General features: G+C 36.5%; 2 long non-coding RNA genes across 2 annotated transcripts; one reads left to right on the top strand and one right to left on the bottom strand.

Annotated features, from left to right (window-relative positions):
- Positions 1 to 30,037: 30,037 nt before the first annotated feature.
- Positions 30,038 to 35,269, bottom strand: LOC136290586 (uncharacterized). Its single transcript, XR_010721230.1, has 3 exons — positions 35,204 to 35,269; positions 31,788 to 31,886; positions 30,038 to 31,159 (listed from the first exon to the last, which is right to left on the bottom strand). It is a non-coding gene; the product is annotated as an uncharacterized lncRNA (long non-coding RNA).
- A 15,976-nt stretch (positions 35,270 to 51,245) lies between these two features.
- On the top strand, positions 51,246 to 63,860 carry LOC136290585 (uncharacterized). The gene is made up of 4 exons (XR_010721229.1): positions 51,246 to 51,313; positions 52,515 to 52,600; positions 62,747 to 62,863; positions 63,410 to 63,860. It is a non-coding gene; the product is annotated as an uncharacterized lncRNA (long non-coding RNA).
- The last annotated feature ends 8,229 nt before the right edge of the window (positions 63,861 to 72,089 follow it).

The following is a 72,089-nucleotide window of genomic DNA, read 5'->3' as shown; positions in this document are numbered from 1 at the left end:
ATATTGACATTACTGCTACTAGAGTTATGTTGCTCAAAATGCTGCTTAAGTGCAAGTACCAATAAATATTGCTTAAGTAAGTACAATACAAGTGTTTCCTATGATCTCTAGTTTATTCCTGATTTGACAAATTTCTGTTATTTTTGAATCATTCCTGTTTCTTGACTAAGAAACTTGATCCATTTCAGGCTCCCTGAGGAGACGCTGTTCTATAACTCGGACCATCCTTCCTGTTTGTCTTTCTGCCTATTTAACTTCTGCTATATTTTGTATCTGAGTTCAGAAAAGCTTGGTCTAAAGATGTGACAATACCAAAGAGGTATTCAGTGGTACAACTACTTAAAATTTTCTCTCATTCTTTTTCTTGAGACATCTTACTTCTGTCTTTCTAAGGATGGAGAAAAAGGTTTTGAATCCTATTCAAGATGTCTTAAAGAACTTTGAACTTCTTTCAAACTTACAGTTGTCAAGTTAAAACTCATCATTAGGTGTGCATAGTTTATCTTATTTTTCTCTGAGAAAACTTACTTTGTGTTTATCAGTGTGGAATTTAATCTTCTACTTTACTCTGCATCATGAGATAAATCAATCTTTCATTAATTTAATGTAATATAATAAAGTGTTGTAACCAGAAGATCAATCTAGATAGCACAAAAGATCATGGAAAAACTACCTGACACTTCCACTGAAGCAAAATTAAATATGTTTTCCCAGTTAGAGTGTTTTAAACTTAAATTAAATTTTGCAGTGTTAAGGAGATTATCTTTGAAATATCTCCTCAGTTTGTATTTTAATGGAAAAGATTATGTCAGCTGAGATGTTTCATTAGCAGTTGCTGCATTTGAAAGTAAAGAAACATCATGCAGGATTCCCAAAGGCTGGATTCCTTGCCTTGGTGGAACCCATACAGTGTGCTTCAGGACACCTCCCTACATCTGGGGCAGACATGCAGCAATGGCAAAAATAAATTAGGGCAGGTCCCTTGACGATTAGGGAAGTTCATTTTATTTTTATTTTATTTAAAAAATTCTTGATGTTACGTGTGTTTTCTCTTGTGAAATGGGAGAAACAAGCCATAAATAATTATGCATTAAATCTAAAAACAATATGCTTGCAATCATGTACAAAACAAGCTGGTTAATGGACTCCTAGTTTATTCATAAGCATAAAGATTAAGCAATTCACTTCATAGCCACAAAACTATCATCTCCCAGTATAATATTGATGCATTAATGGTATGTTTTGAATATTGACTTTATTACAGATGAGTCACAAATCTGTTATGGATATGTTTATGAGAAGATCTAAGACTCTTTTATGTTTTCCTTCTGTCCAATAGGAAGAGGCTTCAACATCTCTCATGAGGTTTTCAGTAATTCAAAAAATCAGGATCTGGTAATCTTAAATAAAGTGCTCAATATTTGTCTGCAAAAACCAGTATGCCTGTAAAATTAGTCCTCAACACTGCTGTCAGACCATGGATGAGAAAAACCTGAAAAATATGAGAAAAGACTATGTTCAATGATCAGTCATTTCAGTCTTTTTAATTTCTCCTTTAGGAAGATCTTATTTCTTTTAAACTCATATTTTGCAGGTTAAGAAAAAGATAGTGTTCTGACAAAATGTACATGGTATTGAGATTCCCCAGGCTTAGCCTGCAACTCCGCTAACTGAGCCAGCAGGCAGGTGCTGAGGATTCAAAGCTAGTGGAAAAAAATCTGAATACATTTACTGTCAAGCATATCAGGCCTTAAATAAAAGCAGGATGTAATTTCATGCAAAAGTTGTAATTTCTGCATTATTTGTCATAAAATCCAAGGTCAAATTCATCAGGGAAGTGAAGGATCATGTTGTTTATAAGTTTTAAACTAAAACCTAACAATTCCACTTACTAATATGATGCAGTAAGCCACATTTCTTAATCAATCCATTACGATGACAAAATATCTGAATCAATTTAGCAAATGTTCAAAATAGGAACAGTTTTAAAGTATGCTTTGATGATAAAATCCTGGTCAAAGTCCAGGATGAGACAGAAACAGGGTTTCAGCCACAAAGAACAGAGGAGAAGAGGTGGACTGGGTCAGCAAAAGCTGCTTGCTCCACAACTGCTTTCACAGAAGTATACTGTATGTTGTTGACATGAAAAATCTTGCTTAGAAGATGTGCAAATGCAATAGGGACCCAAGTCCTGCTCTATATAATCAAGCTGCTGAAAGCAACACCTGAAAGGATTGATATAAAATTTCCAAGTCCTTTGTAGTACCTGTGATTTCAGAAAGAGGTTTTACTAGTGGACCTATTTGAGTAATAGGTAAGAAGCAGCAATAATAAAGATTAAGTATATTAGCAAAGCTAGCCTCTCATAACAGCTAGCTCTCTTCTGTTGCATCCAAAAAGTAGTGACTGCAAATGTTAAGTGCGAAAGAAAACATCCATTTCAAATACATTTAAATCTTCAGTATCAAAGCACCTTAGAAGAAAATTTCGTTCAACTTTACAAAACCATTTTAAAAAACGTTCTTTTCAAAACACAAATTAATATTCAGGAAGAAATACGCTAACCAATAGTGAAAGCTTTGACAATATAAAGAGCTCAGAATTCTGAGATGAATGGAGTCTTCAGAAAATAGCAGTGGTCTTAGAAAATAAAAAATTAATTGGAATTTTTAAAAATATTTCTTCCTGGTAATCATTTTAGTGTTTTCCAGTTGTTCTTATTTGATTTATGAAAAAGACTGGTGATGCAAATTTAATATCACAGCCGTTGCAAAATCTGTTATGAAGATTTGCAACATATGTTGAATGACATTTTCAGCAATCATGTCAGGGTTCAATGTAAATTGCATCAAAATGCCACAAAAAAGCTTTAAAACAACTTTTCCCTTCAAACTCTGAGAAATACTGGGCTTATATGCTTATACATCTTCTGATTTTGCTTATATAATCTACAGTATTGTTCTTAACATTATAGTGTTGGGAATATTCAGCTAGTTTGTTAAATATGTTTGATACTCACCATGTGGTATTCATTTTCTATCCTGTTCTGCCAAAGTGTGTGTGATTTTATGTACATACTTGTGGGTTTATATCCATTACTTAGATATAACTCCACAGAAGTTTTTCTAAAACAAAGATTTGTAATGATATTCTCTTCCGGCAGAAGGTTTTCCTTCCCTCTTAAGGTGGGTCACAATTATGGGCTCCTTATCAAATATTTCTCTTCGCTATGAGCCTAATGATGGAGATCCTATAAGAAAAAATTAAATGTCCAGAAAACAACTATACACACTCTTTTTGCTACGGAAATAATGTATAGATTACTTGGGAAGAACCTTAGATACAGAGAAAGAGATCTCAGAGAGGATTCCAATTACTTTCTCTCCTTCTCCTCTTCTATTCCCCTGTCACAGGATGTTCCAGGGTGTGATACCGGCCTTGCGGTGAAAACTGCACAGCTGCAGGGCTTCCCACTTCTCTTTGCTACTTGAAGTCTCAAGAAATATGGGCTTCTGTTTCTTGCTGGAAACACATGCTGAAAAGCATGATGGCACTTGGTACAGCTGCTGTGTCTTGGTGGATGGCTGCTGCAGGTTCTGTACTGCTCAGGCAAGTCTCCCCTTCTCCTCCACACAACCCCAGTCTCCAGGGTTTTCAAGGGCTGCACTCGCTAACAGCTGCATGGCTTACAAAGCATTTTCTCCATCAGGAAAAATGCAAACTGAGCTTTTTCACATTTTATTTAAGGTGATTTAGGTGTTTTAATAAAAAAAAAATCCAACTGTGTTGTAAGAGTGTCACTGAGAGCAGGAATGTTACCAGTGAAATCTCCACAGTCAGTGGCTGCTTCTCCTGCACTTTCCCATTGCTCCTTGCCCATATGGAAGCAGGTACTCAATTTTCAGGTTTAGTCTCTGTGCTAGCCTGGTCCGGGAGTGGAAGCTTATCCATGATGCCTGCTGGCTTCTAATGCTCTTTTTAAGACCCCCAGAGGCAGAACATCAGTGAGTGATCTGAGACAGTTTCTCCAGGAACCAATGCTTTCAAATAAAATGGAACACTTGGCATAGCATGCTGTGTGCTTCTTTTTTCCAAGGTGTTGCAATTGGGTTTTGTTCATGAAACAAAATGTCTGAACTAACCAGAGGTCCTGAGGAAGTGTTTAGTGTGAACCAGATGAAGCCTACTGGTGTTGATTTTCTGAAGAGAGAGCTAGCAGAGGTCATTAATACTCCAGCACTGGGGCAGGCAGCATGGTCAGAGCTCACCCTGTCATTGTAACCTTTTGTTTCACTGCTTGCAGGAGAAACGCAGTTTACAAAGTACAGAGGCAACTCTTTCAGCATAAACATATCAGTTTGGTGACATTGTTTTCTTCCATTTTCTTTCCAATACTTCTTTGCATTGTCTACTCATCAATTCATCCTGCATTGACTGCACATCTCCCCATATTTCTATGAGGAGGTTTCCCATAGCTTTTTTTCCTTTGTTTTTATTTCCCCCCACCCCCTTTCAGTCTATTTCTTATTCAGTTTCAAATGTCCATTTGTCTCCCACACAGTCAGATTTGAGTAAAGTACACTTTTTATAACACTGCATATGACAAGATTTTGCTCAGAATCCACAAGAATGATTGTAGCCTCAGTCCAGTAAAAATTTGTTGACCATCAGCGAGGTCAGAAGAGGAGCCATTAGAGGAGCAATTAAATGATATTCAAATTTTTCTTGCATAAACCTATTGACCTTTTAATAGCAGAGTCAATTAAAAAGAAAAAAAGCTCTCAAGCTCCATTGCCTGCAAGAGCTGAAAACCTCTCAGAAGCTCTGAAGGTGCCCACCTCCCCCTGGAGCCAGCAGAAGCTTGTTTGCATCACACTAATGTCGTACCACAGAAGCTTTGGTGAGGAGCCAGAGAGCATGTTCACAGATACGACTTCCTTGTGAAGAACATTCAAACATCAGACCCTATGCAAGAAGAAGAGAATCTAGCAAGACCATTCTGCTGCTGAAGTTGTGTTCTAAGGAGAAACCTCATCTGACGGAATGCAAATGTCTTTCATTTCCTTCTTCCATTGAAAAAGAAAGGCAAAGGCTGTGGAAAGCATGCATAAAATAGCTAAACTGTAACATTTTTCATGTTCTGGTCAGACATCCTAGAGAGCTGATAAAGAAACTCTGACAAATTAACTCATACAGGTATGAAGGTATGAAGGAAAATAACCAACTTAGAAAACAGAAAAATAAAAATGTCTCCCAGTGTAAATACTGTGACCAGAAAGGTAAATATTCATTATATTTCTTTCACAAATAGTCTCAAAACAATGGAATGACAGTATGTAAATAACGAAAGGATACAGCTTGGTATTTCCAAAACATTTTATCCAGGGAATTGTTTAGTTTACAATGGCAAAAAACCTGAAGGTTAAGCTCAACGGATTTGCATGTGGAAATTTCCAGTGCCACCTATTGTCAGAGACAACAGATAGGAATCAGCATGGTGCTGCATGTCCTCAAATACACTTTTCCTTTGAAAAATGAGGAGAATAAATATCTGTGTTTCATGTTTAAAATACTGTTCCAGATTGGAATTAAACTCTGGAGAGGCACACACTTAAATACTCGTTTCTGATCAATGCCTTTATTTCCCAGGTCCTGCTGCTACCTGTGAGCCTGAGGCAGTGGGAGATAAAGGTCCTCACAACCACCTTAAAATGAGCTGCCCAATGCCCTTTGAGGGTTTCTGAGGCTTTTGTCTCATTTTATAGCATACGTAGCATCCTTTGCTTTTTCCTGACAAAATTCATAAATGAAAGGCTTTAATGAAGCCTTGAACAGTGTAGTCCTTGCCAGAAACTAATTTGCACTGAACCTTTTAAAGAACTCTGCTGATTGTTTGCCTTTTTGTGGCAATGTATTTAAGTAATCATAATGCCTGAGTGAAAGTCTATTACTATCTGTTTACCTCAGTATTTTGACATTTGAATAGGAATTATCCTATTTAATTTTTTATGCCTCAGAACACACAAAAAAAAGGAACAAAAAAGTTCACTCAAACAAAAGAAAAAGCCCAAACCAAACCAATCAAAACAAAAACCCGCAACCAAATAATAAACTCCCCCCCAAAAAAAGAAACCAACCCAAAAACAACAGCATTAAAAAAAGGATAGAATACTACCTTCTTTGTAGTGCTTAGGTACTTAGGACAAGATTGTAGAATCAGAATCAGAAAATTCTATTTTTCAAGTAAACCAGGAGTAAAAATAGTCAATTCTAAGTGTCGCACAATTTAACTGCACTTCAAAACTTGTTTCTAATAGTTAATAAACTAAAAAACTCTATTAACTGGGGAAAAATGTGCCAAAATTGAATATACAAAGACAAGTACCATACAGTACATTTTAAGACTTATGAGAACAAAATCTTGCACTGTAGTAAGGAAACCAACACTTTTTGTGACAGAAAAGTTAGTGCTAGAAAAACTTCAAAAAATAATAGATCTCAGATCACTTCCATGATTATCAGAATACAAAAGCTTTTCAATAGCATTAATGAGTTCAGTTTTCATTACAGACTCATAAAGCCCTAACATTGGCAGAAGCAATTAATATAAAATATGTATTAATAATTTTTTTCATGATTATTCATTTTATTTGTAAAATGTAATAGCTAAAAAAGCATCTATCTTTAAAACAGACTTCTCAAAATGTAGTCTTTAATATCAACCTCATTAGTTATGTGTGCTTCCTCTGCATTTAACCTTTTTGGCAGCTGAAAGGCATTTCTGTACAGCCCTGAGGTTGATATGAATACACATTTTTTTCCAAATTGGATTTTAATAGGTATCAAATTAGAAATATATTTAGTATTTTTCTAGGTTTTCATTAGTTTCCAGATCCAATCTAAAGGAAACATAATGAGAAAGTCTAGAGTTCAAAGCCTGAAGAACTAAGATGAAAGATGAATGATAAGGTGTTGATATGCCCTATTTAATTTATGACAAAAATTTGCAGGAAGTGAACATACACATAGAAAATCCACATCCATTGATAATCTGTGTGCTGTTTCATTCTTAAATAAATTCTGAATGCCATGGGAAGTAGCTATGACTGTATATTTATCTGATATGCATAGGTATTGAGTAACTACACAGCAGCCTCATGAGCCAAATAAATACAGCAGTCTCAAGATATTAACAATGGATTAATGCTTCTGTATGAGTGCTATACCCTGTTTTCCACAGCATCCTCAGAGATTATGATATTTCCAAGACTTTGGTGTTAATACTTGTTATTTGTTGATGCTAAAATGCAAAATAATTATTCATTTATTTCTCATCACTTAACGCTTATAAACAGTAATAAAAAGTCTGGTTACAATCTTTGCTCCTCATCTTACTTCAATACCATCAAAGCAGCAAGATGAAGGAATCTGGCCATTGCTATATGGAAATTATAACTTGTAGGGATAACAGTAAGTATTGCTATATTTTTCCTGAGAACTGCTTAAACATCCTTGCAATCATGAAAATGTTCAGGGGTTTTTCAAAATCTGCTTGCCCAGGAACATAAGAATGACTTCAACTGTTACAATCAACCATATTATAAAATATTTTTCACCATCTGCTGGAGAAACACCTTGAAGCATGCTGTAGCTCATATCAACACTGCCATCAACAAAAATGACCATTCCAGAAGCACTCCCAAGTTTGAATAAAACTATAGATCTTTCAAGATGACAATTAAACCTCTTGGGGAAAAAAAACCCAAAACAAACTTCATTCAATAGATCAATGCTTTCCACGGAGTATTTGGAAAGAGAAGGGACAGAAACAACTGGGTATGCGGGCTGCTGCAGTTCTAGCTATAGCTGGGGCTTTGCAGTGACACTCTCAGCCCCTGACTATCTAATATATCAGACTTGTAGACTTCAAATTAAACTAAGTGTTGTCACCCATTTCAAAAAGAAGAAATTAAAAAGACTTATGTAAAATTTTAATCTGACCTGGAAAAAAATATTTTATGGGGTAATCCAGCTTGTTTTTCTTAATGTCTTTGGATTTTTCTTAATGTCTTCGGATTTCTCAATGTCTTTCCATCTCTAGATGGCACATATATGTCCTTCAATACCTCTGTTTGGGTTTTTTTTTTCTGATATGGACATGCCTTAATGAGTCTCTCATCATGCATAGGTGCAAAAGACAGACCTGAATAAAGTGTCAAGGGCATTGGTAGTGCTATGTGAGAGTAGAGCTCCACCTGACTCTCAGTACTCGGCTGGGAGCAAGGCCCCAGACTCAGGTCCTTCTGAACATTTCTGCTTTAGACCTGTGCTTGGCTGGGATGCCTGGTTTATTTTCCACTGCCATTTTACAAGCCATACTGGGCATGGGTAGCTCACTGCCTATCTATATCCTCCTGCTCCTATTAGTCTGTCTCTTCTTTAAGCTTTTGATTTTTCCCCATCTCTGAATTTTTCACAGGTGTTTTTTCTTCCTAAGTAACAACAAAGTTCTGGATTAATTGTGGACTTTAAGGAGGGAGAAGTCCATATGTCATGAGAAGTCCATATGTCATAAGAACATATTTTTCATTGTTCTGATTGCAAAAATGCTTTCCAAATGTTCACATAACATGTACACATACGAGGAACAAAATATTGGACCACAACATTCACTAAAGAGAGCTTGTAATATGGAATGTGATCTGGTAACATTTCACTGACCCTAGTATTATGTTTAAAAAATTCTGATGGATGCAATAATTTACAGACAGCAAAAGTTACAGTTTTTCTTCTGCTATTTACATATCACAGACACATTAACAAATTTTATTTCAATTATTTTATAAATGTTAAAAAATCTTTTTGGGAAAATTTCCTGGCATTTTATCTGATTTGGAAAGCTTGCAGTCCCACCTGCAGCTTATCATTACTTTGGCACTGAATTTGTTTTTGACCTTTCCAGATCTAGATGATGCTGCCAGGCCATCAGCCAAGAATGACACTGGACTGAGATAAGCTACTTTTCAAAATTATTGGTGGGTTATGACACATCAGAATTGTTTACAGTTTGTAAAAACAACCTGTAGTGAGGGAGTTCTCAGTAAACAGGAATCACTGTCTGCCAAGGGAAATGTCTTATACTGAAAGAACGAATACATGGGGAGTGCTTCTCTAGTCATTGAACTAATGACCCAGGATTCTTGTCCATGAATGAAAACAAGCAAAAAAGAGATAATGATGACTCATATTACAGCAGATAGATTATCTTGAAGGGAACTCCATTAAATGGATTTTCTAAGATTCTCAAAGAAAAATTCAAACTGATACTTGACAACCTACCAATAAGAATAATTCAAATTAAGGTTTGGCTTTAAAAACCCTGTATCGTTGGCCAGGGCCAGAGCAAAAATCTAGAAGGTAAGCTGCAAAATAGGGAATTTTGCTGAGCCAGAAGAGAGTGAACCAAGCTTTTACTGAACATTATCATTTCAGTCACAAAAAGAATAAGGTGGTGGGATCAATGCACACAGCATGGCAAACAAAGACGAGGAGCTGAAAACCATTAATCTGAGGGAACTGAAGTGGTTTATAGAGGAGAAAAGAAGGCTCAGGAAGACTTATCACTCTCTACAACTTCCTGCAAGAAGATTAGATGTGGGTTGGTCTCTTATCCCAAGGAACACGAAATGAGACAAGAGGAAACGGCCTCAGGATTCAGCAGGGGAGGTTTAGGCAGGATATTAGGAAAAATTTCTTCACCAAAGAAGTTGTGAATCATTGTAACAGCTGCTCAGGGAAGCAGTTGATTCACCATCTCTGGAGGTTGTTAAAAGACATCTAGATGTGGTTCTTTAGTGGTTGACAAACTATGTTAGATTAATGATTAGACTCAATGGTCTTAAAGCTCTTTTCGCAACCTAAAAGATTCTATGATTTTGCATTTTTCAGGTATAAAGTATGTGTTCAAGTATCCTCTTGCACTTACCCTATCAACAACCACCCTATCAAACCTGTATCTTTCAGGAAGAATTCTCCATGGTCTTGAATTCATATTGTTATCGAGGTTTAAAATCAAATTTAATAATTTAAGATGATGGTTGAACATAGTTCACAAATAAAAAAATTGAAAAGCACTTCAAACTTGGTAATTCTGGGTTAGTTCTAAATAAAACAGGAATCCAAACTTGCACAATCTATTGAAAGACAAAAAAAAATATCCCTGCTTATATTAGCCAGTCCTGGTCTTATTTATTACATTTTCACCACAAATTTGTTTAGTTAAAGGAGAATTCCAAGAACTTGCATTACAGCTAATTTTTATTTTAGGGAATTGCTTTTCTCAACCCCAGCCGTGCTTTAGGTTCCAATGTGCAGACGCTCTATTAGCTCAGCATGTTTTTTGCCATGGTAATGTCAAGTGCCAAAAGCAGAACAGCAGCAGTCCTCCTCATGGTGTTACATCTGCAAATGCTTAATGAATAGTGCAGCTTGCACATTTCAATACATTTTTAATTATATTTGGCAGAAAAAAGAAAGTATGACCTGGCTTAAAATGTGTCTCAGTCAGATCCCTGGTATTTTAACAAGAAGCTGCCTCAATGGAATACAAAACCTGTCTAATTGTTTTAGAAAATTTGCACTATGATTACGTTTTCTAACTGTTCTTATTTCTAAATGCTTCTCACAATATCTGGTAGATACTGTGGTCTGGGGTTTTTTTTATTTTACCCAAGGACTTTTTCAGTCACGTCTTCTGAAGTGTGCACTGGTAATGAGAATGTTGCACATTGTTTGCCAGTGAAAGTGATTGTGTCAGTCAGGGAAAGTAATGCTATAGTCCATGGCAACATATTATGACTCTGAGATGGCTCTTACCAGTAATGTGCTGACTTTAATAATGTTTTTTTTATAAGCTGAACTCCTCTTTTCCCTCCTACCTTTGGCTCAGTCTCCACTCACCATTGCTAGTAGAATTATTTGCAGAATGTCAGCAAGAGCTTTTCAGGAAAAGGTATAAAAAATAGTTTTTCTCACTGGTGTGGATGACTTTGGCTGCAGAATAAGGCAGAGGAGTCTGCTTCTGTCCTGAGAAACTGACTTCTGCCGTACAAAACTCCTCTTCCAGAAGCCCAGCACCTGCAACCCAGAAGCCAGATGCTCTTCACAGCATCTGTCCCATACAAGTATTCTCAATGCCTTAGAGCAGAGAAACTCAGTTACTGCCTGGAGATGTTTTCTCCAGAATTTTTCCCACTTCCAAATTTTCCAGAAATTAGGCTCAATCTGCTTTTTAAGCTTTTATCAGCTTAAAAAGCTTGTATCAGATTTTGTCATCCAGTAGTGTTAATTAAGAGCATTGTAATACATATCCAGTTCACATTACTACAACACAGTGGTCACCAAAGCACTCACGGCCCCATCTGGACAGTGGTTGAGATGCAGCATATCTGAACTACAATATCCCTTTAAACTTTTAATTAGTTTCTCATATATTTTATCATTCTTTTACTGGTTGTCATCGTTTATTGCATATCTATGAGGCACTTTTGGAGCTAATTAATTATTCATATGCTAGTTATTTAGATAAGCCTTATTGGGAGGTCTCTAGATCCTAATTCATATAATGCCATTTCACTGAGTTTTCTGTAGATTTACACTAAGTGTACTCTAATGAACACCAACACATCCTACTTATTATTTGTCATCACTCATGGTTAAAAATCCCTGCTACCTGCTTGGCACTGCCACAGAAATGAGACTTTTCATGTAGAACTCATGGCCTAATCTAAGAATATTTCCCTCTGCTCCCTTCAAAACTCCCTCCTGCCATTAAATGTTCTTCAAAATAGACCAATTACCATTCCTTAACTTTCATTATAAACCGTTATTCAACTTCCTTATGGTTGTCTTCTAGAAAGCTGAAACATCATGACAAACCAACCTAACAAAAGGTAATGTATCCAAAGTGTATATTTTTAGTATTTCAGATAAAAATGTTTTGGATATGTTGTCTCATGTTTGCTCTTTCCTTTCCATATGTATGTATTTTGCTGCATTTATAGACAATAATTATAACCCTTATAAGCTTTCTTTTTTTTTTTTTTTTTTTTGGTAGGCTAAAAAGCAGGCGCTTTTTAGTCCCTTTTCACACAGAAACTCTCCCACCTTTTCCCATCAATGTTTAACTCCCTGCTTAATTCTGTGTTTCATCAAAATATGAGGCTAAAATTGTATCATGTGGTATGCCCAACACATGCCACTGTGTATTGGTGGGCTATATTCCTTTCTTAATTTTTGTATCTAGAGAGTACCCACTTTGTCCAAAAGTCCTTTGTGTGCTTTGACTACTGTGCTGTTATCGGCACCATGTCTCTGAGCTCTCACTCTTTTTCTCCAGGCTTTAAGGGATGCAGCTCTTCCTGTGTAACATCATAATCTTTGTTTTAACAGTGTTTTTCAACCCAGCATCTCTGGCAAATTTTGTTTTCTTGCTCTTTGTGATGAAAACATTAATACCAGTTGCCTGCTTTTCACAGGAAAACAGATTTATTATGCAACCAGTGTTCTCTAAATAGAATGCACAGGGCTCTTGATTTTAACAACCTGCAGCCAGCTTTCACAGTTGATAACAATTTGCAGATAAAAATCAATCAGCCATACTTGACTGGGCTGTATAACTGTCCTGCCATGCTTAACTAGGCTTGTAAAGTCACCCCATATCCAAAATTCCTGCAGCTTTTATTTACATAATCTTTTTCCTTTTCTTTTTGCTAGTGATTTGAATACTCATGAAAGACAGTAATTCCTTAAACCAGAATTATGATCAAAGATAACATTGCATTACATGTCAAATTTTCAATCTTTATGCCTAAAAAAACCCCAAACCAAACATAAAAATGCATGTGTTACCTTTCAGAGATGGATACTTCTGACACACTCAAATATTTTGAAAACTGTTTTAAAAAGAGAGTTATCAAATGTTATTTAAAAACCCCTTTATAATTAACTTCCTGACTTTTTACTAAGTTACTCTATGTGCATGAAACTCATCATGTATCCAAAATGTCTCGGCTTGTAGTGGACTTCGTTGTTAAAAGAAATATTTTTCAGTACTTTATTTCTGGAATGTGACGCAGGAGATTTTAAAAATCTATAAAATCAATCAGATGATTTCTGTGAAAGTGTTATGAGATACACAGCTGAAAATAGCTTTATAGCAGTCAGTGAGTTTATATAAATTCCATACTACATCAAGGAGAAAAGACATTAATTTAGCATTTTTATTAGAAAAAGGAGTGACAAAGATGCATGGAAGAAAATCCAGAGAGGTCTTAAATGCAAGGACTGATCATTTTACCAATCTCCATCAGGAAGTGAGAAGCATTGGGGAGGGAAAACTCATCCTACTATGTTGTAAAATAAGGTTTGCTTGCTGAGTTTTTACTTTCTTATACACTTTGTGGAGGAAGTCAGAAAAGGTTTTCTTCTATGAGGTGTCACAAGGGAATGGCATGTGCTGAGGTCTGCCGTCTCTGAAGTGAATGGATACAGATATATCCATTTTCTTTCTTCTCTTTCTCTGCAGTTATCTCTAGATCCAAGGGGTAAAACTTGTGCTGAAAGCAAACCAGTTTAAATGCCGAATTTAAGCATAAGTTAAAGTACCCTGATGGACATGAATCAAAGTATACAACACTTTGCACAATAGGACTTTTAAAATTCTCCTTTTGGACTAGACTGCTGGGAAATGCTCAGCTGCCTGAACCTTATTTCTCCTCCACCAGCAATGAGAACTAGGAATTTACTGTTCTCCCCTTCCGGGGTCTCAGCCAGGTATGCAAGTGGATGGTTCATCTTGCTGGAGCAGCTGAACACCACATAGCTCCTTTAACACTGTGTGTCTCTGAGAATATAAAGTAACTGATTCTTCAGAGGAAATTGTAATCAATAATACTAGGTATCTTGGGTACAATTACTCTTACTTGTCAGTTGAAGTGAGGAGTTAATATCTTAAACAGTATTGAAGAAAGATATTTTCCACAGGGTGTTTTGCAGATAAAGTACACTTTGCACAAAAATATATTTGCCTGAACCATTTCAAATACATTAATCCTACTGCCTGTGAATGCTTTTCTGTATTTATATTATGGGAAGGGCATGGACTAACATTCTTTTTATAATTTCTGATTTAATATATATATCTTTACCATAACAGATTTTACTGTCTTGTAGCAAACCTACTCCTCACTCCCTTCAAATTAATTAGTCCATCTGCTTTCAATCTTTTAGGGAAGTTCTTGATCTTCTGGACTTAAATAATTATAATTTCCCTTCTCAAGACTTTTTGTATGCGTGCAAAGTTTTAAATTGGTCCCTCTCCAATTCAATGCTTTGCATTTCTCCAAATTGAATGGCAGCAGCCATTATCTAGTGTAATTACATAATAGCTTTAGAACATCTTTTTTTTCTGCCCAAATCTTGTCAAACCTAAATAATTTCACCCTTATAAAGCCTTACAACAGGACTGTTTATGTTTGATTGAATCAATGAGAAACATTAGAGAATTAGAAAGAAGACCATGTCATCAATTATGAGTAGAAAATAATCAGAGGATAGTAATTTCTGTGTATTATATTACTACTCAAGAGATTTTGATTTAACTGAGAGATAATACAAGCTGTGCTGGTTTTGGCTGGGATGGAGTTAATTTTCTTCAGTGTAGCTAGTAGGAGGATATACTTTGGATTTGTGCTAGAAATAGTGTTGATAACACAGGGATGATTTTACACTGCTGAGCAGTGCTTACACAGAGCCAAGGCTTTCTCTGCTGCTCAACCCACTTCACCACTGATGAGGCTGGGGAGCAAAAAAATTTAGGAGGACACACATCTGGGATACCTGATCCCAGCTGAACCAAGGGATATTCCAATCCATGAGGTGTCATGCTTAGCGTGGAGAGCTGGCTGTTGAAGAAGAAAGAGCAGGACTTTCAGAGTGATGGTGTTTGTCTTCCCAAGTTACCATTACACATGACAGATCGTGACAGACAGGCATTCCTGGGGATGGCTGAACACCTGCCTGCCCATAAAAAGTGGCAAATTAATTGCTTGGGTTTTGTTGCTTTTGTGCAAGCATTTTGCTTTACCTACTAAACTGCCCTTATCTCAACCCACAAATTTTATCCTTTGATTGTCTCCCATCTAACCATCAAGGAGTAAGAAGCTGTGTGAGGTTCAGTTACTGGCTGGAGTAAAAGAACAGAGTTTTCTATCCCTGCTCCTCTGACTTTAGAAGGACACATCTGTTATATCTCATTTCAAGAAACACGGAACTTTGGTCCACCAGTTACACTTGATCACACCAAAACTGAAAACATTCTTCCTATACATAAAACACTTTAAGTATTTATACACACACAGGGGAATGAGGAAACAAATATAATTAGCTAACTTATCTAGAGAAAAAGTACAAGACAATCCCACTGTAGCTGTGAAGAAATTCTCTTTCCATGTCTTGACAAAAAAACACAGAGAAAATATTTTGAATACATGGAATACCTCCAGAATATCTTGCCTTTTAAAGATATTTTGATCCAGAACACATTTAAGGCTTCTAAGGCGTGCTTGACACTAATGTTCTGCATGGCTTTTGTTTGGTGAAGTGCATTGGTGAATTTTCCTGCAAAAGGTTGGATACCAACACTGAATGCCCAACAGACTGGAAACCTCAGAGGGCTGAGAAGCCCCTAGGGGCTGTGTAGACTGAGAGTTTGAATGAAGACTATGGAATACCTGATGTACCTGAAATACCTGACACAGCAGTTTCTGGGGCTGAAAAACTGCAAGACCCTAAGAGCAAAACTTTTAGATTTTATTAGGTTATTCTCCCTAACTAAACAGCTAGTGAAGGACAGCCTTTTGGGACTGTAGTTGTCAACTTGGATATTTACGGTGTTTTTTGTATTTAGCCATTAATTTAGAGACCCAGAGACATAACTTAGGAATCACTATTACATTGCAAGATATTTAAGCATATTTCATTTTGGTCACCATGTCCATTATGCTTTAATGCCAGTGCATATTTCAGACATAAATGCAAATAAATGCAGTTCCAGAACTAGTGATCTATCTAATGTAATACAAAACTTTAAAATCAGAAAAATGTGCTTCTCAATTTGTATATTTGGGAACTCCTCCCTCTATATAACAAGGATACCTTGCAATAGGACTTTATTTTTTAAAATCATTTGGATGAGGAGATTGAGTGCATCCTTCATAGATTTGCAGATGACACTAAGTTGGGCAGGAGTGTTGTTCCACTGCAGGGAAGGTTCTGCAGAGGAATCTGGACAGGCTGGATCAATGGACTGAGGCCAGTCACATGAGATTCATGGCATGCTGATATTCAGTCAAAGGTTGAACTTGATGATCTTGGAGGTCCTATCTAACCTCAGTGATTCTATGGTTCTGAAGTTCTATTCTTAAATTAGTCTTAAATGGTGACTAATACTTCAATTTTAATTTATTGCAGTGAAAATTCCATAGTCATTGTCCAGGCAGCTTTGTGTTACTATTGTTTCTTTAGATTACCTTGGGTCAGAAATTCTGAAGTGAGAAACATGCAAAGAAAATCCTGCATTCAGTGATGCATCTGCAAAATTGTATTGATTAGTTATATTACTATGTATGTTTTCTTTGCCTACGTACATTTTGCACTTTTTTGTATTTTATAGTGTATAAAATAAATAATAAATTTTTCTAATCATAATGGAAATTTGATTAAATATGAAAGTTTACATCATGAAAGTAATGAAAGCTTCATGTTTTGAAAAAAAAAAAAAACAAACTCATTTCCATTGTATGGACCAAAGGAGTGTTAGAATTACTCTTCCGTGAAAAAGTAATGATTACATAGACACCTTGTCTCATGCACCTGCACAGCTAGAATCTCTCAGCAGCATTTTTCTTGTTCAGCCAAGCATCCCTTGAGCTCTGACTTCTGAGCCTTTACCTCATTCTTTTTGCCTCCTGATAGACTTTCACTATCTTTGTGAATTAGTTTTCTTCTGGAAACAACTTTCTCTGGTAAAGCAGAAAGGGAGTTTTATAGGACAGATTGGAAAGTCTCATCTGGATGTTGGCAAATGAAGCAATCAGAGGAACCTGAATACTGGCCAGACTCCTAGGTATTTATTTGTATTACTTGAGTATCTCAATCAGTAATTAGGGTGCTACTGCCAAATTATAAGCATATATGTTATTTTATCTTCTGAGCTCACAGGCACTCTTTTTCTGCACCAAAATTGCCTTGAGTTCTGAAAGCGCTGGCCATGGCTTTTGCAGGTGTTCCAGAGTCTATTTGCCTCCCAAGGCTGTGCCTGAACCTCTCATCAGAAAACAGCTGCTGCAAAATACTGTCCCTGAAAGAGAACAGGGGCAGCAGATGGAGCAGGTTTGAGGTTTTTCTCTTACAGATGCTTCTGAAATGCAGCCTGGGTTTTATTACAGAAGATGTCTCAAAGCAAAGGACAGCCTGTCTGGGAAGGTATGTACAGGGGATTGCTGTGAAAAGAACATGGCAGGGGGAGCAGGGGGAAGATTTGTTCGGCACTGGTCAGTGTAGAGACTGTGAGTTGAGTGTGTGACTGCTTCTCTGGGGAATATGTGGTGGTTTTTCCTTGCCTGGAGCCCACAGTGTGGGGACATGCAAGACTGGACAAGAGAGCCTCTGGGACAAGGGGCAGAATGGTGAATTCTCTAAAGTTAATCCCAAGAAACAAGACTACATAGAATATTCTACAGAGGTGCAAGTTCAGGCACAGTGGCATTTGGTCTTCTCAAATCAACATCATCTAAAAGACACTTTAGGAAATAAAAATCTCACATATTTAGCAGCTGGGTCATGCAGAAACATTTCTAGTGTCAATAATTTCAGTGCAGCTGTCACCTCACCCAGCTTTTATTGAGGTTGCCATGATGGCACATTTCTGAGACTTTCCAAATAGACTTATCCAGTTTTTATATACAAATATACAAATATACATACATACATACATACATACATACATACATACATACATACATATATATATATATATATATATATATATATATATATATATATATATATATATATATATATATATTTAAAAATTTAAATATACCCAAATATGCAAATAAGTACTTTTGAGGAAGGCCCATACTATGTCCATTTCTGAGCTAACCTGTTTTTGTTCCTATGGACATCAGATTATATGCCTGAAAACTGGGAGCCACAATCATGCTTGAATACTGCTTGAATTATAGTCTCAGAAAGGTATGTTTTACATGGTATAGGAAGAGGGTAAAATAAGGATACATAATAGAAGGGTTACCTAGTAAAACAGGTTACTAAGTAGCTGTTTCTGCCCACAGAGTCTCTCCATCCTTCCTCTTCTAATCCCGTAAGGGAATTTTTTGTTTTTGCATTGCTTTGAGATTATAGTTGGGACATTTTTAAAATCTATACAATGGCTGTCCTTCAAAAATTTGTCTTTGGAAACTGTTTCCTAGCAACAATGTATTTATAATTCTCAGGCAAAGAAATGACATCTTGCCATTCAGACACTAATTGTGATTCTTTTTTTTAGACAAGGAAATAGCAGACACTCAATGCAACATTAAATTAAAAGGGACAGAATAAGAAGAAATAATGGCAAACATGACTGGTGTCATGGTTTAATAGGTTGTGGGGTTTTTATTTGGGGGAGAGTGCCTAGGCTGAGGGGGTGGTTCCCTTTGGGGACCTGGCAGAGCCAATCAGATGGTTAGTTTTGAAGAACCAATCAGCTGGCTATTTTTGAAGATTGACACCCAGTTCAACCACTTAAAACAGTTGAACATGCCTCTGTGGAAAAACACATTTTCAAAGGCGCGAAGCCCAAGGAATGCTCTTTTGCCTTCCGGCCTGGGAACACGTAACTGGCAGACCCGGCTGGGCTGAGTCTGGCCAGGCTGGGCTCTGCTGCAGCACCAGCCAGGCCAGTCCCATGCGGCCTGTGTGGCCAGGTCGGCGCATGGCTCTGCTGAGATTCCTGCTGCTCCCGGGCCTTGCCACCAGGACTGTCCCAACGCTGCAAGCAACTACGTGGCCAGGCGGTGCCACACAGTCACACAGCACAGCACAGCTGTGGCTATCTCGGCATGGCTCACAAAATGAACTTTGTTTACTCCGGGACCAGCACCAGGAGTGGTTCCACGGCCAGAACTGGAGGTGGCCCCGGGGCCAGGAGCAGCTATGTGGCTGGAACTGCTCAGCTGAAATTGGCGCAGCCAGGGAAGTGGCCACGGCTATCTCGACATGGCTCCCAATGGATTTGTTTGCTTAGCCACTTTTAGCCACCTATGCTGCAGCACAGAAGGATAAAAGCAGCAACAGCAGTTTTTCTGGGGCCCCACAGGAGGGAAAGGCGCAGGGGTGGCGCCAGCAGCAAGCGTGACTCGCACTGTGCCGGCGGGGACCATGTGAACTGCAGCAAGAGACACAGCAATTCCTCAATTGCAGAGCCTGGATGAGATCAACCTTAAAGCACTGCAGAACTCTATAAAAACTGTTTCAACCGATAAAGCTGAGAACAAATGAACCTATGAACACCAATTCTCTCCCAAATCGAAAAGAAAACAGCACGGGACACTGAGCTCAGTGAAGAAGGACCCAAATTCTGCGTGGAAAGGGATTGAGAAGATGCCTTAGTTTTGGGCTGAAGTTCTTTTGTAAGGCTATGGGGAAAATATATTTGATATATATATCAGACTTTGTTTTTTCTCCCTGTAATGGAAAGCACTGGGGGCATGTAGTCTTCTAACCACAGCCATGAGCAGAAGCACCAGTGTTGAAATAGGCAGATGTTGCAGTAGCTGTAGTCCAATGAAAAGCTTGAACAGAGAGAGATGAGAAGCTTCGCCCCAGAAATAGAAGAAGAAAACCTCTGTTCCCAGAGATGGATGAAAAGAACTTTTGTTTCTTATGCTAGAAGAGCTCATCCTTAAATAGCACCCCAATAAGTTGACCAGGCCCATGAATGCAGCTGTGGGAAGGCTGCAAGAGATTGAAGGGACTTCACAATTACAGATTTCCATGTGGCTGGTATTTGTAGAAATTGAAAACCATGAGATAAGCGTTTCTTGTAAAGAACTCTCTATAGCATGGCAAGAGAGACTCCTCTCCCTTAGAGACCTGAAGAAAGACGGTTTTAGAGTTGGTAAACTGGCTGAAAGTCCCAGGTTTTGTCTCTACATTGTCAGTGGGAAAGAAAAGAGGGTGTGGGGGAGAAGTATTCTGAAGGCTTCTTCTGATTATCTTATTACTTTTCTTTCAATTCTGTTAATAAAGCTTTCCCTATACCCTCTAAAGTTTTGAGCCCATATCTCACAACAGCAGATGAATAAATAACTCTAGTGGGTACATTGTCATTTGGCCAGCACTAAACCCACTACAACTAAGAAAAAGCAAACCTAATCATATCTATTTGTATTGATGGATTTTCTTGCCAGCGAGGCTGTCACTGCCATATAAAAACAAACTGATAGTTCCCAGACACGTATAACTGACTAGCATTCATTACTTTTAAAAAGCAAGGAGGTAGAATAGGGTAATTTAATGATCTGTAACTATGAAGATATTTTTAAATGGAAGTTAACATCAGCAGCATGTCCTCTTCTTCGATCTGATGCACATGAAGAGAAGAGCTGGGCCTGTTACCAGCTGGTGACTGTAGGTCCTTAATGCCACTGATCTCATACAATACTCTCAGAGTACTGTCAGACAGTTTGTCATCTTTTGTTCTGTGCTTGTGATGCATCTGGTTTAAAATACTTTCTCTGCATGAATTTCATAGACACTAAATGAATTAGAGTTTAAATATATTTCACAGAATGACTAGGTTGGAAGAGACCATCAAGATCATCTAGTCCAACCCAGCCCTAACACCTCAACTAAACCATGGCATTGAGTGCCACATCCAGTCTTTTTTTAAACACATCCAGGGATGGTGACTTCACCACCTCCCTGGGCAGACAATTCCAGTACTTTATCACTCTTTCCAAAAAAAAAACTTTTTCCTAATATCCAACCTATATTTCCCTTGGCAAAGCTTAAGACTGTGTCCTCTCATTCTGTCAGTTGCTGCCTGGAGAAAGAGACCAACCCCCACCTGACTACAGCCACCTTTCAGGAAGCTATATAGAAAGATAAGGTCACCTCTGAGTCTCCTTTTTTCCAGGATAAAAAGGCCTTTTCCCCAGCTCCCTCAGCCATTCCTCACAGGGTGTGTGTTCCAAGCCCCTCACCGGCGTCGTTGCCTCCTCCGGACGCACTCAAGCATCTCAACGTCCTTCCTAAACTGAGGGCCCAGAGCTGGACACAGCACTCAAGGTGTGGCCTCACCAGTGCCAAGTACAGGGTAAGAATGACCTCCCTGCTCCTGCTGGCCACACTATTTAAGATTATTCTTCATGCTTTGTCACTAAACAGGTGAAAGAGTAATATCATCATGGCTTATCTTAAGCCAGATCATTTTGCCCTTCTCATAATTGGGGATGCTCAGCAGGATGGCTGTCCTAAGCAGTTCTTCAAAACTCTGTGTTTGTATGCAGCTGAGGACAAATATTGTCTGCAGGTATAGTGGAAAGCAATTCCTCTAATGCTAAATTATTACTACTAGAATCAGTAGCATGATAAGAGTGTTCATTCAGAACTGTGTAGATATGAAAATTTATTATGCTTCGGGTTACACTTTCATTCATATTGACACCAGACAGAATCTATATTACCTGAAATCATTTGATCTTAAGTGCTCAGCTGTATCATACTGGACTTCATATTTCCTCTTTTTTTTCTCCTGAGCTTCCCTGTCTTTTTAGTGCTAAATGAGGCAAACAATTTAAGTGTGTAGGCATTGAAGGCAAAATACACTGTGGTACTATTTGGAGAAAGTAAATTGATTTTACATGAGAGGAAAAAATTTATTATTGGTAGAAGAAAAAATATTATTTCTGTATTTCCTTTTAATTCCACAAATCGTGGTTTAAAATATGTGCTCAGAATATTAGCTTGATTGCCACATAGATAATTAAGCATAAAGTGTTAAATAACTTTCATTTAACAGTGATTTTTTTTTTAATTTAAAAATGCTCATAATTATTTTCATCACTCATTTGTCATGGTGCTTTTGACTGGGGAACCAGGAAGAAAATTAAAGCAAGTGTCAGCTGTCAATTTTGAACCTGGAGAGTTGTGATATCTATGAGTTGCCCAACTGAAAAAAAATTAATAGAGGAAAATTATTTATGTTAAAATCAGACCAGCTTTTAAAAATATAGAAAGTACTTCACAATAATAGAGTAAAAAACCTCTCCTTTCCTCACCCTGATGTTGAAAAAATAAATAATAGCAATAGTTGTCTGTGAAAAAGAGTCTGTAGTACTGCTTTTAGCATATTTTCATAACTTTATGGGGAAGTTATCCTCATACAAAAATCTATTTCATTAATAAGCCAGATACACTGATACTGTGAAGAGTAGAATGACTGATGGAGTTTGATGGAGTTTATTGAGTCTTATTCATGGTAGAACTTTCTATCAGTTATTTATTTCTCTTACTATTTGGATATCAGAAAAAACAAGTAGCTGCAAGAGTAATACAACAGTATTCTGGTATAAATGGGTTGTCGCATCTCAACATGCCAGTGGTATGAATTTCCACTCTCTGGAAACCTCAGTATCCCATGGGCAAGAAGCTGGCTGCTGTTTAGGATGTATCCACTACCACTAGCAGAGAGGATCCGTCTGAAATATAATGAAAATCTCTCAGGATGAAATCCCCTTATGGACCAGAGCTATTAATTACATGCCTCGAGGGCTAAAAATAGCTCTTTGACAGTATTAAATATGCTTGCTAGGATACTGTATATTTAATTTCTTGCAACATTTTAAACATAAATTAGCTGATTGGTCCCAGTAGACCAGAGGCTATGGTTTTAATCTACAAAACTATCTCTCCCTCTCAGAGACGAAGCAGGAGCTGAATAACTCATGCCAGACCAAGCTGGAATATGTAGAATTTCACAGGACTAGAATGGCTGGCTTTTCATTAAACTGTTATTGTCTTCTGGGAAGTTTGTGTTTCTGTCATCACCTTCTGATTAGAATAGCTCTTACCTCAAAATTAGAGAATTAGCTACTTTTTCTAATTATTATTGTGCTTTGCAGAAAAAGTTGCGCGCATTTTTTTTTTACTTCACTGATAGTTTTCCAACAAACTGAGCAATACACAGGAGACATGCACCAAACTTTGGCATGTATTTTTTGCATAATGGTTGGGACTAAATTTCACAAACTATAAGAGCACCTGAAATTGCGTTATGTTTGGTTATGTTAATAACCAAATCTACAATAAACTTCATCAACTTTGTGCATCTTCAGATAGATTTGAAGCCATCAGGTATCTCAGGTTTTTGAAAGATTGATATTAAAGCTGGCAAGGGCTTCATTTTCACAGTGATGCTTTTCCAGCAGAAAAGAACTCTTATTACCACATGTTTTGAATTTTGCATGCAGAAACATATAGAGGAATACATGGAGGATATTAGTTTTACCTGTATTTGTCCAAGAAGCTGTGGATACTTTTCCCCTACCTGTGTTCTCAAATGAATTTAGTCAAGCTTTTGTCACTCCAACCTGTTCTATTTCAACTTAGTCTTTCTTGAAGTGACACATAGAAACCACATAAACACCTGAATGAACACTGAATTTATTTGTTGAGGACCACTCTTGTACAATATGCATTTATGTCAAAAGGTGAGTGAAAATATTTCTTTTGAACAGCTCATTCAATTTACACAATTTTAAATATCTTGGGCTCCACACAGTTTGAAGTGCTTCTGCAGAAACTAACACAAACTGTCTGAGTGGTAGAATGCAAATTGGTTGAAGGAGAAAATTGAGACCTCCATTAAAACCCCTGGTAGATAATTTTCTGTTGTAAACTGCTGTTAAGAGTTGCTTTGCAATGATACATGGAACTTTTGTTCCCTATGCATGTGTGATACATCTTGGCCGTGTAGAAAAAGAGACACCTAACCATCTTTCTTTCATAATGGAGCGCTAAGCTGAATTCTGGGACATTAGAAGTAAATTTTGTGCATACGCACATATGGAAGACACCTCCTTATGCAGAAAAAGAGAAGCTCTTAGAAATATCAGTTTCTGCCAATATTACCTCTCTGAGAGTAGAAAGATCAATTAGCATATCTTAGGAAGCTGTCTTTCTGAAGCTGAAATTAGTAGTCAGCAAAAGATAATAATGATGAGTAAAGGTGAGGAAATGTTAATTGCTGCAAAAAGTAAAATAAGATGTGTTTAAAAAGTAACCAGGACAAATTGGAAGGCTTACTTGCTAAAGGCTACTCAGCTACAGACACATTCAGTAGCATTTATTTCAATGGACTTCACCACTACTACAGTGCCCATGTACATGCATGTACACAGGTGTGGAGCCGTGCATGCATTTGTATATATTTATATCTGTATGATTACTACACTGAGGAACATCTGAGACAGACCTCTGGTTCTGGAAAGAGGCTCCAGCATAAAATCTTTCACCAAAGCTGTGGATGAAGTTTTAATAAATACCGACACCTTTTATGGTTCAATTGGACTTTTTGTGGAGAGGGTAGTGGTCCCATCCTCTTCACAAGTTGAGAGATTTCAGTATACCCAGATCATACTCAGCTTAAGGGCATCTTTACTGGGACTCATCTGTTTCCAGCAACAGACATTGCTAGTGGTTTTGATTGGTTTTAATATCATTGCAGTGTATTACAAGTGATATATGAATGTCACAGAAAGAAAGAAATTCAGACAAGAGATTTATTAAGAGTGGGACCTTCATAGCCTAAGTTATTTCTCTCCATACCATCTCCAGTATTTGTATCAGAAAGCAACAAGTTTTGAAATCCCTTTTTAAATTAAACTTTGCTAAATATCCCAAATTAAGCACTTGTGCAGTGCTGCACAGTTTATTTTCCTACAGTTCAGGATTGATCTTCATTTCAGCACTTTCATTCAGGTCTGAATGAACCCATGTTTGAAATCTGTAACTCATTCTCACATGGTTTATTTCTAACAATTTAATAGTGTTAATAATTTACCTAAGTTAAATTATACAGTTAAAATTCCACAGTATCATAGAATATTTTCATTTATTACAAATTATTGCTTCTGCCTCCAGTAATATCAGCTGTTTATGGTTAATGAAAGATATTACTCAATTAAGAGAGCAATTAATTTAGTGTCTTTTGTAAGTTTTCCATTAAAAAAATTACTAATTTGTATTACAGACAATGAATCAACATCACATTTGACATAACCCACTGTCTCCTGTGAGTGGAGAATTAAGTAATTTTTACTTCACTACCAAAATCCATGATTCTTCTAGGGACTAGTTCTGCTGTTAACTCATATCATTAATTATCTTTAGTGTTGACGGAATTGCACCTGCAACAGGCAAGTAAACATCATCCTTAAAATTTTAGCACTATAACTTGAATATTCTTTCATGACGCTGTTGAAAGGGTTCGTATTTTCTACACTATTTTTTCTCATCTCTCTTTAATAAAAAGCATTCTATTAAATACATCCAGAGAGAATATTGCTGCTATCTCTTCAGCTTTCTGGTAGATGTTAGTCCTTTGTTTACCCATGTGCTGTGAGTACCCAAGACATACCTTCACTGAAGGTGACTTTTAAATGCTTTTTGTGACACAGCACTTTTTTTTTTCTCATATCTTACTTTTTTGGCTCTGCACATTGTAGACTCAAGCCAATCCCAGAGACAACTGCTCAACAGGTCTTTTAAATAACTTTTAAAAATACCCTTTTCCAAGTAAGGGTATTTTTCCTATGCTCCAAACTGCTATACTACCAGAGGTGTGCTAAGACAGGGATTGGTAAAAGGCTCTTTTTTATAGAGATGACTAAAATAGCATTTTAGCCACAAGATTTAGAAGTTTATTTTGCCATTCAATGAGGAGAACAAGTGATACAGTCTTACATGTGGCCAGAGTATAATAAGCCCTGTGAAGATGTATCAAGGCTGAGGGTTGACTTGCAACCTCTGAGTGGCTTAATAGTAGTGAGACAACTTCTTTGGACCTGCTTTGTAAAAGAAAAGGTTTTAATAATGACAAAATAACAAACAGTATCAAAAAAAGGGAATATAAGTGAAACACAGTGAAACAGAACTCTTGCACTGCTAAGGAGGTCCAAAAAAGCAATTGAGTAGTTCTGTGCAGTCTTTTAAGTACTTGATGGTTCAGATGGGAAAAATTGGTTTGCTGCCAATAGAAACAGCTACAGGTTTTGAGAAACATTTCCAAAGCCCAACCAGTGCCCCTGGTGTGCTGGCTCTGGGCCAACACCAATGAGCAAAGAATGGGAAATTCTGGTACTTTTCCATAATAGTCAGGCGTAAAACTGAAACCCCTTTTTCTTATTTGGAAACACCTGCTCAGGTGTGGGAGTGCATTACTACAAACAAGGGTCACATAGCGTTTTGTGCTGCTTTCCTTTTTTCTCTGAAGCCATAGTTTTCAGATTTCACGCTAAAAAACAAATGCATAATTATACCTCATAATATCACTTCAGGACATTTCACCATTCCTTTTGTGAGAAGAGACTTGGAGATCTTAAAAATGCTCCTTAGTGCTTCTTAAAAGTTATTTTATTTTACTATAGAATGACAAGAAAAGAAATAGAATATGAATAATTCATGATAAATGTGAGAATAAAAAGGCCTTGATTTCTTTTTTTTTTTTTTTTTACACCCCTTGCTGTAAGACTGCAGGCTTGCAGTACTTTGCCAATACACTTTAAAGTCTAAATTTACAATTAGTGATTTCTAACATGAAAGCTGTTGGCATCTTCATACAAGAAATAAAATGGACCATTCCTGGCTTTAAAGGATCAACAGTTTAGGCATATTTACTTGCAATTTTTGTCTGTGAAGAAAAAAAAAAAAAAAAGGATGTTAGTACTGATACAACACTGTATTAGTACCTATTCAAAAAGGTACATGAAGCCTAAAATTTTTGAGAGTTTGAAAAAAGTCTGTTCAACCCTGTGTGTGTATCCATGGGGAAGCCATGTATACAGGGTAAACCACCTTCATGAATCAAGCTCCTAAGAGCAAACATGCTTCTCTGACAATGAAAAGCAGTGCTCACTTGCAATTTATGGAAAACTTGTGAGATAACAATGTACTACTGTTTTATCAGCAGCCTGATGATCCCTTTTGACTAGAGGCCAAAGAAAAGCACTTGGTGTATTCTAGGTGTATGGAGGAAATAAAGGCAGGATGTCAGCTGAAGAAACACACTCCTCACTCACCAAAACCCAAACCCAGTGCCAGGAAGAGGATTAAACTAGCCAAAAATCCATTACTAGAATAAATGAATTGGGCACTAACTGTAACATGGCCTTATTATCCTTTCTTTATATGTTAGTTTTATAACATTCTTGCTGTAAAATGAATTTCTGACCTATTTTGTATGGCACAAACCAGACACAGATTATTACAGTTTTACTTTTAGTTTTAAAGGTACTCAAGAATCTGCTTAGTTTGTTTCAGCCACACGATTTTTCATGCTTGAAGAATCAGTTTACAGCATGAAAAAATATATTTGTGACAGAGAATATTTCAGTTGGTGACTACAGGCCTTGGAGCAAGCCCAGAGGTATATAATAATGATAAAACCTTTAATAATTTCAAAGAGGAAGAATAAAAGTAGCAGTATGCAAGATTCTGCTGCATAAAATTTAAACTGTTCCAGTAAAGCTGAAAAAGACATGAAGCATTGTAAGTCTACAAGTAGAAGATACCCTAGACAAAAATTTTAGAGAAAAGAAACACCTTGCTTATAATTTTCTCCAGGAGTCAAAACTGACAGTAAAAGTTAATGTTCAAATAACTCTTCTTTTGGAGGAAAAAATAGTAACAAATAATAAAAGAAAAAGTAAAACATTTTTTGTTTCACATAAATGTAAAAACATCCCTAGCAAAAATGCAATAAGGAAATATTTTTCTTGATCTGTTAGTGAGATGTTCCTTTTAGCCCACTGTATGTCCACGTTTTCTGCAGTTATATAAAGTGTCTTGTGTTCATAGCTTTCCTTTTTTTTTTTAAAATTAATTTAAAGCACAGCAATTAAGATTTGAAAGGAATGTTTATCATTAATAATGGGATGGATAAACTAAGTTCATAAGCATTTGGATTCATTCACCATATAAATTCCCTGTGACATGTTATAGAAAGTTAAACCTCACTACTTAATGCCACTAAATACATTGCAGGTTATATACAGAGAGATCTTAAACAAAAACTGAGATAACAACAGGAGTTAAAATGCTGGATTGCCTTAACTGAAAACAGGAAATGTTTAAGGCGATAATCCTCAAAATAAACCAATGGAAAGAGGAATGTAGCATGTCACATGCAGAAGCAGGGTCCAGGTGTTGGAAAGAGCAAAATACTTATTCTGGAAATGCTGTATTTGCTAATGCTAATAAGAAAAGAAATTCCTATTAAAATGTTATCTAAGGAAATTCAGGATAATACTCAAAGAAATTTTAGACTTTAAATTTAGAGCTCCATCAAAAAAGAAGTTGAAAATGTTTTAAAGAAAAAAGTCTACCAAATAGTTTTTATTGAAAAAAGTTCAATTAACATATTCTATGGGGAATCTGTTTTAAAAGGTTAAATTTGTATAGGCTGTTAATTGTGTATTTTTGCACACTTCCCATGAAACAGCTGATACGTGGTAACTCGTTAGCATGTCTAAGCTCTTGTACTTCAACCTTACTGCACAATTTATTAGTTTTATTACTGTGTGAAAGTATTTCATTCATTCCAGTTAGTACTCATGCATGAATAATATTCATGTATGTATGTAAGAACTTCAAGTGAACTATTTGGGGGAACAAAATTTCAATTATGTGCACTATGAGACAAGCAGAATGTTTGACATAGGAAGATCTCACCATCCTATCATACAGACATACATCATTATTATTGGTGGTCCAGAGTACATGAGGTCTTTATTGCACTGCAAGCATCTGTTTTATCATATTATTATTTTTTTATCTACTTACCACAGCAGATCTTTGTTCTACAACATTTGTCAAGAGAAGAGGAAAACCTCCTTGTGCTGTATTGTTCCAAGAGCCCTCTTAACTGAAATGGTAACAGGCAGAATGTTGAGTCTGTGTAGGATCAGAGGACACCCTTCACCTCTGAAACTGTTTGTTAGGTGACAGGCTTCTTCATAATTAAAAAGCATGAGAGACTTGCCACGAGAGATCATACCAATTTTTTACTTGAGAGTTAGGTTAAAGAACAAAACTTGAACAGTAATACAAAAGGAAGTATACAGGATTTTGAAGGCACAATTACTTTGGTCAACAGGACCAGGCTCAAAGCAGGATCAGGGCAGGGACATGCTCAACTTTTTTAACCAAGAATGAACTTGGACTATAAAGCTGTTTTTTCACACCTTTAAAGAAAGGAAAATTCTGAATTTAAGATTATTAATGATCATAATTATGTAGTTAGAACACAAACAGCTAAGCTGTGGTATGGACTGGATATGCATATTTGATTTATTGAATGCTTCTGCTGCAAGAAAAACTCTCAAATATTCCTACTTATTTCAGAATTTCTGAAACTAATTTAAATCAGTAGTGGTTTTAATTAATTTTACAAAAACATTTATTCATTCCTTGTAACAGCAGCAGAGAAATTATGCTCACAAAGTTCCAGGATTCAGCTTAGGGTTCTGGAGTCTGGTATCTGCTGTAGGCTTACTTCCAAGCCAGGTTCTCACTGGGTTTAGAATGGTATAGACGAGAGGCATACTATCCATTGAGGTAACAAATGATGGCAGAAGCTTTTTTTCTAGGGATAAAAGCAATCCTAGACCTCACCAAATTTTCAGGAAGAGTTCTTAAAAAAAAACAAAACCAACAAATTAGTTTATTTCACACAGTTTCTGCAGTCCCATTTCAGGTATGCTTTTTAGTTAAAAGTATTAAACTTTCTACAAAAACTGTTAATACAATCTCTCTTGTAGATGCTACCACTCTGATTATATACTTTTTTGGCAATTTCTAATATATATTACAAAATTCTTCATTTATCCTTTCAAGTCTCTGTCATCCTAAATTGCTTTGTAGGTCAGCATTTTAAAACTGAATGTATGTGCTTGGATTCATGTCTGTTTGAGGCTAAGGTCAACAAAGATGGCTGCAGACATCCCTATACTACACAAAATCTATGGGGGATGTGAGAGTTACATCTGAGCACCCAAGAGATGATGAAAGAAGCTACCTGAAACATCATCACTGAGAAATACTGCAGAGCAGGGTGGTACAGAACTGATGATAGCCTGTTTTCCTATTTGTTCTATAATTTTCAAAACAAAACTCTGGGTGTCTCGGGAATTGATGGAAGAGTTACAGCCTCCTTCTTGCATAACCTCTCCTTCCCTCTAAGCAATTAGCTTCTCAGAAACATAAGCCTGAATCATCCTCATTCTTAGCACAGAGTAGATTCAGCAAAATATGGCCCCTGGTGTTGTTCCAGACCACACTGCAGGGACCTGGGAGCACATTCCAGCTCTCTGAAGGACAGATCGTGTCTTAAGCATCTCCACATCTAAGTCTTGGCTCTCTGTCCTCACATCTTCAAATGCCACTTTGAAGAAAGCCCTGGCCCAGAGGCAGAGAGGGAAATCTTAAGTCCACTGCAGGACCAAAAATACCTTGAGCCAAAATAAGAGAGAGGATAATTTTCTCTTCTCACACCATGGACACAGACAGCTTTGGTCCTCTCCATGATGTCTGGGCTATGCATGTGTTCTTCCTGGATATACGTTCTCTTCAAAGCCAAGTGTGTTTGCAAAGAATACTTATTGATTTCACCACAGTTGTCAGCAGGGTCATTATGAACAACATTCTCCATTTTTGTGCAAGAGCACCCAGAATTTATGCTTCCACTGGAACTACAGCCTGAGCAAGAGTTGGGTGTTATATGCCTGTCACTGTGCTTTTTTTGCAGTAGGTCTGCATGCTGCAAAAAAAAAAAGTTAATTAATTCTTGAGTGACAGTTTGATGACATTTTTGCAAAATTTTAAAAAGAATTCATCCAGGTCTCGGTTATTTTCTAACAGATAATTGCAGTAGCTATAGTCCTTTATCAGTTGTCAAATGTGGCCAAAGCCACCAGCAATCTCATCAGAGCAAAATTCACTGACACAAATCTGAGAACCTGCAAACATTCTGCAGTCATGGTTCTAGATGCCACAGTTCATGTATATTGTCTTATCTTTAAGGATTATAACCATACTCCTTGGAAAATTGCAGTCAAAGAAGAAAAAACAATTGAACATGCTGTGTTTTTCAAGCACCAGAACTGGAGACAGCTCTGGGCTAGCATTTTTCCCCAGTAAGAAATTCCATCCTTGAAATTTTCTCTTGCCTTTTTTTTCCTGCTTTGATGTCATAAATCAGACACCCAAGAGACAGAGGGGAATTAGGACAGACTTTTCAAATGCAACAGAGCAAATGTAGCTGGGTGGCTCAATGGCAATTCTCAGTGCCCCAAAGATTAGAGAGCAACACTTTTTCTGAACTGGTGCAGAGAGGAGGGGGGTAGCCAGGGGAAAGAAAAATAATATTTATCTGTAATTCCTTTTACTTTAGCTGAAGATGTTGCCATGGGAACTCCCAGCAGCGGAGATGGAGCACTGGACCTGACAGTTTCTGGGAGCTGGTTCAGGAACAGCTGACTTGTTTCCTGTGATATTCAAATAGGGGGGGAAAATATTTTAATTTTTTTTTATTTACTTTAATTTCCAAAGTCAAAGCTGTAAGTTGTCAGCCTTGCCTGCCATAATGCCTATTATCTTCATTCATTATTACTAGGTCACTGTCTCTGGAAGAAAAATGGAGTGGAAAAATCATTGGACAGACAGCAATTGAAAGCTTTTGTGCTGCTACTCATTCTCTACACATAGAAAGTGATTTTTAAACAGACAGTAAACATTGGTATTCCTGAGAACTGGCACATGGTCCTGCTATGGTAGTTGTTAGATTGCCTGTCAGATGATTTGAAACTGTATGGTTTATATAGTACGACCTCTCAGAAATGAACACGTACGTATTTTCTGAGTAGTAAGGGGGAAATGCTTACCATTGTTCCTAGGGATATTCCAGGGATAACATCAGCTCTGAATACAATACAACCAAAAAGGCAAGCAACAGCACATTTATTTGTGGTTCAAAAAGCATTCTTACCTTTCTACGTAAATTAAAGCATGAGCAGAAGACTTGAAATTATTCATTCATAGGATCAATGGGAGATGGAGCCTCTAACCACTAATACCAACCATTGTATTAGCCTAGCCAGGCTTCAAAGTAAATTAAATATGTAATGTGAAAATTGCTTTGGTGAAGACTGGTAAGAAAGCATGACACTGGATGTGATAACTGAAATCAGCTGAAGTCTGGAGAATAAGCTACCTGAGCATATTCTAAGGAAAGAAAAGTTCTGGTAACTTTATAGAGGACCCAATGATATCCTTACTACAAAGAAGGAGAGACTGTTCATTTACAAGTTTAATCTGACACTTCTTATGCTCCTACAGATTAATTTTAAATTATAGAAGAATTGCTTCAGAGAAGTACAAAAGATTTTGTCAGAGACTGTTTCACCTGGTGGCTTCTCAATGCTAACCATTAATATGGTCTAATAAAAGGATATTTAATCATTATATCTCTAATTAGTCTGTTGCTATTAATAATCTGATGGTAGATTTTGAAATTTTATCCTTTTGCAGAGGATGGTCTCTAATATTTGAGTTCTAAAAGCTCAAAAGCTCTTCTATGGATCTGAGCAAATTATAAATACAACTCTCACTTTTTCCTATTAATTACTATAAGAAGTGGGTGGGAATCCTGGATATATACCAGGATGTCCTGGGATAGCTGCTTATATTTCAGAAAAACACTTGTAAGAAAAAGTTGTCAGAAATTTCAGTATCTATATTTTCCATTTTTACTTCTGTGATGGTCACAGATCAGAAAGGAGGTATAAATAATTCTGTAGCGGAAAGAAATTACTCTGCCATGGTATTTATCAGGTTTCTTTAGCTCAAGGTTTACTAGCAGCAACTGTTGTCTTAGGAATGACTGCTATGGAGTATTCAACCTACCCCCTGTCTTCAAGGGATGTATTATACTGCTGCTTAATTAATTTGGTACCTTTTCCTAAACCCAAATTAAAACAGGAGCTCAAGCATGAAACAACCCTCATGTGAGGAGCAATAATGTGGCTAGTTGACTCCAGATTCTCAAATACATCTTTTCATATCCCACAAATGAATGCTGAGAGTTTATTTCTCGTACAACTTGGAAGTTTTAGAAGGAAATCTCTACACCTCAGTTGCAGTACAGACTTCAAACTTAATATTTCTCCTCCATTCTTGAGCATTTTCAGATTTATATTTTTTAATTTATTGCTTTTGTAACATTAACTACTTGTCTTGAGCAGCAAAAGTAACTAAGAGAAATTGCATTTCACATTGACATTTTTTTTAAATATCATGTGACTTCCAAATCATTGAAATATAGAATGGTTTGGGTTGAAAGGGGATATTGAAGATCATCTAGTTCCAATCCCCCTGCAATGGGTAGCAATACTTTCAAGTATACCAGGTTGCTCAGAGCCCCAACCAACCCAGCCTTGAATACTTCAATGGATGGGGCTTCCACAACTTCTCTGGGCAACAAGTTCCAGTGCCTCACCACCCTCACAGTGAAGAAATCTAATCTAAACCTACCCTCTTTCAGTCTGCCACCATTCCCCTTGTCCTGTGACTAGATGCTCTTGTAAATTGTTTCACCCCACCTTTCCCGTAAGTTCTCTTCAGGTACTGAAAGGTCACAACTGAGTCATCCCTAAGCCCTCTCTTTTCCAGGCTGAACAGTCCCAGTTCTCTCAGCCTTTCCTTGTGAAAGAGGTGCCTCATCCCTCTAATCAACTTGGTGGCCTCCTTTGGACCAGTTCCAACAGGTCCATGTCCTTCCTGTGCTGGGAGCCCAGAGCTGGATGCAGCACTGCAGGTGGGGTCTCACCAGAGCAGAGTAGAGGGACAGTATCCACTCCTGGCCCTGCTCCCCACGGTGCTCTGGATGCAGCCCAGGACACGTTTGGCTTGCTGGGCTGTGAGTGCCCATGGCTGGGGATGTCCAGCCTCTCATCTAGCAGCATGTCCAAGTCCATCTCCACAGGGCTGCTCTGGATCTGTTCATCTCCAGTCTGTGTTGATACTGGGGGTTGTCCCAGCTCAGGTACAGCATGCTGGTACTTGGTCTTGTTTAACCATGTGAAATTCCTGAAGATCCACTTCTCAAGCCTGTTCAGGTCCCTCTGGATAGCATCTTGTCCTTCAAGAGTGTCAACTGCACCACACAGCTTGGTATCATTAGCAAATTTTCTGAGGGTACACTCAATCTCTCTATGTCATTAATGTAGATATTAAATAGCACACCAATACACACCCCTGCGAGACACATATCAAGGTGTCAAGAATAACAGCTGGGATGAATTTGAATTGTAAGAGATGCTTGCTATTTGGTAGCCTCAAAGGAAATTTTTCTACCCAGTATTATTACCAAAAAAACCAAACCAAAACAAAACAACCAAAAAAAAAAAAAAAACAAACAACAAAAAAAAAAAAAAAACAACCCCAACCAAACAAACCATGACAACCAGAAAAGATAAGGAGGAAAAAAGGAATGCCTACTGTTGTAGCAGCCCTCTTATTAGAGGGTAGAAATGAGCCAAGATACAGACTTCTTGTTTATCATAGCGTGTAAAGGGTCCTGCTTTATTCCTCTTTACAGCTCAGCCATCCTGACTCCAACTAGTCACTGACGCTGGCTGCAGCAAGCTCCAACTGTAGGTTTCCCTCGCAGCCTCTGACTGCTGGTTATTTCCTGCTAAACTATGACTGCATGCATTAGTTTGCAGACTCTGAGTGCAGGCTTCTACCTAGCAAGACTGCGACTGCAGGTTCCAACAATAAGCTCTGATTGCAGACCCAGACTGACCTCACAGAAGTGATTCTCTCTCCCCAGGATCCTTCTTCCTTCATGATGTCCCTCACCAGGTAACCCACTCCCTGCTATCACACTGATCTTTATTGTATATAGCTGTGACTCATCAGGGGCGAGGCTGTATTGGGTAATTAACACAGCTGACACTTATCAGGGACAAGGTCACTTGTATTCCCTGCTCCTTCAGCCTACCACATTCAGCATTTATAAATTTATATTTTGATTTTAAACTGGTCTACCAATATCAGAGTTGTGTAATGGTCACAACTCCACAAACACAGAGGCCACCACGTAAAGACCAGTGTTTGACAATGAACTGAACCTTAAAATTTTTCAGAGGTGGTAAATTGCATCCATAAAATATCAATTGCATGTCACGTCCTACTTGAGTGCAACTGTAAATGTATGACCGCATGTAATTACTTTCATCAACTATCTGTCCATATTATTTCCAATTAAATATGAATTTGGTTATTTGAGAGCTTGATAGGTCTAAAAAATAATGATAGATACCTAATCTCACGTTTATTTTCATTCCATAAACAGGCAAATTTCACTTTATCAGCAACGATCTCATGCTCCCACATACACTTTCATTATTCTTCTGTAGACTGTGTCAAACCTTCCAGACAGAGGTATTTATTGGACCTACACAGGGGAATTGATACAATCAAAACACAGTAAATCAAATCCACCTGTAATAGTCTCAATAAGTACCATTTTGAATTCCTCTTAAATAAATAAATCTATATGAGAAACACAGTTTCATTCTACAGGTAGCAATGGTTGCTTATGAGTGTTTCAGAGAAGTAACAGGAAAAGAGTTAAATAACCTTCCATAGAAAGCAGCAATATTTAGAGAAACAGCCTTAACATTACCTGTTAGATGGATTTTAAAAAAAAAAAAAAAAGAGAGAACAGCTGTTCCTAAAGAAAAGAGAACATCTTTGAATTATTAAAGGGAGAGATTTGACTCAAGTGTCTTTTGTCTTTGTACTGAATCAGAGGAGCATTTACTTCACCCAAATCTCCAGCATGAGAGAGAGCTTTTAACAGTGGAAGTTATTTATTGTGAGGAAGGGTTTTTAGCTAAAGAACACTGCTGCACTGAGCAGAAACTGAAAAATTTTCTCTTCACTTGAGTAATCTAATATCTTGCTTTAATTTCTAATGTCTCCCTCCACTGTTATACTTACATTACCTCATAAATAATTGACAACAACCTTACAAATTACTGACTGCAGAATTGTTGCCTCTTTGGTGCTGGTATTTTTCATCTTATGAAGTTCTGACTATTACAATTCACCACTAGTTGTAAGAAATATTTTTAGTTCATGGCTAATATTAGAAATAAAAGTTTAACTTCATTCTTTATAATAAACCAAAAAAAAAAAGAAAAAAAAAAAAAAGAAAGCAATCTGTGGAAAATTATTTGAATTTATTTGGTTTTCAAAAGATCAACACATTTCATATTACATACCCACAAAATATATAAATGACAGAAAACAAAGGAAAAGTACAAATGTCAATTTCATGTGTTTTATTACTGTTATTGTAGCTTCCCTGATTTAGTAGTTTTGGATGTACGATAGTGCCCAAAGTGATCATTATTGTAGCTATGAGGTTGGTGCTGTTATAGACAATTAAACGGTATTGAAAAATAAAATATTTTACACTTAAATATAAATCAATATAAAATACTTCTAAATGAGTTTTGAAAATACAGCTATTAAAATATAGGAATTCCAGAATATAAATCAATATAATTTGGCATCTTTGTCTGCTCTATGGTATAGCCTTCAGTTATCGGATCACTAATTTTTTTTAGTTTCACATGTAACAATGAAATTCTCTTTCACAAAATGCAAGCTTTTATATATGCAATGGTCTCATATTTATGACATTAAAACCGATAGTTAATTTTATTCAATCCACTTTTCTTTCATTAATCATAACACAGAAATTCATATTTGACACTTCTCCATCAGGTTTCTTGAATTAAAAATTCCATAATCTGCAAGCCAGACTTTTCTGGTGTGGAAAATAAGTCTGTCACAAATGAGATGATACACAGCTCATAACAGATTATTCCATCAATTCTGTCAGACTCTGTAAAATATTTCATTTAATGACCAAGCACCAGATTTTATTATAGAGAGGCTGTAATTGGTTCTAAATTTCTGAACTACACATTGATTCAGTTTAGTTTAAAGACCTGTCTCAATGTGTGCTGCTGAATTGTTCTCACATAAGTTGTGATATTAAACCAGCTATTCATTGCAAAGTGCAATCAGAAAGGCACTTTTTAGGTAAGAATCACAAGCGCACTTGCTAGGAGTCCCATGTCACTGTACTCTGTAAAAGAAACACTTTGAGCTTAGAAGAGCATTAGAAGAATAAAAATGGAGGGGAAAAAAAAGCAAAAGGAAATGCAGTGGCATCAGTATGGGGTTGATGATTCAGTCTGCAACTGTTTCTTGATGAGACTTAGATGGCCTTGCCCTTAGCCATCAGAATTTCTGTGAAAAAGACAAAACTGATTGGTCAGTTTGCAAAATTTCTCTATGATTGCTACTGAAATGCCTAATTCTAGAAGCTGTGTTTGTGTCAGGATTTTTTAGGCTTCCAGCAGCAATAGGCAAACATGAACCTATTATTTTCTATTTGTGAGCTTACCCAGTCATATCAAATCAAGCATAAATACCAGGAGAATAGTCTTGTGTAGGCAAGTGCTTTATTAAGCTCGTCTGATTTTGAGATCAGATAGGTAAATGAAGGTCAGAATGAAAAGTAGGACTTTGGAGGAAGGATTCTTTTTCTTTTTTTTTGGTAAGTTTTCTCAGGATCTGAGTCCTTTGTGGATGTTTGTGTCTTTTTCCATGTTGCAATCCGGTCTGATTCCAGAACATTCTCAATCACACAGAATTCAGATTTATATTAAGGAAAAATGCACATTAATTTATGTAATGAACATTCTATATCCCTCCCTTCTCTTGTTTACCTTCACTCATTTCATACTTTTGTTTCAAGAACGTTCATGTAAAAAGTCTCTCCATTTATACATAACTGATCCTGTGTCTGGCTGGGTAGCATTAATGTCCTGCAGAGAAGCCCATATACTGCTGTATTTTGGCTTTGTGGCTAAAACAGTGCTGAAAATACACCAGTTAAGAGCTTTGGCTGTTACTGAACTGTGTTCGTGCAGCATCGAGGTCATGTCTTTCTCCCACTTGGCACTCCACATGAGTAGGCTGGGAGTGGGAAAGGCTAGAAGGGACGAAACCAGGACCCAAAGTGACAAAAGGGCTATTCTACACTATCCCATTCCATCCCATTTCACACAATGTCATCCCTCACAATTAAAGCTCAAGGAAAGGATGGTGGAGGGGTACATGTGTGGTTACAGTTTCTTTCCAGGTTGCTACTGTGAATACTGAGGTCTTCCTTTCCCAGATATGGCTGGACAACTGCCTATTAATAAGTAGAGATAAGTGCTTTTTTTCATTCTTTACTCAAGTGTACATCTTTTGCTTCACTTTATCTTGATCCATGAGGTTTTTTGCCTCCTTTCTCTTTTCTCCCCATTCCAGAAAAAATGGGAATGAGTGTGCTCTCCATCAGTTTTGGACTATGCAGTCCTCAGAGACCTGGTGATACTGCAGTTCAGCAAAGGGGGCCACTGAGATGGCTAAGAGATTGGAGCATCTCTCATATAAGGAAAAGCTGGAGTGGAGGTTATTCGGCCTGGAGAAGACAAGGTTCAGTGGGGAATCTTACCAATGTATGTAAGTACCTGAATGAGATGTGCAAAGAGGAGAGAGCCAGGCTCTTTTCAGCAGTGCCCAAGCACTGTGGACAAGCTGCAATAGACACAAACTAAAACACAGGAGGTTCTCTCTAAAAATCAGTAAGCACTTTTTATTTGTGAGGCTGACTGGCTCTAGCACAGTTTGCCCAGAGGGTTCTAAGATCTCCCCTCTTTGAGATATCCAGTAGCCATCCTTGGAAATGGGCTGTAGGTGGCCCTTCTTGAGTGGAATATTTGTACCAGGTTTCCTCCATAGGTCTTCTCTATCCTCAGCCCGTCTCTGATTTTGTGAGTGGCTGTGTCGGCATCTGGCTGATAGCTGGCTCAACCTACCATTCCCTCTTTGAATTCTTAAATGCACACAAAACTTACAGGAGTCAATGGGGGCTGAAAGAAGCTATACATCATCAGGAGTTTCAGAGAAAATTCTAGAATATAAGTCTTTATAAAATAAGCCAGGAGAAAGGACCCTTTCCATACCTCCTCAACTAAAGTCATCTGCATACTTGGAGTCCTATTAATTGCCATATTTTTTTTGTTCCCATGAAATATCCTGATCAGTGTGGGGTATGACTTTCTTTTTCTGTTCAGTTGTGTGCATCTTGACCAATCAGCTGGGAGCAGGTCTTCAAGTTGCATACCCTGGCTCTGATTAACAGCTCAGTTTAAAGCTTTGGTCTAAAATATTTAGGCTGAAATTTAGGCTGAATTTTTTTGATGAAATATAATATCTTGTGGCAAATGGGATCTAACTAGATCTCTGTCCCCTTACAGCCCTACACTCTAAGAAATAATTTTCTGCATCAAATCTCAGACAAAGACTGGAGGATTATCTCCAATTTAAAAAAAAAAATTGTAAAAATTTAGAATCAATTGCAATCAGCTGTTTTGTGGCTGTGTATGGCTAACAACAGGTATTGCTACAGATATGAGATGTTACTGACATACAGTTATTGCTCTCATCCTTTGGAAATGGGATAGGAATAGACTGAGAAGATGGAAGGGTCTCTGCTTTCTTGGTAGAAATTTATTGCACCTACATCAAAAATATCTATTTCTTCACTTCACTCCACTTAGTTTGCTTTGTTGAATTGGCCACTTTCCTGATTTTCCTGCCCTCTTGCATAAGGTTACTTTGGGAAAACCTGTCTCTTCCACTGGGAAATCGGCAGTGGCAAATTAACCACTATTTGGCAACTTTTCACAGATGATGCCAGCAGAATTTCAGCCTAAGTCAGTAAGAACAAGGCAATTTAAAAACATTAAAAATGCATTGACAGCAAAGAAATAAAAGCAGTCACTCAGGTACCAACCAGAATAGTTAAAAAGCTTTTGGACAAAACCAGGTTTTTTGTTTTCTATTAAACACCTTATTTTGCACAGAGAACTCTGTAAGTGAAGAAAGGCATAGTAGTGTATTCTCTACTCAAGATATTTTTTGGGAAAGAGGGTTGTAGTGTTTTTGTCTGATATAAACTGGTATCAAGATAAACATTCAAACCTAATGAATACATTATTAATTTTTATTTTATTCATGATGATTTCAGGTCTCGTCTATGATTTAACAGTCTTCTGAAAGCTATTGTCTCTCACACACAGACATAAGAATTTCATCTGCATTTGCAAAGCCATCCATTATACATGAAGAGCTGTGCTGTGACTACTGTGGGGGAAGGGATTAGCAAGTGTGTAAGGCAGTTCTATAAATATTTGTCCTGAACTGGGACCTCATTACAGTGTTTACTACAGGAATGTGAAATGCTAGGCTTTTTGCCCATTGGTTCCTTGAGGAATGCATTTACTGCTGGTCTTAAAATGTTCTATTTTTTTCTACATTAGTACCACTCTAATGTGGATTTTTTGGTAATTTCCATCTTTTTGAAATGATGGAATTCCATCAGCTAAAAGTGTGTATAATATATGAATATGTAAAAACCAGAAAAATTATTTGATATCTATAATAGATGTGATAAATTAAGATTTGATAAATCATTTATAAGTGACTTTTGCTTTCTCGACAGCATAGGTGATTTCAGTGTTTCCAAGCGCAATAATTTTTTAAATGGTGTCTGGCAGGCAATTTATTATGATCACTTGGTATTTAAATTTTCTATATTTAGCTGGTCATCTGCTATCTTTGATTTGAAACATAGAGGGAATAGGTAGCAGGATGAAATTGCTTAACTCGGATCTTTTGAGAGTTGTGTCAATTCCTGGTGAGATGCATGAATTTTCTAATCCATAACTGTATGTTATCATAGCAAAACCTGGTCATTGCACTGCAAGTTAGAATCTTTTTCTGTGTGAATAAATCAGTAAAAATCACACGTCTTAGGTGTGGGAGGAAATGTTATAACTTACAAAGACTATGTCCTGCAGTCCTCTTTTTTTTCTTGTTTTCTGTTGCCAATATTTTTTTTTTTGTTTAAACTTTCTAAAATTGGTTCCTGATACATTGTTTTAAAGAGAATGCTCATACACTTACTCAGCTCTAATTTTACCAAGATAAGCCAACTGGGCCTTTTTAGTTGCCACAGAGCACCATTCTAGGTCTTTTTAATAGCAGTTCTTTAAGAGTTCAGTCTTTCTTAGTGTCATGACCAGCTTTTCGTAGGGTTTTCTCAATAAGCTACTTCCACCACTTTTTAGGTTGGTTCCCGTTATGTTGTATGCCTTAAAACAGCTACATAGGCAGAATGAAGGGAAATATCCCTATCTACCTTTTCCACAGCCTGTGCATAGCGATAGGTCATAGTCTCACTGACAAATCAGTTACAGTCATCTTTTAATGTTCCTTTGACATTTTCTGCTGTCTAGCCATGACTTTATTGCAGAAATTCATACCAGTCATTGAATATATGACCTTTTAATTGTGATACTCCATTTGTATAATTCTCGCCTACAAGACATCTAATTTTTCCTGTAGGATATTTTCACCTTCTTTTGTACCAGTTGTACTGCTATTATTCAATTTTAAGAACACTTTACAGCCCTTTTACACAATTTTTTCTTTTATCCCTTTGTCCTGTTCCAGCAGTATTGACGAGGATCACCATTTTAGCCTAGCTTTAATAAGCATCCTGTGTTTCATGGATATGTGGAATTAGCCATGAAAAAGCTATATCAGATAGTCAAGCCTAGCACCACCAAATAATATAAAATTAATTAAACTTCTTCTGGTGTTGAATTTAATTTAAAGAACTTCATCTTTTAGTAAAAACTAAATGTACATCTCAAGTTCCTTTTTTCTAGAACTCTGCTCATTTGCACATCTAAATTAAACCTATGGCTTCATGTCAGAGACTTTGTAAGTTCCAAAGGTTACCAGAGGCATTTTTTCTGACACTCCTAACTCAGGTAGAAAAAAAACAGCATGCAGAAATCAGTTATAAACAATTTGTCTAAATCATAATTCTATGATTCTAAGTATTACAGGAAGAGGAGGAAATAGTTTTTTCCTCCAGCAAATTAACCAGCCCGTTTAGGAAATATTATATTAGGTTGAGTGATAAGAATATGTAAATCCCATATCCTCATGGGAGCAACAGTGTTTCCAGTTTATAGGGGAAGTTTAATTTTGTTCATCCCAAATTCATAGAAACACTGAGACATATACGCTCAATGATCACTGTATCCTGAAGACTGTATATGTATATAACCTGCAGATTATTTCCAAATGTCACAGCTTGCAAGGTGCTTCTTTTCCAACACTTAAAAATCATTTCGTTGTCAGTTTAGGACTCCTCAGTGACCTAGCCAATTCCCTTTCGGCAAGAAGAAAATACTTCCAGGGTGGCTAAAAGAAGCTGCCCAGACCCTAGTACTATTTATGCTTTTTTTAACAAGATGTAAATATTGTTTGTTGTACAGTCTTACAGTTAGAACACCATCCAGTTTTGTATAAACTAATATTTTTTTGAGCTGTGAATTATTTGAAGGGTGTGTTGAAGCACCAGTAACGTGTTTGCCCAGAAATGTAACTCTGACATAAAACTACAAAAACACTGGTATGACTGCATCCAGAAATACACAAATTCTCAAACATTTATCATTACATTTTCATTCAGAAAGAAAAAATATATTAATTTAACCTAATTCATCCAGCTTTTCCAGAAAAAATATTGAATTTACAGATAGTTGCATAGTTACAGAGTTATAGAAACCTGAGAACAGAAATGATAACATCTTTCTTTTTTTTTTTTTTTTTTTCCCCTTGAGGAAAATCATATGAGAAGGATTTGGACAAGGTTATGGATGCTTCAAGAATTCTGTAGTCCCTAGTTCAATTCTTAGTTTTATTAGGAGCTTTAAGTTTTGTGAATCTACTATGTCCATCTCTGTCTCAAAGGAAGCTGTGATATTTTCTCTGTGTAAAAAAGGCAGAATGTTGTAGAACTCTGTGAGATATTATATGTGCTATGTTTGAACCACAGATTTATTTAATTTACATATTTTATTAATTGAAATGAGAACAAGATTTATTGAAACATATAAGAACTGATTTACACTCTTAAATAATAAAACTTAACAAGATCAAACAGCATATTGGAAGACAATATAAGCATTCCTCTAAGAGAAAAATTAGAATATTACAGGGAAAATTAATTTTCATTAGAGCACCTTTTATACTTGAAATCTTGAATTTTTGTGTGAATATCCCCTGTGTTTATCTAAGAAAGCTAGTTAATATATCTTTACCTCAAAGAAAATTAGGAGCAATTTTGCTGGTAGTTTTACATGGGGTGAGCATTTCATCCTAATTTTCTGTACAGTCTGACTTCTGGTATTACATTTCAAAGCAAATTCCAGTAAAAAGAAAATTATTTTCTGTGCACGTTTGCATAATAAGATGTTAGGGTTTTTGTTTCTGAAAATGTTTTTACATCTCTCTGATCAAATTCTATAATCACATGCATTGACCTTGTCAAGGTCTAACGCCACCTGGCAACTAAGCCCCGCTCAGATATATTCCCTCACTGACTCCGGGTCAGGACGGGGGAGGGAATCAGAAAGGAAAAAGTGAAAACAACTCATGGGTTTAGTTTAAGACAGTTTAACAGGGAAAACAAAAGCCACACATGCAAACAAAACCTTACAAGTGCCTGCACCGCTTCCCATGGGCAGGCATGTCTCAGCCATCTCTAGGAAAGCAGGTTTTATCCTGTGTAACACTGACTTGGGACAACAAACGCCACCACTCCAAAAGTGCCCCATTCCTTCTTCATCCCTCAGCATGATATACTGAGAATGACTCCATGTGGTCTGGAATATCCCTTGGGCCAATTGGGGTCATCTGTCTGGGTTGTGTCCCCTCCCAAATTATTGTGCATATCTGTTACCGTTCTGGTTGCTTTATCTCAGCCGAGGTCAGGATGAAAGACACGGGAAACATAAAGTTGAGTTCAGTCTTGGTTGCTTATTATATCTTACCTATTTACAGCCTCACGAGGCATGAGCTCCAACTAGTAAATTAGAGAAACAAGGCAAAATGGAGTGCTTCTAACTCTTACCAAAGCTATTAGAGAGAAAATTACCCAATAATAAGGTGACACCTATATTATTTATAATTTTGACCCAATAATGACCACTAGAGGCCCGCAGTGGTGACCTTCTTCACCCAATTAGAGAAAACCACCTAAATCCACAAAGAAGAAGGAAGAAGAAGGCAAAGAAGAACCCAGGCAATGCCCTGAATCCTCCATCTTGGTCCATACACATTTCTGTATGCTAAAGCCCCAAGTCTGTGTTTTTCACCCTGTGAGATCAGACAACACCACTCAAACTACACACCCACAACCCCCATGCTATCACACAATCTCAGAAGCCTGTTCCAAGGCCTCGAGTCAAATGTGCTGAGGGTCAGCACCCCCTAGCTCAGAAAGCCTGAAATTTTCAGCCTCCAGGGTTCCAAGACATGCCCAGCCTTCTTGCTGGTGGGGTGGTGTGAGGAGCAGAAATGGGCTTGGCACCATGTAAGCCCCGCCCAGCAGTAATGAGAATATCCCTGTATTTTTAGTGCTGGTTTAGCATAAATCTAAAACACAGACCTATGCAAGTGACTGTGAAGAAAATTAACCCTACCGCATCCCAAACCAGCTCAGTCTCCATCTCAGGACATCAAAAACCTGGCAAAAGAGAGGTTGAGATGTAAATTACCTGGAGAAACATTCATTTTGGTAGCTGCTTTTTAGAGAAAGTACTGGATAATTTAAGTGGTTGATCATGGTTAATATCTATGTCTCCCCTTCTGAGTTTTTACAGGAACACAGTAGGGATGATTACACGCTTTTTTGTGTATCAGAGAGTAATAAGTAGACATAATAAACATTCAGGTGATATAAAATAAATTTTTATACTATAAAATTGTATCAAGGAAGGCCATCAGTTCTTCAAAGACTATTTGTGTGGTGTGAAATCACAGAGCACAAAACTATTCCAATTCAATTCCAAAGCGCATTCTGACTTCTTTTACCTTTGATTACTCTCAGACAAAAAGAAGTTCCACCATTATTTGAAATGACATAATTAAGAGCTCCTCCAATATAATTAGGAGTCCTCATGCTTAGATTAAATGAAATTTATTTCATGGTTAAAGCACTAAAATCTAGAAAGTGAAAGGGTCAATGGAAAAGAAAATTAAATTACAATAAGACTCCCACCCCCCATGCAGATTGAATTTCTTTCCTTCGCTGTGATACACAGAAAGGGTCTAGAAAGCTGCTAAGGTCTTCAAAAGGAACATTAATTTAGCTTTTGACTATACTAAGGTCTTTTCCCCCGCTTTTTGTAAGAAAATGTATAAAGGCACAAAATTTCAAGGAAGACAATAAAAAAATTAAGAGTGTGATCCATATGATTGCATCACCAGCAATGCATTCATGCATTTTCCTTAAAAAAATGTCTAATGGTTTGTTCATTGATTGCATTTGGGATCTTATCAAACTCTGATCTTGTGACCTCTGAGAATACAGAATTCCTTTATTTCTCCTGCTAATGAGAATATGCCCTTATCCTCCTTTAATGAAAAGTAAGCCAGTGTTGGAGGCCTCTTCTTCTTTTCTCTAGAAACTATTCTGCTGCTGAAGCTTAAATTCATCAAAAATATCAGTGCAATTTCTCTCTCTCAGGATAGCAAATCCGTATAGTTTTATGTCCCAATTCTTTGCCCAGAACATTTTGACTATTATCCTCAAACTTTGACACTAATATATTTTGTATTCTTCTAAAGATTATTCAAGATCTTCATACAGTGTTTCAACCCAACAAGTGAATGAAAGCCACTTTGGACCAGAATGTTTTCTTTCAGAATTTTCTTTTTCTGTTCAAAGATGGCAAAAATATTTTTTTAAATGCTAGAGTTCTTTCAAATTAAAACCATCAAGAAGACACCGTGAAATATGAGATAATATTACCAAAATATAATAGATATGCACAGCAGTTAGATAATTTTTGTCCCCCTCTTGTCATCAGTTTCTACCTTCTAAATAGAGCAAAAATTACATGTTTTTTTCCCCTGGTTAGGGAAAATTGCACTTCAAAAATATCTCTGCTTTGTATGAGTGTTGCTCTTTTTGGGATTATTTGTTGAAATAAAAGACAGTTTTCATTCCTTCTCATGTATTATGAGTAATCTAGAATACAGTCAAATTTCATAATCTGTAACTTTCCTTATTATTATATTTTACCTTCTAAGTCATTTATGAAGAACAAAAAGTTTTGTCAAGTGTTTTGTACAGTTATGAATGGGACATACTTATGTCAACAGTAATTGTTTTGGATTTGATGCTTCTCATTTTGTTATTTACAATTGAATTTGTAGCATTACTTATTCTTCTGTAGTTTCAGTTAAATGTTATAATGAATTTATATTGTACATGTCTCTCACAACAGTTTTACGAAGGATCTCACCCTTTTTGGTGTATTGGTAAGCATGGGTTTAAGTCATTCATATCATTTTGATTTGGTCAGGGCCTGAAATTCAACAAAAAAAAAAAAATACCAAAGATCTCATTGAGGGTTGAGTGGGCCTGCACCTGTACCATCACAGGGCCAGAGATTCACAGCACCCCTTTCCTGCCCTCTCTCAGATTGCCCCAGCCCCTGGAGGTAATGGCATCTGTTTAAAGCACCCAAATTAAATGCTGGACATGAGTGCGTGTATCTTTTCCTCAGAGTAAGCAAGCTCTGACTCCCCAAAACCAAAGTAATTAGTTTCTTATCATGGAGTCAGTAGATTGACAGAGTTTTGGTGGACTTTTGTACACACCTAAGCTCAAAAAAGCAAAGCATTTTCATTCCAAATTCCAACATATGTCAAATTCATTATAGTCTCTTCAATTGCTTTTATGTTAGCAAAAATGCTTACCTGCTGTTTTCTTCATTATTGGCAGAGACGGAGAATGGAAACTTTCAAACTACTTTTTTTTTGTTTGAAATAAAAATTATGAATACCCAAAGTTTATTAAATAAGATTTATAATGTCATATTTATATATGACTTATATGAAGTAATTCCTATTGATTCATACCATTTTTTACAAATGAGTTTTCTTTTTTCTTTTTTCCTGTTTCACCAAGGTTTTGTAAGCACAAAAAACAGTCGAAACCTATGACCTTATTTATTCTCTTCCATGGCAACATTTTATCACAAACTAAGTAGGGAACAAAAATGAGACAAGCAGACAAAATAATTAGAGAGAAAACAGTTTGAGGTACCTCTGTTCATAAGAACAGACTGTCTGTAGCTAATTCATATTACTTAAATTTCATAAAATTCATACCATAAATTGTCTATCATCTCCCAGAAGGAATATTAATTTACCTGGATTTCCATTCCATTGTCTAAAAATTGTTTGCAGTAGTATTTACAATAAGGCTAATCACTTTGTATACCAAAGAGAGAATATAGACAACAGCAGTGGTATTAATGTGTGATGCAGTTTGGAAAATAATGTTTTGGATTATTAGCCTCCACCTAACCCATTGTGCAATGTGACCTGATATACACTTATCTTTTACATTTATGAATATTCACATTGTTCCTTCTGTTATGATAGAATAACTTGTATTATATTCCCAAGTGGAGCTATAAAGTGGTTAAGAAATAATAATTTCAAGGAGTGACTGGCTAAACATATACAGACATAACTGAGTTGAGTATTGAATCGTTATTTCAATTATTTATTTTTGTCTGTTCTTGCAAAAGGATGTCATATCTGTGCCTAGTATAATGACATTATAGTAGAATATTAAAAGCTTTAAAGTTATTATTAAAAAGTGAACATGCTTTTTGTCTAAATATTGAATGTTTCATTTTTTACCAGACTATAATCAAAAGTTATCTTTAAATTTAGTTTGACTCAATCAGGCTATTTCCCCTCCTGAAATAAAAAATCAATTAGTACAAGATTTGTTCTAAATTAAAGCAAATATCAGATGTAGTGGTCCCATGGGGATCTCATGAGATATAACAAAACCAAGTGTGATGTACTTGCACCTCCATCAGGACAACCCCCAGTATCAACACAGGCTGGAGATGAACAGATCCAGAGCAGCCCTGCTGAGGAGGACTCAGGAGTGCTGGTGGGTGAGAGGCTGGACGTGCCCCAACCATGGGCACTCACAGCCCAGAAAGCCAAACATGTCCTGGGCTGCATCCAGAGCACCATGGGCAGCCCGGCCAGGGAGGGGATTCTGCCCCTCTGCTCTGCTCTGGTGAGACCCCACCTGCAGTGCTGCATCCAGCTCTGGGCTCCCAGCACAGGAAGGACATAGACCTGTTGGAATTTGTCCAAAGGAGGCCACCAAGTTGATTAGAGGGATTAGGCACCTCTTTCACAAGGAAAGGCTGAGAGAACTGGGATTGTTCAGCCTGGAAAAGAAAAGGCACCATGGCGACCCACTTGCAGCCTTCCAGTAACTGAAAAGAGCCTACCAGAAAGATGGAGAGGGACTTTACAGGAGCATGTAGCTACAGAGCAAAGGGGGAATGGTTTCAAATTGAAAGACAGTAGGTTTAGATTAGATATTAAGAAAAAATCCTTTACTGTGCATGTGGTGAGGAGCTAAAAGAGGTTACCCAGAGAGGTTGTGGATGTCCCATCCTTGGAAGCACTTTAAAGCCAGGCTTAATTGAGCCCTAAGCAATGTGGTCTAGTGGAAGTTGTCCCTGTCCATGGCAACCCAGCCAAATGTCATCTTCCACTAATTATTTCACATGAATTAGGGTTCTTTCAATATTCAGCTGTTTCTTTAGTTGGTTCCCATTTCTCTGCAGGAACTCTGTTCATGTCTTTTCAAAAATACTGCTTATAAGAGTAAAATGAGAGGATATGGAATTTTTTAGCTTTTCTGAAATGTATAAAGGTATATTTTCCTTCTCCATGTAGCTGAGCAACTTTCTTCACAGGAGCGAGATGCTTGTGCCCTATCCTCTCTCTCTTCCTAACTTAAACATGACTTGAAGGGGAGAAAAGGCTATCTAAAACACACATCCCTCCTTCTTCTCTGCCCAGTCTGTATGACTATACCAGCTAGATAGGAAAGCAAGTATTATTTCTTAGTCTAAACAGAAAATCATTAACTATTCCCAAATGAGTTCCAAAAGTGATTGCTCTGCTTTACCTCCCACTTGGAGGATAGAAGCTGACTGGGAGAGTGGCCTTTGCCTAGATGAGCAACTATGTAAAGTTGTGCCTGGAACTCTAACAGGCTACTGAGGATCTCAGGAGATGTCATGTGATGTGGAAAGACCTACCTTTTGCACCACCTGTCCAAAACAAGAATTCTAGCTTGTATTGGCTTTTTGTTGTTGAATCCTGATGCAAAAATGAAAAACCTCTGATAATAATCTTTATTTCATTTTTTTTTTCAAAATTACTGTAATGATGTTTTCCATTGGCCAAAGATTTTTAGGATTTTTAGGACTTTAGGATTTTCTATTTCCCCTGTATTGCCCCAATTTGATTTGAATCTGATTTTTCACCTCTTCCTTAATGCTAACTTTCCTGTATTTGAGGCTGGAATATTTTAGGCAATACGAGCTATTGAGACTACACTTGTTTGTTCAAGGAAAAAATTTTAAAGGTAAGCATTTTAAATTCATCAGATCTCCCTCAGCTGCTCTATAGGATCAGTCCTGCAAAGCTTCCCATCCACTCCCACTGTGGTCCAGGGAAACTGTGACTTGTGCTGACCTCTGTTGGTGTCTCAAATTGAGCTCAAGGCTCTTCACACATGTACTTCACAAGACTGTTGTAAGGAATAATTAGTTAGTGTTTAGGAAGAGCTTCATAAAAGTAAAGAACTAAACATTATTGTCACATTAAAGACAAGCTGGAGCCCCTTCAACAGAGTTATTGTATTATATGGGCTCTTTGTGCAGATAATTATACATCATAAGACATTCATAATTATATCAGTAATTCAGGTTACTCAATCCACATTATGCATGTCTTCCATAAAGCTCCAGGTGTTCTGTGATCCATTAAAGCTTGGATATCCATGTGTTCGGAACACAGTTTCAAACCAGTCTGATGCTTGAAAAATGTCTGACCAGAGAATTGGGATGTCTTTATAAAACTTTAGGTGTGGCTCTGTGGGAATCTGTGAGTAACACCACCCATAATATATCACACTAATTAGTAAGGAAAGTGAGCTATTTCCTTACAGACTGCTATTTTGACAGATTTTCAGAAATACAAATAGATAAGTTGAAAAGTATAAAAATACTGGCAGGACATGCTGAAGAAAAACTTTTTGTTTGTTCTTTTTTAATTTTTGAGGGTTTCATTTCTTTCTCTTTTTAATTTCTAGTAACCAGAGTATTTATTCTTCACTCTTTAAATGGCCAACTTTTCATGACAACATTGCAGGTTTTTTTAAGGAGTCTACAGATGAAACAGAGTGAAAGGACTTGGATGAGTCTTAAACAGAATGATTTTTTTTCTTTTGTTTTTTTGCTGTATGCATTTACAGTTTTTGAAATCTGGCTTGAAATTAGCATATTTTTTAACCATTTTAATGATTTTGAATCATGTTTACTAGTGAGATTTTAAAAAACATCTGCTGCAGAAAATAATATCATAAGCTGTAGGAGAAGGGAATACAGGTGGTGTCATCCCTGATAAGCAACAGCTGTGTTAAGTACCCAATTCAGCCTCAACCCTGATGAGTCACAGCTATATACAATAAAGATAAGTGTGATAAAAGGTAGTGGGTTACCTAGTGAGGGACATCATGAAGGAAGAAGGAGGTTAATGAAGAAGGATCCTAGGGAGAGAGAATCACTGCTGTGAGGTCAGTCTGGGTCTGCAGTCAGAGCCTGTTGATGGAAACTGCAGTTGCAGTCTTGCTAGGTAGAAGCCTGCACTCAGAGTCTGCAAACTAATGCATGCAGTCACAGTTTAGCAGGAAATAACCAGCGGTCAGAGGCGGCAAGGGAAACCTAGAGTAGGAGCTTGCTGCAGCCAGAGTCAGTGACTAGTTGGAGTCAGGATGGCTGAGCTGTAAAGAGGAATAAAGCAGGACCCTTTACACGCTATGATAAACAAGAAGTCTGTATCTTGGCTCATTTCTACCCTCTAATAAGAGGGTTGCTATTATGATACCAGCAGGTATATATTTTAGTTCTTATTAAGGAGTTAAAACTATCATAGGGAATACAATTCTCAACCTGGAAATCTTATTATCTTCCTGTATTAATACACATGTTTTTCAAAAGTAAATATTTGTTAAATTGCATGAAATTTTCAGTACGTGAGTAGATCTTTAAAATATCTAATTTTTTTCCAATTGTGTGGAAGAAATTTAGATCTGAGAAATTGCTACTATATTTTCAGAGTATTAAATGGATATGCAATACAATGATGTGTTTAACTGGTTTATAAGACAATTTTCCAAAGTACTTGGTGGTTTAAATTTGCCTCACTAAGAGTAGGAATTTAACCATTCCTATCGCTGGAAGGAAATATGATTTAATGCTGAAATTTTCATTAAAGACCTTCCTTTTTTTATGTAGTAGTCCAAAGTAGAACAAAAAGGAGCCTTCCAATTTTTAGCATGCATTATATTTCCCTGAGTCGGCAGCATGAGGTAGAAGGAGTTTGATAGTACCATCATTACCATAAATACATCAAGGCTTGCTGTAATGGAAGCATTGAATTCATTCAGAAAGAAAGCACTAGCCAAACAAGTGTAAATATATCTTTCTGCAACTGAGAAGGAACTTCCTTATTTACAGTTTTCTGTTGTTTTAACAGCTTTCTGTTGCAGACAGTAGTGAGCCAACAGCAGAACAAGCTTTGGGAAAAGGCTTTGCTTGTTCTTTGTGAATAACAGCAATGAATAGGCAAAAGTTTTCAAAATTCTGTTCCTGAGTTTTTCCTTGAAAGATATAGAAAGAAGAGGATTTTCTATTTTTATCAATTGTAATACTGAATCCAAGATATTTTGAAAAGAAGAATTCCATTTATATCCATTTTACTCTCCTTTCTTTTAGGTGTTAGTCAGTCTTCCTTCCTGCAAGAAAGATTTAGTACATCATAGGCAATGGAGTTTGAGACTCTTATGAGCTTGAAGAAAAAGGTATGTAAAGATACCCAAACAGAAGTAGAGGAGATTTTTTTGGGAAAAAATAAATTCAGAGCCAGAGAAGAATAACAATATATGATGATTTAAAGATATACTGACTTAAGTTCTCATCCCAGATCCTGGGAGTTGCAGAGAAAGTGGCATTACTGCTTCTCAACACCTCATGATTCTTCCAAATAATGAGATGTTGACAAAATTGATTTCAGCTTTTATTTTAGAAGACAAGAAAAAATGTCCTATTAAAAGTGTTTATGCATACCTGTGATTCATTTCCCTTTTCCCAGCTTCTGTTCTTTTGAAATATAGTTCCCAAATATGACTGTTAAGATTTATTTTTCTCATTGGATCATTGACATTAATTTAGAATAGCTCCTCTTTATTCTTCCCAAAGATATATATGCTGAACTTTTCACACTGTTAATTTGTATTTCATAAAAAGTTGATGTGAAAAGAATCAATGGTTTGTTTGATCAAAATCTATCAAAACTATTCACTCCTTCTCTTTGGTAACTTTACCAGGAAGATATTTTACAAGTTCCTACAATAAGCATGAATTAATGTCCAGCATCAGTGTACTCTTGAAACAAAGAACGTAATTTATTCGTAACTGCTGTGAATAGGAGTGATAAAATCTACAGAACAAAAGTTCAAGTAATATCAGAAGATGCTTCATCAGCATTTTTCTGATTATCTACCATAACCTCTGGATTAATAGCCATGATTAGCATCTCTAATACTACTTGCTATAGAAACAGTCCAGATCCGTATTAATATTAAAGTAAAATGGATAAAGATAAAATCTACCAAGAAAACTTTGCTTTTTATAAGTTGCTCAGGATTGATTAATGGAAGCCTGACAAATGTTTCACAGGGTGGTACTAGGCTACTAGGAAGTACTGATATATTCTCCTGCAGTTCTGCCCCTCTAATTCTTCATTGATTATAGTAATAAACCAGTGAATGGTATAGTGGGTATTTTGTACATATAGGTATTGAAAAATTATTTGCTAAGATGTTGCACCATTACCAGAAGAACCTATGCAGAACAAGTCAAATTCAAGAATAACTTCTCTCTTTCAGGGAGGCCTCTACTGGGTTTTTTGATAGGCTTCACTGTGTCAAACACTTCCCAGATTATTACAGATCTTTTTTCAGATACTAAATGATTATCTGAGATGTCCTCTCAGATAATAGCCATTTACCACATCTTGTGGCAAGCTTGAAGAAAGAGCCAAGTTCACTTCCTGATATTAATTTTGAGAGCTGGTCTAAAATGATCCAAATATTCAGAGATGTAGAACATTTTCCAGAAAATGAAGAAGCCTTATCCCATTTTCCCTGAAGAGAGAATTGTCAGGGACTGTTCAGAAGTAGTACTGACACCATGGTGCAGCAGTTTCTTAATGAGAAGTGCTGCAAAACTCTTTTTAGAGATGAGCAGCACTCTTGGGCTAGGTGGCAAAGTTTAAAATCCTTAACACAAATACAGTTGTAGAACAATTTTTCTTTCCTGCAACATGGCATTTAATGAAGCAACCAAGACTGTAAGATGTGAAGACATCAAGTCTGTATAAGCTGCTGCATAGTCTGTTGGCTTGGAAGAATGGGAGAAAGCAGTCTCTAGGCAGCTTTTTCTTATGCCTTTAAACTCCTTAGCTGAAGGAAAAATGAGAAAGTGAAAGGAAGAGAACAGGTTACAAACAAAAAGATACAAGAATAGAAAAAAGGTGGCTTTCAGGTAAACAATTTGAATGAGGAAAAGTAACATGTACTAAACTAGAAGAGCAACTAAAATTCCTGAAAACCAAAGGAGGTCAAGAAATGCTGGCACAAAGCCTTCATGCTTTGTAGTACAGATCTGTCGTTGAGAGGAAATTGAACATGGGAAACTGCTATAAAAATGGGTGAGAAGAAGCATTGTCACATTCTTTCTTCTCATATCATTTATGAAAAATAATAATTTTATGTCCATGAATCTTCATTTGAGCAATGACCAATCTTTTCTTTAAAATAAGGCTAGGTTTTCAACAAAAAGGAAATAGGGAGAAAAGATCTTAAAAATATGATCTAGATATACTTTCCAAGGACTAAGACCCTGTATTCAAAATTCAAAACAATTTCCCAAGTGAAAAAGTTTACACGGTAAATATTTTTAACAGAACTGTGATGAGAGAATAGGAGGGGAGAAGTATGCTCGGACCAGTCATTTCTTTTTTCTCATTTCTTTCTAAAATTGATACAGCTTAAACTGCTGTTTTGCACCCATGGAAGTGGAGGTCATTGCTTTTCATGGATTCAAATCCAATTTTTTTCTAGAGAACTACAGGTGGGGTACTGTAATGCAGCTTTCAGAACAGTGAGCTTTTTAGCTAAAGCCTAGGATGACAGAAATAAGACAAAAAGTGTGGAAAATAATGTTATTTTTTATCTTCAATTATGAGGATCCTAAAACAGGAACCAATGTTTGTAGAAGGTCCTGGTATAAAACTCTGTCAGATAATAGCATCCTTCCACAGAGCCTGAGCTTGATAAAAGCAACCAGTCAGGCAACAGCCATATTCTCATTGAGAATAAACACTAGTGTGGTTGTAACACACACAACTTTTCATGGAGGTCACTGTCTTATAAGAAATAGAAAATCTGCTCCAGAGGCAGTGTGGTATAATCCACTACGATTTTGAAAAAGCAATAATTATATACTTGACCAAGATCCTTTAGAGTAATGTTTAGAGGTACAACCAACAGAACACTGATTGAATGTACACTGAAATCAGTGAAAAGATTTAGATTAGACTCAAAATGCTTTGAGTTAGATAAAACAAAAAGACACTTCCTGGGAAGATAAGAATTGCAACAGTGCTAAAAAACCTTAGGTGTAGGTTTGAGCTCTGAGTTTCTTGTCAATCATTATTTTCAGCATCCTTTGGAGTTTAGAAAGTTTGTTTCAGAATTGCAGCCCTGGATATTGTCCTCAAAACAGAATGACAAAATCCTTCAGAGCAGCAATTATGAATTATTATTTCTTCTAAATCGTGTAAGAATCAAGAGAGCATGAAAATGCTTCTTCCCAACCTTTTTTATAGCACTTACCTCAGTTCAATTCCTTCACAGTGACAGATCTATATTTCCAGCAGCTGGGGCAATACCCTGACCTACAAGTTCCTGTTGAAATTCAGACACTGTTGGAAATGGTTTAGGACTTATGTGATCAAGAAGTGCTTGAAATAATGAGGTCTGATCACCCCTTGGGGAGGGCACTTACTGGAAAGAAGGTATTAATTTCTGTTCCCTGCTTCTTGGACAGTTTATGCATTCTGCGTGAAATATTAGTTACATAAAATGTATGATGTTGTTTTGGGGTTCTGTACAAACTAATTTTAAAACTTTTTCAAATAAAACTAAGCATATTCCTGCTTTATATTTTATATATAACAATAAATTTATTGGGTTTGTGAGGCTAACAAGCTTTTTAATGGTAATCGCAGTGGAGAGTTTCACCTAAAAAACCCTCTTCCTTCAGATAACAGTAGTGTATCTTCATATACAAAACACCCATAAATCTGCTTAAAGAAGCAGGGAAGTGTGAAAATTTATCTTCAACAATTTTCTAAATCTATTTCTGTTAAAAGTGTTTTGAATTCCAAATTTCAGACAGCTTTTAATGTGTAGAATAGTAAGGCTGGTGGGGTTCCCAGGAACCATTTAGACAAGACATTGCAAATTCCCTTCCTTGGGTCTGAGTTCCAAGAAATACATCAGAACTGAGTAGCTAGGGCATGAATAGAATTTTAAAATGCTTCATATTCAAAACCTACTGCTTTATTTGAATGCATAGTATGGATGAGCTTTTCAGAAGAGTAGGACTCTTGTAAGGCAATGTTTTTATCAGGAAACAATTAGCTTTTCAGAGAGACTGGAATGAATACTATATCATGTTATCACTCTCAGCATTCTCAAACTCCGCAGAGGGAGTTTGGCAGTAACTAACAGATGTCTTTAGGAGACTTATTTCCTTGTCAGGTAAAGTAGAAATATATTTTTCAAAGCATCATTAAATGCATTAAAATCAGCAATATAATTTAAGATGCCTAAGACATATCTAAATTTTTAGTTAGACACCAGCAACAAAATCCATACCCTCTCCAAAGTCACAGTAAAGTCAGAGAAGATGTTTTTTGTGGTGCTCTGTCAAGAAACTGACCTGACAAAAAAAAAAATATACACTGTTCTGTGTTAAGTACAAATCCAGATGCTTCCCTTGGGAGCCTTGTGCCCCTTTAAGCTCCTGTGTCATGTAGAAAAACATAAATCTTTCTGCTGATAGTCTTAAATCACTGTTGGAAACGCAAGTAACACTTTATATTCCTTTATCAGGTAAAGGACACAGTCATCAGAAAATGCGCAAACACACACACAAATAAGTATTTTTTTTGTGGAGCAGGTTCCTGGCACTAGTTTGGATGTAGAGATAAGTGACAGATTTGCTAGTTCCCAAATCAGGCATGATCTCAGTACAATTGAAGGCAGATATGCAGCTCTAATTAAGACAGATAGCAGGAAGTGAGGTCTCTTTACTTTCTTTAAGGAGTTAAGAATTACAATTGCAGAGGCAATTTGTGTTGAACCTCAGAAGAGGCTGTGGGATAATTAAGGACCAATGGATTAACTTAAAGTAGTATATTCTATGAAGTTACAATCAAAATGTACTATCAAAATACAGAATGAGACCTAGAGATCAGGGCCTTCTGAAAGTGACCCCTGTTTTCAGCAAAACCAAGTAATCCCTTAAATACATCCTAAAACGACTATTTTATAGGCAGTCTAAAGAATACAGTCAGTGGCAAAGTTACACATGTATAAGGATGTAGCTCTTCTAACCGATAAAGACTTAGAGAAACCCAGTTAAGATATATTAAAGTGGGAACAGGTTATTCTTCAGTTTGTTTTGTGCACAAGATAGCACCCTGAATATTAAAAATCATCTATTCCTTGATATTCTGATTTATTCTAAAATTCCTACACACTTTATTAAAAAACTTTTCATGCATAATGCACATTTGCTTCAATGATTTGAAGGCTTGAGGCAAGGTGATGCCATATGCAAGAGGGGAACATTTAAAACTTCATTTTTTTCAGAGTTGTTAACATCAGTTGTTCATAATAGTAGTGCAAGGAGACAGAAGCTACAGGACTTACTTTTAAAACCATATGCAAGCAGCCAAGCTCAGACTGGCACCAAATTTAGCGCAGCTCAGAGGATAATTCTGCTTGGGAAGCAACAACCTTTGGGAAATAAAATGGACAATCAGGGCTGTCCAGTTTTAATTAAGCTACAGTTATGAATAAGATTTCAAAGTTATGGTTATTGTAATACATGGAAAAGTTAAAGTCTTAACTAAAGACTTTTGACCTAACTGGAAATCCCTTGACATATCTTTATGCAAATAAACAGATTGTATAATCTGTGGAACACCATACATAGAAATAGATATTCACATATCACAGGATCCCAGCAGATTTGACTTATCTATTTTGCTCTGAAAAGACATGTTTTAATTGCATGGTGATATCTCTCAAACACAATATGAAAAATATGGAGTTGATACTGTAAGTGAAATTTTATGTATTGAAATGTTATTAATGTTTTTAAGGTATTTATACAGATCTTAGTTCTGATATCACCATGAGCTATATCTGAGAGCTGCCTAAAGAAGTAAATAGGAGACTATTTGGTGACCGTGAGTGCATCCTCAAATCTTATCTCACTATTGAAACATTCAGTTTTGACATTAAGACTCGAAAGGATTGAATTACAATTCTTTAATTTCAAAATCTATCTTCTGGCATTGTCACTGAAAGAATAATGGTCCAGGATCTGACTCCTTTTTCTGAGCACTTCCTTTTCCACAAAAACTGGAATAGCCACACTTTGTTATTACTTAAGCTAAAAAGACGTCATTTACTTTGACAGCAGATAACACTTTTTCCCATTACTACAGTAATATTGTCACATGTCAAGGCCCTTGATCTCTGCTTTGGAAGAGATTATTACTTTAGGAGTTCCCTTGCACATAGTCTGATTTATTGCCTCAGTACCAATGCAGATTGCCAAGTGGATGAAGAAGAGAACATGATCTCCTTTCATCTACACAAAGATATCATCTCTAATCAGGCTTTGCTGCAGGACCCCTAGCCCATCAAATAACTGCTTCTTCAGAGTTTATTCTCTTGTCCTGTGAAAAAAAGACTAGGATTGTTTTGGTTTTTTTTTTCAACACCATCTGTGTGAAAAAAATATCTTCATTTTTGTTCTGTTCTCGAAAGTCAGGCACGTTTTCAGCTCTTTCTTTACTTGGTGTCTGGGATTAACACTTTCCTTGAAGGCTGTGTCACATTATATTGAGTCATGTGCTCTGCAGAAATCATCATTTTTCCCTGCATCCTGTTTTTGGCAGAGAAGAAACATACATTTTGAAGCTTATCCTTCTGAAAGAAATAGGATGAGACTAAGTAACATAAAATTACTCATTTTGAAAGTATTATAATAGGGCAACATGCAATGATGGTTCAGGGTTACTTCTACAATCAATGGTGGTATCAAATGTACAGAACAGTTATTGTAAAACCACATAATATAACTTTGGTGAGTGATTGCACGCTTCAGAACATAACACTCACCGTAACATAACAGATATTGAGTGTATAAAAATAAATGTATAAAGATTTAATGTATGCAAATACATGTGTAAAAAATCATGCTATACAGAGAATACACTACTTATGTAAATTCAGAGTGGTTTTGCAACCTATTTACATGGTAGAACACAGAAAAGTTATTCACTATAATAGAAAAGTTAGGCAGAGAGGAAAAGGAAACTGTGAATAGATGGACCCCCAAAAAATAAATGAGGCATAATCTTTACAAAAGTTCTTATTTTTGTGTTCAAGTGATTAACATGACAGAGAAAGAAAGAAAAAACTGCAAATAAATCCAAATACACTAAAGACTGTTTCAAATGCACAAGTAATGCAAATGTCTTTTCATGGCACAGAAAGGAGGAGTTTTATTGGTGATAGAAAAAGCTTTCCCTCTGGGTAAGGTTTTGTGCCAGACTCCAGAAAAAAACCCAAGCAAATTATATCTGCTTTTTTTTATTGTCCTTATTCTCTTCCATATTGTTCATAGCATTCTTTAGTGAGGGTACTCATTGCTGTGTTCCCTCATCTGAGCAAGCTTTTATTGCTGTTTAACAATTTTGGGAGACATGCAAAATTAGACTCAGCCTTGTTAGCTACAAGCATGCCATTCTAGGACAGGTGTTTTAATAAACAGCTACCAACCGTATATTCATGTGAGACTACAACCACCGTTTGTATCTAAGACTAAAATTGTGAATTTCTGGTGTAGCATCTCCTCCAATACAGCCACGTTATACTGTACAGGTAGCTAGCATATTGCTGTACATGGCTCTGATCAAAGGCTTGGAATTTTTATATCAGCTATCCTTCCCCCTACAGTTATCTCTAATAACACACTTCATTTTTTGACACGAGGTCATGTCTACCTCAGAAATCTTTATTACAGAATATATGGAACTTGCACTCCTTCCCTCCAGAGTGGAAATCAGAGAGCCAATGATTTTCTCATCATTTCTAATACAGTTGTTCAATAAGAGGCATGGTGTCTTATGACACTTAAAAGTACTCGTTCCTTTCAGCAGTTCCTGAAAGCATGCAATGAAGTTAGGTATTCATCTCAGCCTGAAAAAGTAAGACCTGATCTCTTCCTATCTCCACAGGTCATTTCTTTTAGTGCTTAGAATAAGAGGGGTCGTTCTTGACAACCTCGCAATCAATCCTCAGTTGACACCTTCCTTGGGTTACTTGCTGTTCTTGAGACACTCACAGGACTCAGACTCTACTGAGAGCCTATGAAGCAAATGGAAAGAAAAGAAAATCCAGTCCAATGACCATGAATTGATAGTCTTTAGTGTAAGGTATTGGCAGCTCAGTTGTCATTTCTGTAGTGGTATAGAAATCTATTGTATACTATCATGCTATCTTTGTGGTGTTATGTAGGTACAAAGTTGCGTTGCAAGGCTATACCCTAGCAAAGGGACAAGGACATTAAACCATATCTTTCAGCAAGAAATTGGTGTTGTTTCCTGCAGTGAGTGTAGGGTCTGAGCAGCAAAATCAAGCTTGCATTGACCACTTGTATGGTAAAATAAGTCTGCTTGGCTGAAGGGATTTTTAAGTAGTGAGTGCTAGATGGTGTTAGTGTCATGAGCAGGTGCATGTGACAAAGCTTCTTCCCTTTCAGTCATTACCTGATGGACTTGTCCAGAGCCCAGAGAACACCTCTGACACTGTGGGAAAGTGGACTAAAGAAAAGTGACATTTAAGTGAAAGTGAGTGATGAGGGAGGAACTGGTGGGGCTTAGGGGACTACAGTCAAGGGAAGAGGTTTTCTTGCTTTGCCCTTTGCAGTTCTGTCAGCTCCTTGGCACAACTCATCTAAGTGAGGGACCAGGACATGTTCCTAATATCAGCAGTGGGGGATACTTTGTTCCACTTCTTCTACTGTTAATACTTCCTTCTCCTTGCACCTTCTCCTGCTCTTCTTGTCCTACATCTTTCCTCTCAGGACAGTGTCCTCTCTCATGTTCCCACTTAAAGCCCTTGCTCAGCCCCCTGCCCTGCCCCTCTCCAGTGACCCCTGCCCAGACCCTCACACCCAGCCTGGTTTCAGGCAGCCCTTTTAAACAGATTTGTCACACAGTAGGTAAAAGCTCACTTCAGCAATGTCGTTGAATATATATTTTATGCTCCAAGAATCTCTTTCCATCTCTGCCAAAGACTTTCCTGACTTCTCTGCAAGACCTTATAAAACTGTGTATGGCTATGATGCATGGTATAACCATCCCCACTCTCCTTTGCCAATAACCAAGTATTTCCTTGAATATTGCATTAGGAAATGGTAGATAAAATTAATGACAGAACCTTATAGAAGGGAAAACCCCACGGCCTAATCACTTCTGCATAATTTTGACATCAATATCTTCTAAAAACCTGGAACTTAGCAAATCTTGGGAAAATATTTTATTTTTAATAATAGTAAGTCAATGTAAAAATATAAAATTTAGTCCCTCCCCACCCCCCCCACCCCCCCCCCCCCAAATGTCTGGTAACTCTTTAATTTCATAAAATTGGAAATGTCAGGGTTTGGAAAGGAAATTATTCAGAGGCACCAGTGTATATCCTAAAAATAGATTCATTATTAAAAAGTAGGATACTTTGTAAAAATCTACTTTTTAAAAAGTAGATTTTTAGTGCTTTTAACAGGTTTATTTGAAAACACAAACAATATATCCAAAAAATTTTATCAGTGTTATTTGACTTCATTCATCTGGTTATGATTTGTAATAAAAAATTGACTCACAACCTAAACACATATTCAGATTTAATGGAAAGAAATCTCACCAGCAGTACGCTTAAACTGACATTGACTTTCTATCAAATATACAACGACATCATAACATCCTTTGGGAATTTAGTTGTTTTTAATTTGAAAAGAAATTGTTCTACACTTTCAGTTCTGTTTACAATCTAATGAAAAACTGATTCTTACATAGCAGAACAAGTTCTAAATGTGGATACATGTGGATACATGTTCTGAATGTGGATAGAATTAGCACAAGGAAGGAAGTCGAGGATGAACAACCTTTGAGTAAATGAAGAAACAAATTGTACTACTGGAGAAAAAAAATCTGCAGACTTACTTGCACTTTTCAAATATTTTAGATTTTATTTACTAATTTACCTTTTTTTTTTTCTTTTCCCTCAATATAATATGTGTGGACTCCCTACTCCTGACAATATTATAATTCTGTGGACATACCCCTCTGAATATAAAATATGAAGTCATTTTTTTGTAGGTGCATCTTGAAAACACTGATATTTTTGTCCGAGAACAATTCCTATCATGGGTTCATCTTTAGGATTTAGCCCTGCCATACACTCACTCCATTATATCCAGAACCCTGGATTGCACTAATTTGAACTTAGCAAGGAATAAATTGTAGTTAGACCGCCCCTGCTAGTTTTAATGTTAAATTATCTTTTCTCTTTTCTGAATAGTCTAAAGGAATATCTAAGTATCTTTTCAAGTCTGGAGAAATATTCCCTTTGGAATAAAGAAAATCATAACGCATTCGCATTTAGAAGGAGTTTTCCATGGAATTGCTGTTCAAACAGGTATATTTTGCTAAAATTTACTTTTAAACAAGAATAGATTTCTGGAATTTGAAGGATATCTATTTTTACATATGAAAAAAAGGTCTCTCACAAGTTCAAATGCTTTATTTGAATACGTAAAATGAAAAGGTGAAAGGTTTAGACAATTTGTTGCTGTTGAAACAAAACTTTTCTCACTATTAGTTTAAGAGATCCTTTCTTACTGAAGTGTTTTAAATTTCTCATTTGCAATTCAACTCAGATTAGCCCAAAAATCAAAGTCTCTCATATATATATGCAACAGAACTTTCTTACTCTTAACACTGGTAATCCCAGTGCAAAGGTTTTTCAAGGGTTTGTGAATGTGAAAGAAGATAAATACAACCCAGATGTCCACCTATAATTTTCATAGTTAAGAGTCTCAAATTTTCAGTCCTGTTCAGTGGAAGAATAGGAGAAAGATCTTTGCCTGTGAGATTACTAACACAGTTTCCAGATCAAGGTGACTGGTTTAGTTATTGGGAAGGTAGAGAAGGGATCTCATTATTGCATACAAATATCTCACAGGTGGGTTCCAAGAGGATGGTGACAGAATCCATTCAGTGGTGTCCAGCAACAGGACAAGGAGTAATGGCCATAAACTAAAACACAAGAAGTTTCACTTCAACATGAGGAAGAGCTTCTTTCCATTGAGGGTAGTAGAGTTCTGGAAAAGGCTGCCCAGGGAGGTCATAGGGTCTCCCTTTCTGGAGATATTCCAAACCCACCTGGACACATCCCTGTGCCATCTGCTCTGGGTTACCCTGTCTTGGCGGGGGAGTTAGATCATGTCTGGAGATTCCGTTCAACCCTAATGATTCTGTGATTCTGTAATTTGGACAATTTTTGAAATTTTTTTATAGCTTTGAAGTGTAATTATGATTACTTATTATTTTTAATTTTCTTTCACAAGTCTTTTTTTATTCTTGAAAAACTGTAATAATATAAAATTAATAAATTTAAAATCTGTTGGGTTTTAGTTGTGACTGATGGAGATATTGAAGTTTTAGGGAAATAAGTTAAATACTGGATGTATTCCACAAACATATTGTAAACAAGCAAACCCTCAAAATACTCTTTTTGTGAAGAAGAGCTGAAAACACTTGCTAAAATAAGTTATAGCATTCCTGCAGATAAACTTCTTAGGCTATTTCCGATTAAGGATCATCACAGGTTTTATTCTAGATTTTAGGTGTTTAGTAAAAGTTTAAGGGAACTCTTGTGTTTTTTCACACTGAGTTAATTTGAAGCAAACAATACCTCTGCCTCAGAGACAAGTCTTGAAATAGGCATCTGTTTTCTGGTGTGATCTTGACATGATTTCAGATGTTGCTCTGTATTATTTTCTATTATCAAAAAATCTGGCACAAGTTAAAGAAAAAATGTCTTCTGTTGTTTAGTAAACTACAGGGGTTATTAAGTAATAGCTACTATGACATTTTCAGAAACATTTAACCGATTTATATCAGTGAAACTGTGGTTATGTGCCCTTGAAACGGGCAGGTTGAACAGCCATTGTGGTGGGAGATAGGCATCAGTTGAATGAGTCAGTGGAAGAAGAGAGAAATATTCTTTGGATAAAATCAGTGTCTAGGGAGAATAAAAGCATCCAGGTGTTTGGGAAAGAGATTGGCCCAACAGCAGGGCATGGAAGGTCATTATTTGAACTTGCTCCTTCAAAAGACTTTGTGGGAGTGAGAACTGAGACTGCTCTTTCAAGTGGGGAGCTGACCGGATAGCAGAAATGAAAGAACTGTCTTCCCTGAGAGCGAAAGAGACACTGGAGTGAAAAAAAAAAAAAAAAAAAAATCTAGTGGAGGAGAGTTCCAAAAGTGACAGTTGAAAGGGAAAGGCTTCACAGCGATGACCAGCAAGAAAGGAAGACCCAGTGACTGCAGCACAACAATAGAGGGATGGTGAAAGCAGAAACTGCATAAGTGATGTGAGGAATCATGGAAAATGAGATGTGGGAGACTGAGCAGGAGACTAAAGGGCTGCAGTGTTTGAAATTGAGAAGAGGAAACAAGGAGCTGAATATAAAGGGTTATCAAAGAAGTTGCTGTCTCTTAAATTCCTATGGCAACTCAGAAAAGCTGGTTTAAGAACCTGGGATGTTAGAATAATTTTGATATGTCTTACTCATAAGTAAAAACTGTTTCATTGGAAGCTTGTCACTGATGTTCATGAAAACAGTAATAATGCTTTTAGACCTGAAACAGTTAAAGGTGCTCTCTTTGATCCTTGGGCAAAAAAAATGCACAAAAGAATTGCACAAGACATGCATGATGAGCTATTTTCAATGCTGTGGAAAAATCCTAACTCCCAATAAAACCAACAGAAAGGACAGAATACCTCCTTTCTGTAGTAATCATCAAGCACCAACCTTAATTCAGTTAGACCTCCTTGCTTTGCCCAGCACAACACAAGCAGTCTCTCTGGGCACCTAGGGGATTCCAGAAGTGTTTGACCCAGTGGGTGCTTCCTGAAGCAGAAGCAGGAAGCCAGGACTGGCTGCAGTTCACAGGGATTTCAACAGACCGTTGATCAAGCCCTCAGCCACAGAGAGTACCAGAATGAAGAAAAAAAACCTAGGATCAGAGGAGCAGTACAGGTAAGGATTATGAAGTCCCAAAGAGGTAGAAAGTTTGTATGGATGAAAAAACATTATATGAAGATACAAAACCTGCTCTTTATTTTTTCACCTCTTGGTTTTTCTCCCAATCTCAGAAAAAAAAGAAAAAAAAAGGAAAAACAAGCAAACAAAAAAACACCCCAAAAACAAACAAACAAACAAAAAATAAATTTAAAAAAACCCACAGGTTTTTCCTTCTCAGTGTTCCCTGTGTGTCAAATTTCTTCAATTTTTCAAATATTTTTTTAGCTAAGTTCATCAGTCCTTGCATTAAGTGAATTCCTGGGTAGTCTGAAAAACATTGATAATTACAATGTTTTTAATCTTAATGAATTCTATGTGACAAGGTTAATTGAATTAGCATGCTTCTATAATATACTTACATTACAGGTTTCATACAGAATTTAAAGGATGTAGAATAAAAATCTTTTATTCAATGTTTAATGTATTTTTGAGATGATGGAAAAAATTTCAGTTCTTTCCACTTCTGACAGCTTGTGTTCACAACTGAGATGACTCAGAGAAACGACATTTATGCTGAGCTGACTTTCTGAAGTTGATGCATTGCTCCAGGATGAGTGTTACTGTTATTGTGTGACTTATTTCTTCCTGCTATAATATAACTACAGTTAGACTTACCTAGGAAAATTTCTGTGTACATAATTTATGCAACTATCTGCAATGAGATGACTCAGGGTTGTATTGATAAGTATACATGATAAGGAACTTCAGTGACTTTGAATATAAAACCAGATTCTCTCAAACTCTTAAAAAGTATCTTAAAAAATCAAGCCCTAAAGAAATGATGGCTGATTTTTTACCAAACCAGGAATTTTTTCTCATTTTGCTTTGCTACTGGGGGTGATAAGCATGGTAATAGAATATGCCATGCCAGACAGTCTTTTAGTGTTAATTTGCAAATGCCATTAATGGCAGCTTCTTCCTCAGAACACTCCCTTCCTAGGTTTTCAGTGTGTGGGCATATAAAAATACAGTTGTATTTTTAATTGTTTTAAAGAAAAGATTAAATAGATACCATCAAGTAGCCTTTGCCATGCATAAACATAGTCAAAGCCATAAGCCATTTTGTTCATCATTTGTCCAAAAAGAACCTTAGACTATTCGAGAAATCAATGTCTATATCCAGTCCTGCTGCATATTAATAAAAATAGAATTCCATAGGAGATGCTGTTTTCCCAATTTGATCCTCAAAAATAGGTTAATTACATATTATCACAAATGTAATACAAACTTTTCACACTTTGCCAGAGAGCCTAGTCCCACACCTGGTGACTATTTAGCACTGAGAAGAAAAAGGCCACCACCCCAAGCTTTTCCTGACTCCTTGTTGAAATCCAACATTCCTGAGGAGCTGCCACAGAATAAATGCTGAAGGAATAACCTGGCATGTGCAGTTTTGGAGTACGACTTCAGAAATAGATTTGGAACAGAAAACATTTAACTTCAATTTGGAATATCACAAAATACAAATAAAATGCACTGTCAAAATATTGATGGATATGGCAGAAATCATGGAAATCAAGCTGTTCCGCAAGAAGCATTTTAGAAGAATACCATGAGACAAAATTACAGCAAAACATTTAGTTCTGGTGATATGAAGACTACCAGCATAAATCTAGGTAGCTGTGATGCTTCTTTTCTACTTATTTTTCTTCCATGGAGACTTACAGTCCATTTCTCTGCCAGTCGTTAAAAATTTCAGAATTGCCTTGAGAAATTTCAGTTTGACTGAAAAGTCAGAACTTCAGTTTAAGTTTCATATAAGTAAGGAAAATTAGGCTTTGGCACTGAACAGGGTATATTAGGGAGTAGGATAGGATAGAGTTTAAAGTATTGTTTGTCATGTGTTGGTAATGCAGGCCTCCTTCCCCATGAGAAAATTCCTGTTTTGGTCAGCATCAGGGGGAAAAGAAGTAAAATGAGCAATGCATATAATTTCCTTTATTAATGACAATCTTCCAAGGAATACCAAAGTAAGATTAGAATTGGGCAAACATTTCTAGAAGTAAACTTGATAAATGCAGAGCTCTCCATAGTGCAAATAGAATGTCTTCACAGATACATAGCTTCAGTGGTGAATTATATCACATAAACTGCTGCACCGATTTTTTTGAAATCTTCATGGGTCTCACGATATTTTTTTAGTTTATTGACATAGCAACAAATAAATGGTATTTAATAATAAACTTGAAAAACAAGTTTCTAATTCATGGTTCACTCTGGAAAGCTAAGAACTATGCTTAACCAATCATCAAGCAAAGAAGCAAAAATATACTAGATAATATATTTTGATGGTGAACAGAACAAATTTTGAATAATGAATTCTTGCAATAAACTTCTAACAGGCAACCTTCAGAGTAAAAATTTCTCAGAGAACTAATACAGTGAATGATGAATACACTGGAGAAAATAAAGGCCTTTTTGTGGACAAATAATTTGTTATGAGTTATTCACCTGTATTCCTGCTTATAGAAAAAAACAGACTTCCCTGTCACCTCTCGTGCCATAAGTCTTGAGTTACCTCATTGATTATATCCATTCTATTTCACAAATATACCCAGGCTGTGTTAACTTCTGTGTTACCTGGCACCAGTGTTCCTGAGAGACCAGAGTCCTGAATTAGTCAACACCAGTTTACATTGAGTGAGATCCTGGATTGTGTTTCCTGTTCCCTCTTTTTACTGGTGTTCTCATTTGGGCCCACTTATGTTAATGAACTAAACCTTGTTATCTCAGTAAAGTACAAAATTTTTCATATATTCATAGATGTGAAAGTTGAAAAAAACTCTTACATCAGCCAATTGGCTTTCCTCTTAGAAAATAACCTTAATATTTGCTAGTTTACGAGCTCAAATAAATTCACAGGTGTATGTATATATATGTGTATGTATATATTGTTGTTGGTTTTTTTTTTTAAATAGCCCTTACCAAAAAACAAAAAGACGGAAAGGAAAGAGACCTACTCTCAGACTTTAAATAGTTACCCTAGGTCACAGAACTTACAATAAGACAGAACTGGAAATGTCTTCCATTTTATACTGCAGTTATTAAGCTACAGCATTTTTCACTGGATTTCCCAAAATCAGAGGCTGAAGGGAGCAAATTTAGTTGAGGTTCATGACCCAGAAAACATAGAGATTCCAAAATACAATTTCATGTTTAACACTGCTGAAGCCTTTTTGTTTTGAGTCACTGCAACTGTTATTATATCCCCACTTGGCAACTATCTGAAAAATGGAATAACATGAAGGACAATTTCAAGACTTTTGTTCAAAAAGGAATGGGGCCTAGAAAAAGAGAAAATACAGTTAAAGTTAGAAAAGATGTGCATATTTTATCAAAACACGCTGAAAACTCTACTGTATAGTTTGTACTTCTTCCTGCATTGTAATATTGTTGTATCATTCCATGGCTGGGCATGTGAGATTCAGAGAATATTTGCATTGAGAGTGAAGGATATTTAAAGACCCAGTGTGCAGTGCTATTAAGGTTTATGTTGCGAAAGCATTTATGTATTCATAACACTTCAGTTGCAGGGTATCCACCATGTGAACAGTGCTGTTATAAAATGATGGTTTTTCTAGAATGACATGAAATGAGAACCTCAGTGCTGACCCAAGGGACAGGTGAGACAAACAGGTACAATATATGTCATTTCCCAATCATCTCTGTTTTTGAATCAAAAGATGTGACTGTACACACCTGGAGAAACCAACACCATACACACACATTCCAGTGATTCAGCTCTCAAACACCTCCATTTCTGTAACTGAGTTCTCTGTTTATTTGTATATGGTTAGTGCTGAATCTGATATGTTCCCATAGAACTCTGGATTTAGAGAGCCATGTTATTTTTTCACATAAAATCTGCTTTGGAAAAATATTAGCTATTTCACATCTTGTAAAGAATTTGTGATTGATATAGTGCTAATTTAAGCAAACACATTCATCTGGTCCTACTCTTGCACTTATTAGCCATTTATGTGTCATACTGACTACTTGCTCCATATGAGAAGGATTAGCTCACATTAAGCCTTGCAAGAAGCGAGCAGCTTGCCATTCCAGAAACTACACAGTCTAACGCATTTTCTTATCTAACACATGCATTAGATAAAAAATATCAGCAACTATCAGCACCTATTTAGAGAAGTTTATCTTGACTCTTTCCACTGTGTTCTTTGTGAAGGTCTCTGGTACATTTCCTCCTTTGAAAATGAGTGTACAATGCTGCTGGCTAATCTTAGCCAGCCTGGGGATTTGTTATTATCCAGGAAAGACATATTTTCTTAGAATTTACTAATGTTGGAAGAAGGTCACTAATTTTCAGAATTAATTTGGAGGCATTGCCAGGGCTCTTTCAGCTTTGTTCTTCTTGCATAACACTTCAATTTGAAATAGATCCCTTATAACCAGAACATTGTCATATAAGTGGCAAAAGTAGAATCTGTATTAGGGAACTCTTGCATTTCTGGGATGTCTGACTCTAGAGCAAGCAAAAACATAGGGACATGGATTCTTCAAGGAAATGCTGATGTGATACCAAACCACATTTAACATCACTTACTCTACATTGTTTTACTCGATAGATATTTAGCATACTGAGCCATCACCTAATAATTTTGTCATTTTACTGCAATGGTAAGTGGTAAAACCATTACCCGAGAAAACTGTATGTATTTTGTACCCGGAATGTTCATCTCAGATATTTGCATAATTTGTAGACCATGCAGCATAACTGTCTCCTGTAAATTATTAGAAGAGCAAATTCTTTTTCCTTCAGTTTGGCAAAACTTTTTATCATCCTAATGATAACCCTGCTCAAGACTGAATGTGAGATGACAAGTCTATAAAAGTAAAAGGTAATTGATTTATTTCTTGCATATTTACAGCTTATTTAGAGAAGCATGATGTAGACACTTATGCAGTTTAGCTACATAATTAGAAATTATTCTTGGAGGAAAAATTACATCCTTTTTATAAATGTAATGGTCAGGATATATTGTCTGATTTCCATTCAATTTCTTAAAATCCCTATTTGGTATGTAACAGAATATCTGTACAGCTCAGAACCTGAGATAGGCTTACCCACCTTATTTATGGACAGCGCAGGTCTCTGCAGCCTAATTATGTGTATTCTTGCAGCAATCTTTCATGATTACTGTCAGGTTGATGTAGAGCAGTTAGCTATGTCCCTTTGTGCTATTATTGTCACAGAATCTCTGTAGGTTGATCATTTGCAAAGCCCACATAATGCCACGATGATTTTCTTCCCCTCTGATGAGAATATCCTCATGTGATAAATCGTTTCAATAGTTCTAGTACTGATATTCTACTTGCATAATGGAGGTAAAACCTTTATACTTTTTTCTGTCATTAAAATTCTCAGGATTAGTTTTGATGCCTGGATGGTTTTCCATTCCATGTGTTCACAAATATTTAGTCTCCTTTTAAAACTAGATTTCCTTCTCTCTCTTTTTTTTTTTTTTTTTTTTTTTTTTTTTTTTTTTTTTGGTACATATGGATAAAAACAGATCTATAAATAAAAATTAAGCAAATCATCATTGTAGGTAAGTCAATCATGATATTATGGGAAATTATTGCAAGACATCCCCAGCTATCCCAGGAAGGACATCTGTTTTAAATAATTTTGGCCTTGCTAAAAATAAAAAATTTAATGTGGAGAAATATGCAATTTTCCCAATGTTTCTGATAAATGGAATTAGAGCGGGTTTTTTGTTCTTTTTTCCATATATAGATTAAATCCAACCAAATAATGAAGGATATTTTCAGTGTTACCATGATTCCTGTTGCATCAATTGAAGTATTGCCAATGAATGTTTCTCAGTTAGGAATGTCACATTAAAAACTAGTAAGATTAGTAAAAATTCCCTCCCAGTATGTAGAACTCCTTTTGCTATGCTTGTAAATTTTTTGTTTAAGAATTTTTTAGTATAAAATTACTCTGTTCTCTTAATATCACTTTTTAAAGTGCATTTTTTCTATTCTTCCACCATTCTTAAGATGTGACATGTTTAGTACCTCCAACTTTATCTTCATACAAACACATTCTTAACTTTTAGAAGTGGGCTGGATGAAACAAATACAAGAAGTAAAGTGCTGAAAACATCTTTTTAACATTCATGTGAATTTCCCTGGATTTACCAAGACTGAGCATTATTTGGAAAGTTCTGTGCCAAATTGTACAAAAAGTGATTCTAACTGCTATTTTTATTCTAAGAACTTTAGTTTCTTACTTGTGTAAGGATTCAGTTATAAATACCAAATTATTATATATGTATGCAACTATGGCTTTCTAAAGACAGAATTATCTAAAATGCAGGAGAAGACTTTAGATGTTGAAATGTTTTATCTTGAGTTGTGCAGGCCTCCCTAACATGCTCAGTGATGTTTGACATCTTGGATGACTCAGCAATGACCCAGCCAGGAGGGGAAAACTGTATATATATATTAGTTGCTGAAAATCTTATCTCCCACTCTAAAAGAAAGCAGAAAGTTTCGTAGGTAGGAGACTGAATGTAGATTTGTGTGTGAGTG

The sequence above is a fragment of the Chamaea fasciata genome, unplaced genomic scaffold (assembly GCF_029207755.1).
Source record: "Chamaea fasciata isolate MVZ Bird 193981 ecotype frontalis unplaced genomic scaffold, bChaFas1.0.hap1 SCAF_6, whole genome shotgun sequence".
NCBI lineage: Eukaryota > Metazoa > Chordata > Aves > Passeriformes > Sylviidae > Chamaea > Chamaea fasciata.
The sequence above is the reverse complement of the archived record's forward strand: the minus strand, read 5'-3'. Positions and strand labels throughout refer to the sequence as shown.